A 60,204-nucleotide genomic window follows, 5' to 3' on the forward strand; every position below is an offset into this window, starting at 1 on the left:
TGTGGGCCCTAGCTCCGCGGGCTGGCTGTCCCACCGGCCGGCTGCCTGCCAGTCCCTCAGCAAGTTTCCTTGTACCTCACTACTCCGGCACCACCAAGGGGACAACCAGCGGTTTGTGCGGCGCCCCGCTCCCTGGGGACGGCTCGGGGAAAGCGCCAGCCTCGCCTCGGCTGGGCTCTGCGCGGAGGCCGCTCCGCCGAGGGCCGGCACGGCCCAGCCAACCGCGCTTATCGGCGGAGCCCGGCCGGCCGCGCCCCTGCTATCACACACCTCGAGTGCAAACCCCGGCCGGGGACCGGGGCCGCACCCCCGGCCGCAGCTGAGGGCGCCCCGGCCCGAGCCGAAGCGGCCCGGCGCCCCCAGCTGTCACCGGGCTCCGCACCACCTGCATGAGATGCCCGCCGGGCCGCCACCCTCCCCCCCCCCCCGGCACAGGTGAGGCCCGCCCCTCCCCCACACCAGCAGGCTCGTCCCGCCCCCCAGCCAATGCGAGGTGCTGCCGGCAGCCCCGCAGCGGCGGTTGGCCAGCGCGCCAGCCGTTGGGCGCCCCGTAGCCAATCGACGGCGTCGTCTGAGCCGCGGCTCCTCCTCCTTCCGCGGCCGCTGGGGTCGGGAGTCGCCGCAGACGCCATTTCCTCAGCGCCCCCGCGGCGGCGCGGCTGCATCAGCGCTGACGTGAGGCCGACGTGCGGCTCCGCCCGGCCCAATCCCCCCCACCCCCTGTGACGGGGGCAGCACGTACAGGGCGGCGGGTGAGTGCGGGAGGGGGCGGGGACACGTGTGCGCGCAGCCCGACCCCCTGCGGGCCGGGAGCGGGGGAGCGCGGAGGGCAGCGGCCGGCCCTGGCAGCGCGGAGGGGAGGGGAGCGGAGGGAACGGCAGGGCAGGGCAGGGCAGGGCAGGGCAGGGGGCGCTGTGCCGCTCGGCTCGGCCCCTGCCGCCGGGAGCGCGCAGGAGGGGGCGGAGGCGCGTCCCCGCCGGCGGCCGGGAGCGCGCCGCGCTCAGGGAGGGCCGCGCAGGGCCCGCCTGCCTCGCTCGCCCGGCACGGCTGTGTCGGGCGGCCCCGAGGCGTTTCCGCAGCCCGGGACAGGGGGCGTGCGGAGCACCCTGCTCCGTTACAGCCCCGCAGCTGAGGTGCCCGCCGGGCCCTGGTGGGCTGCGGCTCGGGCCCTTCCTCCGGAGCGAGGCTTGGGAAGGAGGCTGGCTCGACTCGCCCGTCGGCGGTCCGGCGAGGGAGGGGACGGGACAGGGTGCCTTCCCGCGGCAGGCAGAGGGCCCCGGCAGGGCAGGTCCCTGGGGCCTCCGGGGTGCTGCCCCGGCTGCCGGCGGGGTGCCCTGGCGGAGGAGAGAGCGCTGGCCGGGGTGGGGGGGGGGCGGCTGGCCGTGGTGCCTGGTGGCTTTTTCCCCTTACTCCGGTAGGCCTGATTACATCCTTGCCCATAGGGTTTTCCGAGCTGGGACAGGAGAACAGGTGGGAGAGGATCACAGTGGGCTTCGTGAGTCCTAGGTCTTGCTTAAAGTTTGAGGGTTTTGTCCGCATCCACCACTGCTATGTCAGCATCTTACGTGCTGCTGAGTAGAGCTGCACGTTAAATGATTCCACAGATACTGATGCTTAAATGATCCTCTTACCTATTCAGGGACTGGTTGACTCTTCTTCTAAATGGGGACCGTGTGTCCTCTTCGCAGCAGACTCAGTGCTGTCTTGTCCGGATTATTGAGGTGGCAGATGCAGAGTGATGGGTAGCATGCTTGTGCCTACAGTAATGGCAGTTTTTAAATTTTTTTTTAGTTTTTTTTTAAGATATTCTAGGAAGAAAAGGATGGGGAAGAAAACGAGGAAACACATTAGAGTTTAGGAGACACGAGAAACTTAGTATTCTGCTGGTGCTGAAAACTTCACCGAAAGATTACACTTTCAGAATCTGGTCTGTTGCACTGTCGCTCATTTTACCTGGCTGAATGCTGTGACCACCTTGCCAGCTGGTGTGCTTCACAAAGCAGTGTAGTAAAACAAATTATAGACTTGAGTCTTGAAAACACAATGCTCTTCTGAAACTAGTGTGTTCTGAGAGTTTCCACACTCACTGTGGGGTCATCAATAAATGCGAAATAGGTGTTTGTCAATTCATGTCCCTGCTTTCTAGTAACTTCCCTGTGAATAAAACCTTCAAAGAGATTTGGAGCAAGGGCTGAAACATATTTCTTAGCCCCTTACAATTTCCTTTGTAGTAAGCCATCTTTGTAAACAGTCTGTGATGTATAAAGTATTGTTGAAATAAAGAAGTTGTCTTTAAGATGTCTCTGGGTATTTAATTAGAAAGTCACATGTTTCCAGTTATGCAAAATACTGTACAAATTTGCTTATGCAGTTTAATTTCACCAACAGACATTAAATATTTATATTAATATGCAGTGTTGTAATTGTAAACCAAACAGCAGTATTGGGTGGGAGTGAAAGGATTTTTTGTGCTCTTTATTACACAAGAACACATCTTGATAGGGATGCTATCCTTCACCTTTTACCTACAGACAAAAAATAAAAGGTTCACACCTTTAGCTATAAATGAATTCAAATTTTCTAGGTCACCTGGGCAACGTTTTCCTTTAGCTGATGCTGTCAGTATTGTCCCATCAGGGATGCTGCTACTATCAGCTGAAGAAGTTTTTGATGTGCACTGTATACATCTTAATCAGTGTTTACCTGCTGCTGACCTACTATACCTTGGTCTCGGTGACTGTAGTAAACACGTGCTAATATATATTGAAATGCTACTAGCCAGTTAACAGTTAAACCTCCTGCTAGATCCTGAAGATTTCTTTGCTATTTTGTAGGAAGAAGCAGGTATCTTTGCCTACAATATGGAAAGCCATTTTTTGCCCCCTTTTTATAGGAGGGGAGAGGTATAACTTCTTTATTAATTTGAAAATCCAGACTAATATTTAAAATTACTGTTCAGTGATAGTAAGCAACCAAGGTGGAAAATGTAAGAAATTAATTTATTAATACTGAATATAAGACTAAAGCTTGTATATAATTAATCATACAATGAAGAAAAACATTTTATGATTTTAAGCAGGAACTAAGACCATATACTTTATAACTGTTTGCTTGGCTTTCCTTTAAAATGGGAGGAAGGTAATGAAAACATTAAAGTGTTTTATTTAAAATCACTACTACTGATACACTTTTATAAAGGTTTTTAAGTGTTTGGCAAAAGATTTTTCTTTCTTCTTACTTTGAAACTTAAAAGCAATGAATATGTTAGAATTTGCTTGCAGTGTAGACTGAGTGTGATACATGTGGAAACTGTTTATGTTGGTAGTTTCTGGATTGGATTAATAACTGTTTCTTACCACAGTCCATATTACTGATGTTTTAGGAAAAAAACATAGTTATGATCTTGCTCTGTATTTTTCTGTATATGTATTAAAAACAGTTTGATGTATTCATGGTAAAATGATATATGAGATAATACAGGAAATACAAAAGCTGTACAACTCAGGTTATAGGGATCTAAGAGTTTATGAGAGTACACTAAAGGCAGTGATAACCTGGACTGGACTGTGTCATTCGGGAGTTTCTTAGCATGCATGGTCTTGAGCTGTGCACAAGCCCACATGAGGTGACATGGCCCTGTGCGGCTCTACCACTTCTAACCCTCTGGGCTCGAATGACTGCAACTGACCTTCACCTGCAAGTTTATTAATACCCTATGGTTATGTCTACCAAAGATTCATAATCTTGTAACATGTCTGAATTATGATACTAATGTGCTACATTTTGTCTTTAGTCATCTTTCTCATTGAAGTTTTATGCCAAGATCACTAGTGTATCTTTTAAAATTACTGATGCCCTTTGTTATTTTTGTTTTTGTTTTATAGGCTATAGTTAGGTCTTTATATTTGGACAGCATTTTTAGTCAAGTCTCTGTTTACAAACATACTAGAATTACCAGGTTGTCAAAAAGAAGTGGATTTTAGCTTATCTAGAAAGAGTATTTTGCTGTGTTCTAGGGTAACAGTTGCATTTTATGGCAGTCAAAAAAAACCTAATTAAAAGCAGTATACAAATTTTTAGATTTTACTCCACTTTGCTAAAGATTTAAAATAGGCAATCATTTGTGTTCAGAGTCAGAATATACACAATTATCGATGGAAAATTATTTAAATTCTTGTGTTTTTCATGTATGTTATGTCTTAATTATATTTGTCATTTCACTGGCATGTATAATACTTGCTGTTGTTTTTCTAATTTAGATATATAATCTAAAAATACAGTCCTTTCTGTGTACTGTATTTTGTAAAATACTAGGAATAACTTTTTGTTAGATTTTCTGCTGTGCTGATGCTGTTTTCATAGCTATTTGCTAAGTCAGTTACTGGAGCACAGCAGATGAAAAGACTTTGGGAGAAAAATCCTGATAATCAAAGTAGTAAAAATAAATTTTTTTTATAGTGTTCTGCAATCAGTGAGGAATTAAGCTAAAATTTAGAAACTGAACTCTATTTTTTACAACATGAAGAATGGCTCTTTCCAGGTAAAATTTCTATGGAATGCATTCAGTGGGAATAAAAGTACTTGGGTTTGTTTCTAGCAGTAGGTTGTCTGTGACAGATGACTTTGGATAAGAAAATACTTCAGGGCCTGTATAAAGTGAATTAATTCTGACTATATTCCCATCTTTAGGAAGAGATTGCAATGAATATGTTGCCAGTACCTATGCATTATTTAATCTTCCTTGGTGTGTGAGCTGTTCTGAAGCTTATGGAGGCATTCTTACATGAACCAGGTAGAGCTTTCATGTTTGAGACTCTATGGATGGTCCTAGTTTACTAAGGAGGAACGTTTTTTTTAATACTTTTTAATTATTATTGTTACATTGAATGCATGTATAAAACCAGAATGATTTAATAAGATAAACATCTTGTTATGGAAAATTACAGTGGAAAGCTTGGTGAAAACATTCTCCCCAGAGTTGCTCAACTTTGGTGAATTTCAGTAGATCTTTAATTGGATTGTATCTAGAGGAAAAGGTAATTAGTGGTAACTAAAAAGACAGGAATGTAGAAAGATTTTACATGTAAAATGTCTCCTTATGAATCTAATCTGAATTGATACTGGCATAGAGTATATAACTTCTGTTGGCAGAACTACTAATGTCAACCCATGAAATCTTGAATTGTGTACAGCTTGGCTACCACTAGCTGTAGTACTGTTAAGTCTGGTCAGTGGAATACCATTGGAGGAATACGAGCTAGAAATATGCTTCTCTTAATCGTTTAACTGGATTCCTTTTCATATTTTCATGCCTTTATTCTAGGCAAAAAGGGTGATTTTTAAAAAAATTATTTATTCTCCTCGAAGATTGTGGAATATTCTGTAAAATAGTACTGCAAAAGGAGTTGGGTTTACATTTAATTTGATTTAATGTAGTTAACATTTGACATGTGGGACTAAATTCAGGAGCCTTGGAGTCAGGCGCATAGCACACTTCCTTCCTGGTCTCTTCCATCTCTCAGTGTAAGACCTGAGAAGAAACCGCAGTAACTGTCAGCCAGTTGAAGTAGTTGAACTTTGCGTTCAGACAGGCTTGCCATCCCCAGGTTACAGTAACTGAACCTGAGGAAGCGAGATTTGCTGCCTCTTACTTAAATCCCACAGCTATATCAAGTCTTCCTTTTGCGGCCTCAATTCCTTGTGTAAGTAAGGTGTAGGTGGGAGCATGCCTGCAGGGCGTCCTGCCTGCCTCTACCAGACCCTATCCTGTCTCTGTTCTGTTTGTAAACTGACCTGTTGCCATGGCAATGTTTGTGACATCACCTGTTCAATGTTGCACCTTCAGTGCAGGGTTTGGTAGGAGAGAAAGGGAGCTGAAGAGAGAACCAAGCTCTTGTTTTAAAACACGCACCTTCCATTATGACTAAGTGTGCCAAGAAATATGGAAAAGCAACTGTCAGGTAATTGCTTTTTTATATAGCAGATATATTTGGAAGCTTTCTCTATGGAGTTTAAACTCATAGTTTAAATTGAGGGTCAGGGAGTTGCTTGGTCTTCTATGAAACTTACCCTACTTTAAAACCTGCAAAACGAGAAGAATCATTGTGGGTCTTGAGCCGTGAGTAGCTTACAGACAATTGAAGCGTAGATCCCAGCCGGGGATCAGTATTTCAGAAGATTTGAGAGGGCTGTAGCAGCACATGGCTGCTGGTCAGCTTGAGCCTTGTCCGGTGGGAGACATGAGGCACGAGGGACCTGCTGCGGGCAGTGCCGGTGGGTCACTCTGGAGTGCTGTGCTCCCAGCCCCGCTGTCAACACTGCATGGGACCCTGGGACTCTGTGCTTGTCCCTCCCCTGAGAACCATTTCCAGAACTGCCCCTCCTTGCAGCTTTCCAAAGTACTTGGTTTAGAGCCTCCTGGCTGTATGAATGAATATTTTAATATGGGGGAATGGGAAGAAAGGACTTCAGTTAATCTGATAGCTTTGAGAGAAATCTATTTATTATCTGTTAGTTGTCTGCTCCAAGTATAAAATAGTCTGGAATTGCTCTTTTCTCCCTAGGTGCCTGATATACCTCCCTGTACTGCATTATTTAGATGTGTATGTACTTACTTTTAGACAGATGACCATGGAAATGGTTGAATCGCAACAGGGTGACAATGCAGTGGATTCTGTGCCAGAGAGAGATGCTGGTCACCTTCAGAATCAGCCAGGCCGAAGTCAGATTTCCCCGGGATCTGAGGTAAGTTGAAATGTGGAAAGATGAGAAGAATCAATAAAGTGATGTTCAGAACTGCTATGATTTTTAAATTATCAATTTGTACAGAGTTCTCATGTTCTATAAGTCTTGTTATTAAATAGGAAGAGTATAGCAAAGATATACTGAAAACTACGCCTGCGGTATTTAACAGAGGGCTAGTATAACATCAGGTCTGTTAAAAGGTAACGCTTTTAGGAGACCAGGCTTTTCAGAGTGATCAGTAGGCACACTTTTTTTTTTCCCCACTTTTCCAAGATGATTGTGTTTGTTATGGAGATGGGAATAGGGTCTTAAAGAGTTGAGGTGGCTGCAAGATCAATCATAGCTAAAACGTGTATCTTGAGGATGTGTTGTATAACAAAAGTGAAAAATGAATAAAAATAACCATGATTCTTTCCTAGTGCCAGTTTTTGTACAGAACATGTTTCGTCTTCTTGCAAGTACATTTTTTAATGTATGCTTGTTTTGTTTCATCCTTGTGCATCCAATGACAGTGTATGGAGTTCTAAAAATATACTTTACATGTTCTGTATGGTAGTCATACCTGGATTCTTCTTGGTAATTAATGGATAAAAGATGGCATAGTAATAATTCTCAAACATTAAAAATATGTACTGAAACGTTCAGCGCTTGAGAGAAACAGTGTTCTTGCCAGTACTAAGATTTATAGCTTCAGGAAGATATATAGACCCCTTAGAAGGATCTTCAAAAACCCTTTGTGAAATAAAGGAGCTGATTTTAAAAAACATCTTACAGAATTTCTTCATCATCAGAAATTGGAAGTTACTTTGTAAGACTTGATACAATGTATTTGGTATGTTAGATACTTGATTTATATTATAGGTATATTTTCAAGACTGAATGCAGCTGCTTTTTGTTGGGTCTTCAGACACAAAGTAGACTGCAAAATATGAACGGTCAGTTGTTGGTTTTGTTACCTATGGCATTTGTTGTGGTTTTGATACCTGCAGCATTGGGAATACTGTTTAGGGGGGTTTTTTCATTTAAGAATGGATCATGAAGCCAAGAATTTTACTTGGTTTGCTCTGTTGATGTCATCCCCTCGTTTTTTTTTGCTGTGATAGTTCATTTCAAATTTTGTGTTTTAACTTCATAGGATGATTTACGTGTAAAATTTATTGGCTTGTGCAACAGTCTCTGAAGAAAATACCTGTGAATTCTGTCACTTGGGATTTTTAATGTTGATCTAGAGACAAAGCTGTCACTAATGCTGTAGGAGGGCTTCTGCCGGGTCCCCAGGGAAAACACTTTTTATGTTGATCTGCATTTAATGCTTGAGTATTGTGTGTGAAGGTTCAGCCATACTGGGGATGGGCCTCAGGTCTTTCAGTTAAAACTAATAATTCTGAAGTACTGATGGATCCTGATCATTTAGCACTAAAATGAAACACATGCACTTCAGTTTGAAGGCTCAGGATAACAGTCTAGAGTTTACATCTGGGAGTCCCTCTTTTTGGTCAGCCTAGAGAGCTGGCCTGGACCTGTCAGAGCTGCTCGGCGTTCATAGCTGGAGTCAATGTCCCTCTCCTGGGCCGTCCAGAAAGGTGAGGTTGATGCAATTGTGCCACTCTGCGAAAAACAGCGAAGCTGAGAGGCCTCCAGCAGACAGGCCTGTCGCCTCAGCCACCTGGCAGTGCCACGGGCCTGGCTGGCTGCTCCCCGGGGCCTGCAGGCCGTGCCACCACCCTCCCTGCCTGGGGCAGCTGGGAGTCCGTGCCCACCCCCTCGGCGCCTTGAGGCTGAACTGCCACAGCATTTCTTTTGGTGAAACGGGCCCTGACGGAAGGCTTATTGCTGAAGGGCCTTGTTGTGACATTTCTTTGGCCTAAGATGAGGAGGACTTTCTTAGCTTATGTTCCTACATGGCAGGCTCAGAAGGTGAGACGCTTTGTCATGGTGAGGGTTAGAGGCGGACACTGAGAGGTTAACCCCTGCGGGAGGCAAGGACCTCATGTGGGACATCTCCTGTCTGCTTTTGCTGGTACGGGATGGGGAAACTCGAGGTGTTTCTGAGGAATTTGTGGCTCTGCTGCTGGTCCAGTGTCTCTGTATTTTGACTGTTAGAGAAGGGCACAGATAGTTCCTTCTCCCTCTTTGGCCTCTGGAGGAGTGCAGTTAAGAGAAGACAGCCACTTAAAGTGACTGAAACGTACCTTGTGCCAACTTCCAATCATGTCTCCTACTAATTTTCTTGCAAATATGCAGAAATATGAGAAAAGAATGACTTGATTGTTACCGAGAGGTAGAATGCCTGGTCACTGAAACTGAGGGCTCCTTTTCAGACATCTCTGTGGGTTTTTTGTTTGTTTTTTTCAGCCAAATATTTGTTTAACCTTGGTTTTGTTCAGTCAGAAGTAAAGCATTTTAATGCGCTATCTTTTAATACTCAATTTGTAGTTTTCTGTGTATTATCAAAGAATCGCAGAATGGTTGAGGTTGGCAGGGACCTCTTGAGATCATCTAGTCCAACCCCCCTGCGCAAGCAGGGTCAGCCAGAGCACGTTGCCCAGGACCGTGTCCAGTTGGGTTGTGAATATCTCCAAGGATGGAGTCTCTACAACCTTTCTGGGCACCTGTGCCAGTATTTGACTGCCCTCACGGTAAAAAAGGTGGGTTTTTTTATGTTCAGATGGAATTTTGTGTTTTTTTGTTTAATTATGACTTTGGCCAGTGAAAGACTAGAAAAATGCTGAGGGATACAACTGCATAGAAGGTGGAGTTTTTGTGGGTTTTTTTGTGGGTTTGTTTTTCCTTCGTCTGGAGTTCAGGCTTTTTGAAGAAATACTTGCCATTTAGTTTTAAAAAGGTGGACAAAGGTATTCAATAAGATGATAATCTCTAGAGGGCAGACATTGTTTTGTGCTGAAGCATTCTTAATGTCTCCCCTGTTGGGAGGGAGGGGAGACATTAAGAATGTCTGGGCTCAAGCACTATGGTGTGATGGGATAACCTCCAGTGCTGAGGAGGACCTATTATACATTATTAGTAGAGAAAAGATAGCATCTTTTTTTTTTCTTTCCTAGCTTGTGTAATAGATATTGCTATATACTCCTGCAATTTTTTGGTGATGAAAGTAAAATTACTTTTTCTGCTAAAGCAAAAATTAGTAAATTAGAAACTATCAAAAATGAGATGCATCTTTCATCCATTGAGGCAAAATTGACAATTTCTGTCTTTAAAGGGTTATTTTTAAAATAAAATTAATTAATGTAGAATAAGATCGCATTTATAGTTAAATTTCTTGCATCCCTCACTTTCAGCCAGTTAATGAATTGTCATGGTATTGTTTTGGTGATCCAGCCACCAAAAGAATTAGGTAAGAAAATACTAATTTGTAAAAATTTTGGTGGTTGTCTTTAGAAGCTGTTGGAAGTGTACAGGACAGCTGTACAGAAGCTTGATGCTTTTTCTTCAGGGAAGAACAAAGGTGCAAGGTGGAAAATTTCTCAACCTGTTTTGAGATGGGCTCCATGGGTCTCACATGCACAGATCTTATATTAATACATATAGGACTGTTCTTAAAAGAAAGTTAATTTGGATTGAAATATTCTGATAATGTTGCCAATTGTCAAACTTGTATCTTGGAACAGTTACATCTGCATTGGTATTCAAAGAGAAATTAGATGTTCCTTTTGCAGGATTTCTAGGGGCCATATTGCATTCTGTGTTGCCCTGTGCTCACTACACTAAATATAGCTATAAAAATGTAAGAGGAATGTACTTAGACCTTTTTCACATTTGACAAAATACTTTCAATTGTGGTTTTTTTTCTTTAATCCTACATCCTTGATGGGTTCTTCTTTGAACCACTTTTTGTAAATTTTGCGGTGTTCTGTCTATCAGTAGAGCTGTCTGGTGTCTTGGTCTGAGATACCATCTGTTGACCTCTTGGTGCTGGCCCTGAACTAGACATGGGTCAGGATTTACAGTGCGAGAACTGCTGTCAGAGAGAGCAGAGGGAGTTTTCTGGAACCTGGAGTGCATAGCCATTGCAAGCTGGGACTGCTCAGGTTTAGCACTTAAGGGGTGTTCTCCTTGTGGGCTCTTGGCATCAAACTTTGTGCTAAATCTTGCTCCCAACAGATTAAGCCCTGTAGAAGTTGGCCAGGCTGTTGTAAATATGGCTCTAAAATCAGCCTGCCAAATGCAAGTCCAGGACATTTAGCAAAGTTGGTGTTACAGCATTATAAACCTGCAGCCTTGTCACCATTTTGTGCTTCCTTAAGGGTATGCCATCACCAAATGGCTGAAACCAGCCTAACCTTGTCTTCCTTAAAACTATGTGCTGCTTTTTTGGCATTAGCTTTGGAATTGACCAAAAATTCCCTGTCTTCAGCTTTTCTTTATAGAGGCTGCTTGGTGCCTGAGTGTGGCGAGTCCTGTGCTCTTTTATTAGGTAAATCCAGGATGGGTTTGCCTTGTTTTTTCCTTTTCCAGAAGTACTTTTCACTTTACTTCTGGAGTCCTCGTAGCGTTTAGATTCTACAGCAGGGACAGAAATCAGATGGAGCTGCACACCACGTACTTCAGATCAGCAATGTTTGAGGTATGAGGAGTTGAATGTGAATGTAACCTCTGTAGTACTCTGTAGGGAAAAGTTATCTGACCTTCGGTGACAAGAATGCGTACGTCAAACAGTATAACTGTTCAGATGGACAATGCATCTTGAAGTCAGATAACTGGTGAGTAACCTCTTTCTCTGACAGAATGCATACCTTAGTATGAAGATAGTTCATGATCTTTTTTGCTGGCTACTTTTCTCTCCCCTCTTGGAAAAGGGAGCACTTACATTTCCAAACATATGAAGTATGGGACCATACCACTGTGACAGAATGAATGGTTGATATTTGTTGAAGCTATTAGACTTGACTGTTGCATACCTAAGAGGATAGAACCCAAAAGGACATTACAACATCTGAAGTCTCTTTGCCATTGCCAGGGACATAACCCTTACACTGTTTAACCAGGTGCTTAATGTGTTAAGCTTCCCTTCACCCTCTATGTTCCTGAGTTGCTTCTGTGGATTGTTTTCAGTCATTGTGCCAGACAGGCCTTGAAGTAAGGATGTTAAAGGTAGCATTGCTCATCACTGATGTCAGAAAGTCATTTTTTTGCCAAGTCTGTTTCAGTCAGCATTTATGCATGGTAGCATCAAAAGGTTCTAGTATTTCAGTTAGCATGGGAATATTCAACTTGAAAACAATGCAAAGGGAAATGTGAATTGAAATTGTTTTAATAATTTCTATTATTTATAAAATAGATGCAGAATATGAAGTTGGAAAGATTTTTTTCAGTCTTAGTTATAGAAAACAAACCTAATACAAAAGAATCACAGACATTTTAAAGTTCATAGGTTACAAATTGTGTAACCTTCGGATATTTGTGGAAACTTGGCAAACAGTGATCAAATGAAATTGAGCTGTTTAAAATAGATATAAATGAACAAACAAATGACTTTTGGTTTGATCCAGTTTTAAAATACTACTGTCTCCTCTTCCCTCAACCCTACCCCCCCATTTAATCTCTTATCTGAATTAATGGGGACAAAACAATTTCTGTTGTGATATTGTAAACTTTAGTCTAAAAGAGTGTTAGCTGAGTGAGGTTTTCTCTTTTTCTTGTGTGGTTATACTGAATAAGGAGCTTTTAAATGAATGCAGTGTTTCTTAGTCTTGAGTACCAGATTACTTCCTGATTGTATATGCCTGACCCATCGTGTACTAAAAACAAACTCATAAACTGTTCCCCTTGTACTGTTTTGTGTGTGTTGTACTCAGAAAGTTCTTTCTGATACCCAGAGTATTGTATCGGATTGCAGCTCTCACAAAGATAGCAGTAAATCGAAAGGTTTGGTGAAATTGCCTTTGTAATGTTTTGAAAAGTTAGCATGCTTTCTAAACATTTAGACTGCTCCAAGCTATTTCCTTGAAACTTGGGTTTAGGATGATGTCAGCTTTGACACAAAATAGATCAAAGTCTTCAGATCTTTGAATCTTTCTAGATCTCAATCTCAAATATCTATTTCTGATAATAATATTAATGTTTGTTTTATGGACTGGGAAGGAGGTTTGTATGTCCTATTTACATATTGCCATTTAATGCCATTTAAGGAATGATTGTTTCAATTTCAGGGTTAGAAATGCCCTCAATTGTTCTATTTCCTGAAAAGCGGTTCAGTTTCCTATAACAACTGAACAATTACATAGTGAATGTTGACAAGATCCTGTCTCTGTTTCCTAGAAATATTGTTTCTTCAAGATAATTTAAGCCAACATCTGGTCTTTTTGGCAGATAGTAGTTAAAATTTTTCTCTTGCCTCAAGAAAGGAATGTTTCCCAGAGAAGCGATGGCTTATGGATCAGGAATGAAAGCTTCTTTAATATTTGGAGTTCAAAAAAAACCTTCAGTGTGAATACAGAAAAATACAAAACTTTCTTTAACTTTTTTTTTTAACATTCAGCATTCATCATGTTTTTCTTCTCACTGTCATCTCTCTTTACCTTTACTGCTCATATCAGATACCTTTTGGGGCTGAGAACCAAGCTAGGAAGGGAATAATACCAGAATTTTAGATATGAGTCTGGGTTTATTCTTGTACATGCAGAATATAGAAATAAGGTTTTTCAATGCAGTTTACTTTGGTAAACTTCTTTTTATCGTATGATTTATGTTTGTCATTCTCTTCCTTTTCTGAGTTTGGAGATGTTTCATCACACAGAACTTGAGATCAATCAGTGTTTTCCCTTTGCTTCAGTATTTGTTTCTGTTAATAGACTTAACAGTTATACCATAAATATTGAACTGTTTCTTAGCCCGTAGGTGTTTAACTGTTTCTTAACCCATTCATCCTCAGTACTGATGGGTGAGAGCCAAGGGCTGGGGAAAGCTGTGTGCTCTAAAATGTCATCAGAAAAAGGGATCAGATTATTCCTAAACAGAACACTTTCTTCAGCTGTGCTAGGCTTAAAGAAGATACAGCTGTTGTTTATTTTTGTTGTTGTATGGAAGCACTGATACACTCCAACTCTGATTTTCCTGATATATAAATATCTATATTAAAAGAGGATTTATTAAACTAAAACAATTTACAAATCCATGTATCGCGTTATTTAACAATTTTTTTTGCTATCTGAAAAGTTCTTGCATCTCTTGAGACGGCTATCTGAAAAGTGTAAGTTCAAACTAAATTTCTTGCCTAACAAACAAAGCAAAACCAGAGCAGTTCTGGATTTTTTTTTTTTTAATTTATTTATTTTTTCCGGCTAAGAACATTCTACCCTGTATGTTGTTGCAGCAACATACCACTTCAGTGAATAGTGATATTTTTTGTTACATTTCTTGAGGTTCTTCCTAACCTTCATGCTAGCAACAGCAGATTTAGTGTGCAATAGCTTAGGGTTGTTTTTAATTGAAAAGAAAACATGAAGTCTCTGGAGAGGAAAAAAAGAAAGATTTGCAATTTGATAGGGGACAGTTTTAAGCTTTCCATACCATTTGGAAAGATACACACCAAACTTTTACTAGTAAAATTAATTTATTTCTGTGTGTGATAATTACACACATCTAAGCTATTTTAGATATGGAATCAAAACCAGTTTCTTTTAGTATCGCTTCTGAAAGCATTTGCTGACATCTTAAGGCATGTTACTTAAACATGATGATTGTAATTTTTGCAGGTTTCTGTAGCTGCATCAAGTGCTGGAAGAGGATCTCCAGCTGTAACTCTAGTGCAGTTGCCTTCTGGTCAAACTGTTCATGTCCAGGGTGTTATTCAAGCCACACAGCCCTCAGTCATTCAGTCACCACACATGCAAGCTGTTCAGGTTAGCTCTTTTACTGTTACATTTTCATGAATATTTGGTGCCTTGTAACTCTTCCCCCCAACCCCATCTTCAGTTTCTCTTCATTCCTACCAGTGCTGCAAGATTTACTTATATGGTGCAGGAAACGGGGAGCGGGAGAAAGGTGGCAAACTGCCACCCAGTAGCAGCTCTACAAGCATTGTGTAGCGATTCCTTAATGCTTCCTGTTTATCTTTTAAGAAATTGTGTCTTGGAACCCTGAACTTAAGCAACAGCAAATTTGTGTAATAACGTGGCCTTACTTTAGTGTATCTTGCAGTTTTTCTGTTTTGTTAAATTCTATGAACATCATGTGTCTAATGAGACTACGAACTCATAAATTTGCAATTATCTCATACTGTATTTTTGGAGAGCATCTGGATGTAATGGAAGTAAACATTGTAGTCAAATGATTCCTTATTGTTTTTTAGCAGGCCCTGTTAGAGTATCTGGTATTGCTTTTTGTGGTTGTGGATATGTAAAGACCAAAAATAAATGCAGCCTCAAAATAAACATTTATTTTGCAAATCTTCACATGTTTAAAGTTGCTGATGTTAGAAAACAGGGACCAGTGCAAAATGCTTAAGAGTTTTCAGAGCTTTTAAATAGTGAAAGACTAGAGAGAATGAACTTGCAGTGTTTTGAAAATGACTTGGCCTCCTATTGGTGTTTTTCTTGTAGCTAGGAATGCTTTTGCTCTAGTTTTCTTAAAATCTGATTGTGAAATGTTGACTGAATTGCTTTTTACAAATAGAATTGATATCTCTGGTAAGAAAGGCTATATACCTGGTACGTGTGAACTGTTTTACCTGCAGTCATTGCAACACGTTAAGGAAAAGACATTCATTGTCAGTCTTCTTGAGAAGCCACCTTTAATGTTTGAGACTTCTTAGTAGCTTTCAGGTATAATAAATAAAAAGGCATATGTAAGTCTGATTTATCTTAGAGATTAGGAAAAAGAATAAAACCTTGGCCAGATATTGAATATTTTATTTGTAAGCAGTAGGTGTAGATGATGGGACGTGGTAGGGTTTTGAAGTTCTAGATCACTATTGAAACAGGTGCAGTATATGTTGAGAGACTTGGGTTTTGTCAAACTTGAAGTCAAATCAGAGTATTTAAAATAAATACTTTTTTAATGGAATTCTTTCTAACTGTAATTTAGCAGAATGAACTTTATCAGATAAGCATATCACAGTCATTCCCAATTTCTGTCACTGCTTTTCTTCAAGTCAATATAGTCAGGACATACATGCAAAAATAGAGGACTTGCTCCAAAGCTCAGAAGGAGGAATTTCTCTGGAATCTCTTGTCAGCTGCTGCTGTGTCGTCTTAGAGGAGTGGAAGTGGATTATTTGTTGTATTGAGTGAACTCTGGCTGTCTTCCCTTTCCCAAAGGAGTAGAGACAGGAAAGCTGTGTCCTGATTAATACTGACTAGTTAGTTCCAGGGTTTTGCTTTGGTTTCATTTGAGCATGCTAACGGCAAATAAGGTGACTCTACAAGAAGGGCTTGAAGATGCTGTAAAAGACTCCATTACAGAGGTTGTTCAGCCCTTCTGTGATCCTCTTAAGTACTTTATCCTGCCACCTGGTATTTCCTCCAGATCATTTGGCTTTAACTTGATATCCTATCTCTGCCAGACAGTGGGGAACTTGGGAAATGATATCAGTTTACTTTAATTAAAAAAAAAAAAAAAGTATGCTGAAGGTTGATGTTAAAGCTTGCATGACCTCTCCCTCAAACACCTGCAGCTTTAAACCGGAAGGTGTTCAAAATTTTTTCTTGTAATGCTGTTGCTTTTCGGATGAAAAAAATGCTTATCTGTATCATGTTCCTTACTGTTTTGTTAATGTTGTTTTACTTGTAGGAAGGTTTGAATTTCAAATTGTTATTTGACTTTTCTACTTGCTCCCCCCTGTAATGTATCAGGTATTGGCAGACTAACATGAGCTTGAAGTTAAATTTGTTCGAACGTAGAGCGGTGTGGTAAAGTTGAAGTCTGAATGATGTCCAGGAAAAAATGACAATGGTTTCCGTTGGTTAGCATTGTGAACATTGTTGTTTGCTATTAGAACAAGCTGAAACATTAAATTTATCTCTTTGTCTTGATGAAAATCAGAGCTTTTGAAATTTCTTGCAGAAAATTTCCTCTTCCACGTTAAAATGCTTAAATCATCTTGTGATTTCCTTACCTTCTTCCCAAAGTACAACTGTTCCTGACTTCTTCGGCCATCTTCACAAACTAGGAGTGGCTATTGGTAACCCTTAGTGGAATGGGAAGGTTTAAAGGCACTAAGGTCTTGTTTTCCTGCTGTTTGTCCTGGGACAAATAGATTCCCCCCCCCCCGCCGCCCTACAGAATGAGAGTTCTGTTTTGAGATAGGGTGCCCAGGCTCTTGGCTGTGTAGTACTGTCTTAGTTTTGAAGGTTTATGCCAGAAGCTCAAAGGTCGATCCACAAGCAGATTGCTGTAGAGCACTGGAGAGAAATGCCTTTCAGAAGATCTCTTTGCTGGTCAGCATTGGTCCATTCTGCAAAAGGATGAATGCGAACTTCCTGAAGCTCTTGTATCTCTGCCAGTCAGCTCTGAAGTCTGGTTTGGAGCTATATGTCTGTAGACATGCGGAAGTACCTCTCATTACTTCTGTGTGGTCTTGTTTTTGAGTTAGGCAGGCACAGAGTTTTAATGATGTTTCCTATGTATTACCCAGCAAAATGAGGCTACATTAGATATTTTTACACAGAACTGGAATGTAATAAAATAAACAAGTGAAGAGACAATTTCATTCTGCAATAACCTGTAGTTCTTTCAAGGTGTAGTTTTATAGGTTTGAGTTGGGGTGACCCAGGCCCATAAATTTCCAGAACCTTCCAGCAGTCATTTTCTGTTGGGGTCATGCAGGTTTTGTTTCTAACAGTGGGCACTTGGGCCTGGCAGCTGCATTTGTTCTAGAGCTCTTCGTTGTCTTCCCCGAGCTGCAGGGAAGCCTCCACTGTACCCAGGTCGAACACTTGAGCCTTCTAGTCACTCAACTCATGTTTGTTCAGTATTAGCTTAACACAGCGCTTAGTCTGAAACTGCAGTCTGGTCTGTCTTTATATGAAAAGGTAATTTTCCACGCTAATTTTACTGCACTGTTTCAGTTTGGAAATCTTACACACCAATAGTTCTGAGTAGTTAAATGAATCAAGAAAATAGCGTGTTTTCCTTGTTCAATAATCACTTTTAGTTCTGTGTAATAAGATAGTTGCTGGTAAAGAGTGTGATTCAGCTCCAGGCCTTAATATCGTCTTGGGTAATTTTAAAAGAAAAAGAACCTGTGAAAATACTACTAATAAAGGTCTGAGAAAATAAGACATTGTGGACTTGTCAGGGTTTTCTAAAACTCGCACAGTATTGCTAAGCAATGTATTTGTATTTATGAATATGTGTTGGTAAGTGTAATAAGTGTGTATATTTAAATAAACTTATTTTCTAAATAGCTTTGGTGTGGTCGTGAAGAGGCTTTTGTATTGTATACTGTTATTTAGGGTGCATTAGTGCAGTATTCTGTATTTTAAACGTTTAATTTCACTTTAAAAGCTAATTAAATTGTATAATATTTTTATATTTAAAGAAATCTTCTGTCTTCAGTGCTTTTTCTAGGTGTCATTCACAGAAAAGTAACCTGGATTATTTTGATTTTTTTCTTTTTCAAATGGAAGATGTCATCTGAGTGGCTACGTGTTGCTAACCTCATAATTTATGATTTGCTTTGGAAAAAGAAGTCCAAGGTCACATGATTAGTGATAAATAAGTGCACAAACTTCCTGTATGCAAATATGGAAGGAATTTTTAAAAATATTATTTTACTCTGTTGCTATCTTCCTTTTTTATGAAGTTACAAATTTCAGAAACTTTGCTATTACAGGTAGCATCGATTGCAGGTGAATCTGCTGAATCAGAAGGGATAATTGATTCTCAGAAACGTAGGGAAATACTTTCAAGAAGGCCTTCGTACCGGTAAGGACTGTTTATTTTGGTTTTGCCGGTTTTTAAAGGCAGCTTGTATATTACAGCAAAACTGTCTGATAAAAGCCAGTGACTTAGTTTTTGCATGGGTATGGAATTTCAAATATATAAAATTATTTACATTCTTTTTTAGAAAAATTTTGAATGAACTCTCATCAGATGCTCCTGCAGTACCGAAGATTGAAGAAGAAGAAAAGTCAGAAGATGAAGGAGTGCCTTCTGGAATTTCTGCAATGGCCATGCCTACCAGCCTGTATCATACTAACACAGGGCAATACAGTATGTTTGCAAAGATACTATGTGATGCTGCAGCACATATATAGAAACAACTTTGTTTCTAAGAGTTCCATAATGAAGTAGAGATGTTGGATTTTGGTGAAGAAGAATGAGAGCTACTGTATTTCTAAATAATTTCAACTTTTATATTTAATTTTTCCTAACATGGGCATTACAGGCTTTTAGTCTGTTTCTTGTAATGTTCGTTGGTTGCTAGATTTAGTCCTTCTAGAACTCCTATGCATTAAAAATGTGGAGGTGAGGCTCAGGTGAAATGAAAAATGTTGACACTTTTATGTGAATGTTCAGTGTTATAAATCATTGCAATTTCAAATTACTGTGGTTTGCTATGTATTAGTGCTATTCATTACATGAAATGACAATTAGTGAGTTAGACTTTAAAATTGTGAGGTTGGAGTATGAAATTATTTCTTAACTTTGAATTTTCTTTCTTAAAAGAACTATGTTTCTTCCTCTCCAATTGTCAAGTATGAACACTTTAACTGCAGAATTAACCTAAATCGTGGTCTCCAACATTTGATACTTCATCCAAATGCAAGTTAAAAGTTAGGGTCACAGTTCTGTTCTACAGATTTTTTTTTTTTTTTTTTTTTTTAATTCCTGCATTTATGTTTAAATTGTTGCGTAACTCACTCCCATAGCTTCTTTGGGCTTAATTGTATATCATCTAAGGGATAACTTGCTAATAACTCTTTTTTCAATTATGTATTGGATAAAGCTTCACTTCTACAGTTATTTTTGTTCATGTCTTTTCATGTGTAGACACACTGAAATGCAGGTATTTTTCCTTTGATATAATGACAGGAAAATTGCAGAAGAAATGTTGTGGGGTTTTTTCCTGAAACAAGAGAACAGAAGAAGTCTATTAAAACATTGCAGTGACATTTAAAAGAGGATAGAATGGCTCTCGAGTTGTATGCTAGTCACCCTTAGAATTCTTCAGTTATTTTTAATTTATGCAACTAAAATAATTATCAACTCTGAGAAAGCAGAATTTGCCTATAATATTATCTGCTCCTTCAGCATAGAAAGTAATTTTGTTTGGGCTCCCTAAGCTGCTTTTCTTACCCTTTCTGTAAGGTATAGACATAAGTAAATGTCTGCTTCATGATATCCAGCATCTGAAGTGCTCTTTTCTGTGGACTTGTGGTCATGCTAAATTACAGTTATCCGGTACAGAATCTGGCAGGTATTCTTGATGAAATTAAATTATTTTCTTCAATTTTTGAATTTTATTTTTGGTTTCACTTAGGTTTAGTTAAAAAATATTTGCAGTTTCAAGGCTTAAAAAGTGCTATAGTATCTGTACTATGTTCTAGTGAGCCTTCAAACCTTTAGGATTTCTAAGAAATTAGGAGTTTAGGTTTCTTAATCGTAGATTGCTCTAGGAAACCAGAGTTGTAATTTTACTAGCAATGTCTTGCAGGAGGTGATTCTTAATAGAGGATGTTTTAATTTGAACATAGCTATAAATCATAGTGACAGGGAAGTGTATAAAAGAAGAGTGAAATTCACAGGTTTTGCTTTCTTGTTCAATCAAACATTTACCTGAAAAATCAAGCAACAGAGAGCATCACCAACAATGTGCTTGAATTAACAGTCCACAAAAATTTAATTAAATCTCATTTATCTTAATTTAAACTTGGCTTTCGCATGAGCCAAGCATAGAAAATTTCTGTTTATGCTGCTTTTTCTTTGAATAAATTATAATCATAGCCTAAAACATATGCTGTATATTTAAGGTAATTTAACTTGTTAAATAGGTTCTCAGCCATAATGAGGCATTCCTTCAGGATGCAATGTCAGCCTTCATGGACTCTCCTGATTCTGGCTCAAAAACAGTTTTGAGAGCTTTGTCTTCCTGGAAATGGTTTTTCTTACCCAATTTATTAGTTCATTAATTTGATACACCACCCCCACCACCCCCCCAAGTTCAACTTTGTAAGTTAAAATATCACACATCTTTTGCTTCGGTGAAGTCTGTGTGTTCTCTCTCTAATTCTGGTTAGGAAAAATTAGTACCAAGTGGTAGCAAGGATGGTCATCTCCTTGTAGTAGAGGGGGTCTTAATTTGGAATTTACCAAAGAGAGCTTGACTGTTGACTTCTAGTCCTTACATGTGTAAGGCACAGATCTGCAGCATTTCTGAGCAGCCGTCCTGTTGGCTGCCTGTGATCCTCAGGAACTGCTGTTAGCTAAAACTGGGAACACTGTGGGAATGCAGCTTCTCCTGGGTTGATTTCAGTCTGGATATGATGCAGAAGGTCACTACGTGTATCTGTTTTATCTTTACGTCTCCTGTCAATAGCTCTTTACTTCTGCTTATCATTATTGTATCTGAGTACTCCTCTCTTCTTGGCCACTGGTTGCATGGGTTCTCTTGGGCAGGCGTCCAGCAGTTTATGCATTAAGCTTGTACAGTGTCCATAGCAATGAAGAACTGGTCCTGCAGCGTCACTACAGCCATCTGTACTGTGCCCTGGTTTAAAACAGGTATCATATGTTACTACAGTTGCTGATTCCTTATCTTCTCTACTGTTCTCTCTATTCCTGCATAGGAAAGGCAGTTTTGACTGTATGTTGGTGTCTGGACGTCTGGGTTGACTATTTTTGGAAGAACTTGATAAGTAACTTTTTCTGAAAAACAAATATATTTTTTTCTATTAGAAGCAGCGATAGCTGTTCTTTGCTTACTTTTTACCAGCCAAAACGGTATGTTGCCATGGTTTCCAAATATTTTTTTCCTCAGAGCTTCTTGGCTTTGGCTTATGGAAGGAGACAGGCTGACAGGCATGACCAGGTAGATAAAATGTCTTTCCCAGTTGCCTCCATCAACATATGTGTTATCTTTCTGTGAGGGGAATGGATAGTTTTGCGTAAGGTGGTGTCTTGTGTATCAGCCTTGTAGCCTGATCTGAGTACAAACCTGCTCTGTTGGCTGTAGTTCTGTTGTGTTGGTTATTGAATACTGAAAAAAAATTGGTTTGCCTCACATGTGGTGGTGGTCTAACCGTGCAAGAGTTGTTTGTTCAGTTGGAGTGTGTGAATCAACCGCCCCCTCCCCCCACTTGCCTGCTTGTGCATATCACGATGTTCTGTCTGAAACGATGCAGGGGAAATTAAAATTACTAGTTCTTTTGCCATCTGTTTGGGTTGCTTGCTGTCTTAGGACAGGTTTTTAACAATTGGAGAATTAAGAAATCTTTTGGGAAAGACCAACTTTAGTTGCTTTTGCCAGTTTTGGAAGGGAGGGAGAGACTCTGATTTTTCTGAATTAGAGCTGTTGGTCATACTCAGAGAATGGTATTAGTATCGTCTTCAGTCCTAGCTAGAAGAGATGCCACCAGTTAGATCCATCCACCTGCATGATGTACAACTCCAGGGACTGTCCAGCAAAGTCCTGTACTCTTCATAGAAGGCCCAATTTCCAGTAGAGCTCCAGCACAACAAAAGTCTGTGCAGTGGTTGAGATCAGGACAGTGAATGGGGTGGGGGCAGTGTGTTGTTCTGGTAGTATGGCAGGAATCAATCCTGTAAGGGAGACAGTTACTGGAGTTAATTCACTCTTGTTTAGAAAGTACTGGATTGTGATCTGAATGAATAATTGCAGGACAGCTGAGACATAATTGTTTACCCAGGCTCACTGTGGAGCCAAGAACTTTGTATGATTCTGTGCTGATGTTTTACTGTTCAGGAACCCAAACTGACTGTGTTTTATGTGGTATGGTGCTGTGATGGTGTAGACATACCATATTTGGTGCTAACTCTGTGAGAGGCAGAATTCGGCTGTGTATAACTTCTCTGGGAGGTAAAGGTGACAAATCCTGCTGGGAAGCTCATGTGCTGCTGGGAAGAAGAGAGGAGACAATGATTTATTTTTCTTGCTTCTGCTTCTTCTGCCCTGCCCCAAAATGGGGCACTTTCTGCTTTGGAGACCAGACCGAAACAACGTTTTGCCCTTTTTTTTTTTTTTTTTCCTTCCCCCCCCCTCCCTTAATGCCTTAGGGAGCCTGTGTGCAGCACCCAGCTAGTTTGTACATTACATGTTCCCCATTCTGACAGCAGGACTGGAGGTCCATGCTGAACTCTGTTCCAGTATTGCAAATAGGGCTCTGTGCTTCATTCAGCATGAGAGGAATTCTGCATTTTCCCCAAAAAGAAGCTAATTTAGCTGCTGGGATTTAGCAATTTTGGTAGATAACTCTACTACACTCTCAGAAAATTAGCTGAGCTTCTAGTAGATAGTTACTATTGTCTAATTTACTAATAACAGTTTACTAATCAACTGTTAGTATCTCAGTGCTCTTTGAACTGATGTTGCACTTTCAAGATAGGCTACTATTGTCAAGACAGAACATTGGAAATCAATCTCCAAAACTCACATGGATGTCTAACAAATCATGTATTCAGATAACCAGAGCTGAACCTTCAAGAATATCATAAAATATTGTGAATCTGACAGTGAAATCAGAGGATTTGGCAATCCTGAATCTGTACTTATATATGACTTTTGTACCATCTCAGACCACTTTAAATACAATGACAATGATTGTAGTTTAAATATCTTTTGGGGAAGAAAGAAATTTGTTACTTCTTGGGTATTGGGTTCTCATCTAAAAGTTCCAGGAGTATTTTAATTAATATAAGAGGCATGGATTTGACGAGTGGACCACTTGATGGATAAGGAATTGGCTGGATGGTCACACTCAAATAGTTGCGGTCAATGGCTCGATGTCCAGGTGGAGACCAGTGACGAGTGGTGTCCCTCAGGGGTCCGTATTGGGACTAGTGTTATTTAACATCTTTGTCAGGGACGTGGACAGTGGGATTGAGTGTACCCTCAGAAAGTTTGCAGATGACACCAAGCTGAGTGGTGTGGTTGATATTATAGAGAGAAGGGATGCCATCCAGGGGCACCTTGACAGGCTAGAGAGGTGGGCCTGTGCAAACCTCATGAAATTCAATGAGGCCAAGTGCAAGGTCCTACACATGGGTTGGAGCAATCCCAAACATGGATACAGGCTGGGCAATGAGTGGATTGAGAGCAGCCCTGCAGAGAAGGACTTAGGGGTACTGATGGATAAAAAAACTGAATATGACCTGGCAATGTGTGTTTGCAGCCCAGAAAGCCAGTTGCATCCCGGGCTGCATCAAGTGTGGCCAGCAGGTCAGGAGAGGTGATTCTGCCCCTCTGCTCCGCTCTCGTGAGACCCCACTGGGAGTGCTGTGTTCAGCTCTGGGGCCCCCAGCGTAAGAAAGACATGGACCTGTTGGAGCAAGTTCAGAGGAGGGCCATGAAGATGAGGGCTGGAGCACCTCCCCTTTGAGGACAGGCTGAGAGAGTTATGGTTGTTTAGCCTGGACAAGAGGAGGCTCTGGGGAGACCTTATAGCAGCCTTCTAGTACTTAAAGGGGGCCCACAGAAAAGATGGAGAGGGACTCTTTATCAGGGAGTGTAGTGATAGGACGAGGGTTAACGGTTTTAAACTGAAAGAAGGTAGATTTAGATTAGATATTAGGAAGAAATTCTTTACTGTGAGGGTGGTGAGGCACTGGAACAGGTTGCCCAGAGAAGCTGTGGATGCCCCCTCCCTGGAAGTGTTCAAGGCCAAATTGGATGGGGCTTTGAGCAACCTGATCTAGTGGAAGGTGTCCCTGCCCATGGCAGGAGGGTTGGAACTAGAGGATCTTTAAGGTCACTTCCAAACCATTCTATGATTCTACAATATTTCTGCTCCTAACAAAGACAATGCTAATTTCAAAAGGAATATACAATTAAGGACATCTCTAGGGAATTTGATTTTTGTCTAAATATTTAGTTACAGTGAGCAACACAAAACTGTTCTGTTTCTCTTTTTACATAAGTATTGGACTCTTTACAGCTGTGTACAGCTTGGAAAAACATTGTTGGGCTAGACTTTCTCTCACACTAAGGAAAGGATTGTGAGTGTCGGAAGACTTGCTCTTCCTTTGTCTAGATGTCCTGGTTTTTGTTTTGTGGGAGTCCATAAACATAGGTTGGTTTTTTGGTTTTTTTTAAAATAACTTTTTTATGTGTTCTGTATGGCTAGGAGCTACTATTTTTTCTTTTTTCTTGTATTAAAACTATTTTAGGAGAGTTAATATTTCTGGAAGCATAGAGATAAAACATGTGGAACACTGCTTTTTATCTGTTATACACATGGCATGTACTACACAACAGGCTTTATATTTGTGGAAATCAGTGTTAACATTATGTAAGTTTTATTGTACAGTTGATCGTTAAGCAAGGAGAGGACCAGGAGTCCTATCAGACAATGTTTATTTTTAAAAGGGAGATGTGCTTTTTAACGTGTTATATCTCTTTCTGTTGCCTAACTTTTCTTTTTCTTTTTATATTTAGTTACTATAACTCAAGGTGGTACAATCCAGATTTCTAATCCAGCCTCTGATGGTGTCCATGGACTACAGACATTAACAATGACAAATTCAGGAGCTCCTCAGCCAGGTGCTACCATTGTGCAATATGCAGGACAATCACCTGATGGCTCACAACAGTTTTTTGTTCCTGGAAGCCAAGTTGTTGTTCAAGGTATATTTTATTAGCCTATTGCATTTTATTTTTTTCATATAAAACGATTTTTCTTAAAAGGCTTTTTATTTTGTGTTGACATTATTGCACTGTTAAATAAAATATTTATGCACAACAAGATGAAAGACAGGAGGAGACTCAGTTTCTCTGCTCAGTAAAGCAGCTACTTCTTTTGATTAAAAGAGTTATGAGGAGGAAATAACAGTATAAAATCACTTTCTGCTTTGAATTCTGTTGTCCAGACTTTGAGAGACATTTAATTGCAGTAAAGGTGCTGTTACAGATTGAAATGAGATGCTGAGGGTGCATCTTATTTAATATATGAAACTAATTTGTTTTTTTCAGCAGTTAATCTTAATAAAACACAAGTTCTGAAATTCTTTGGATATGTTTAGGGCAGAATTTCCTTGCAACTTATGACTTCGTAGTTATTAGAAAGGAGATCCTTTACTGAAGCTAGTTTTCTCACAGAACAACACTTTGTAGGTCCTATAAAAACCACACATGTGAATTGAACTGTGAATAGTGAATTCTTGAACCTTACTGTAGTTCATGCAGGATTTCTTTTCCTTACACTGTTCTCAGCCTTTTGGAAATGCTGAGGGAGATTGAGAACCAAAGGTATCTTGGATTCTTACCGATACCAGGGAAAGTACGGTTGGGATTTGGGTTATGCTAAGGAAAACCTGTGAAAATGGGGAAGAGGTTTCTGTATGGAGACACTAAATTAATGGCTGCCATGGAGGACATAGGGAATTTATTTTCCCTATTTTTTTTTTTTTTAAATTGGTACAGAGAAGTAGGGAGGGAGAGCTGTATGAATGCTTTCTTAAGCCAAAACAGCTATCTGAAATAAACCATGAGAAGAGCTAGGAAGACTTTAAATATGTATTCATTGAGTGGATGAGAGTCATTGACTAAATGTAGACACAGGTATCTGAGATAGTTGGTGAAGTCCAGGTTGAGGTGCTTTTTTTGCCCTAATATGGATGTTTGAGATAAGCTCTGTCTTTAAGTGGCTGTTTCTCTCCCTTTGCTGTAAAGGAAGCCAAGGATGTAAATAAAGCTAATAGCTTGTAGATATCTGAACTTGTTGAGACAATGCTAAATAATGATACTAAATTTGAATTCTTCCATTGCCTCTGGTTAATTCTTTGCTGAAATATATTGTCTTCCCAAGACTTTTCAGAAGCATTTCAAGGAAGCTCTAAGACTATAATATGAAAAACCCTTAGCCAAAATGTTAGTTTTTATCATGCAGACAGTACTGTTATAACTTCCCTAAATATTATTATGAATACATTCTTAGCAAAGCCTTAAGACCCAAATTTGGCTGTCCCCCAAACAAATTTCCCACTCTGGTAGTGCATGTTTTCTGAGTATGAGTCCAATATGTTTTCTATACATATGCATGCGCATCCTTTAAATTAGAGGACTACTCTATCTCTCCAGGTTGACTGTAGTATTTTGTAGGTATTGCTTTGATTCTTCAGAGCTTTGGCGGGGGGGGTGGGGCGGGGCAGAGGGAGTAGCTCCTCAGTTGTATCCTAAAACCTCCCCAGTCCGTGAAGAAGCACAGAACTTAGGGATTGTATCTGGCACCATTTCAGGCCTTGGGAATTTCATTTGACTGGCCTTCCTTTACAGACTCTTTGTTACAGGGTTGTCCTCTGATGGGGCTGTCTTCCAACCTCCTTATTCAGTCTCAGTGATGGGCTTGACTACTTGATGGTAGAGCCCATTAAGTGTCTTACCTGTGATGAAAACTTTCAAAATGGATTCAGAGACAGTTACTGAATACCTGCTCTATCCTGTTTCTGGAAGCTTCTAGATACTTGTAACTAAATTGTAATTGATTTGTTCTCTGTCCATGCTCAGAGAAGTTGACTTCCTAGAATTCTCTGTTCCTTTCGCCCAAACAAAGTCCAGTGCTTTAGTGATGCTCATAGCTGTTGACACAAGAAAAATGCTACATAACATATACAGGGAAAACTACAAAGGGAATAGTAAGTGAGCATGAACTCAGAGATGATGAGAAGATAAAAAGTTTCAACTTACTAGATATGCTATTGATGCTGGAAAATCTTAAAAAATACATCTTTAATAAAAAAAGGGTATTTAAAAACAGTATGAAAGCACCTGAGGATGTTTATGATAATACAGATCTCTTTATGATGATAATTGCATATCATCAACAAACCTGTGTTATTCAGGATGGAGTGAGACAATGGAATTAGTCGGATATACAAGTCTCTAACATGTCCTTACTATAGATCATCTTGCCTATGCTAGAAAGTCTGTAGGAATATAGTTCATGAACATTTGTCACTTACGTATGCTTTGTAGTTGACTGTTCACCTAATGTCGTGATAGCACAGATTATAATAGGAAAGCAACATTCTGTTTAGTAATCTTTCCACTTACGTATATTTTTATAATGATTTTGGGGAGAGAGCATATATATTTTATTTGTAATAATCATAGAAGTAAAAGAAAGAAAAAAAAATACAACAAATATCAGTCCTAGGGCAGAAAAGACCTGTTTCAGAATCTTTCAGATAGCATATGTATTTATATTTTTTCTGAAGTATTTGTTGATGAATCTAATGTAATAATGGATGGCATCACATAAACCCTGTACTTGATATTTTCTGATAACCTGTGATGGGGAAAAAGCATTAGTACAAAAGTGCCAAAGGTGTTGATCCAACTGAGTGATATTTCATTTGCTGCAAGTTTACATTAATAGGCAAAATAAGAGGCAGTTCTGATGTCCTGACAGTTTCCTAATACAGGTTAAGGGTTTTTTGGCTAGCTGAAGCAAAAGAAAGTATTTAATTTTTAGTTAAAATGAACGTAGAAAAGTTGTATCAAAAATCATTCTGTTGGGATCTATGTGTTTTTTCATAATATGGTCAGTGATATGAACAGTGATATTTGAGATTAGTGGCTTGAATTTCTTGCGTGCTTCAGTTCTGATGTTCTGTTCATATGATCCTGAAGTGGTCCTGTAATCACAGGGCGCTCCGTTTTTGCATTGATGCTTCCATTATTGCTGTCCTTGGCATAGTTTCACAGCTGATGAATTACCAGTCTGAATTTGTTTATTACAGACAAATAAATGCCTCAGAAGTCTGCTATGCCCTACATACAGACCAGTGCCTGGACTGTTGGTCTGAAACTAATTTCATTTAAATTGATGTAAATAAGTAGTAACTCTGTTAGAACTGAGATTTTTTTGGTTTTTATTTTTTAAAACTAAGTCAACCAGATCTCTTGGACTTATTTTGAAAAAGGAGGGAACTGGGGAGAGGTAGCCCTTACCCAGTTACTGTTCTGCCTGTTACAGCATCTGAAATCACTAGCTTTAGGTTGACTTACTTTGTTGGAGCGTTCTTCAATCTTTTCTGAAGCTTTTAACTGAAATTAAATGAGTGAGTTGTAGGTTCCCCTCCCAAAGCAAGGAGCTTTAGCCTTTCATTTACGTATTTGTTATAGCTTATTAAGCTTTCCTGTCTTGCATGTCTGTCCAACAGAGTTCCCTGCCTTTTAGTGGAACTGCTCCAATCAAAACAATTGCACGTCTTTTTAAAATTTCTCTATTTTCTGTCCAATCATGACTTTATTATTTGGATTCATTCATGAATTCTAGAGCCACATTTTAATTTCTGTCAGTCAGTGCTGTGAATTTTCAGTGCTGCTTTCTTGCTTTACAGCCAGCTTTGTGGTGAGTGCCTTCTGTAGCTTTATTAATAATTCAGGGGAAGAGAACAAAGCTAGGCTTATAGAAATATGGAAGAGAAAGGAAAAAAAAAAAAAGGTTTACTGGAAAAGGAGTTCTTTGGGCTGCAGTTTCAGTGAGCTGTTCCAGTGACAGAGCATATTAATGACAGTGGTAAGCAAGTGAGGTCACTGTGATGTCAGTGCTCTTGCTTGTAATCCCGCACATGCTTGCTAGTTTGGAACAGTTCATGCTGAGCTCTGGTAGAGGAACAGGAGAATCGTGTGTGCAGAAGCTGATCATGGCTGTAACAGGAGATGAAACAGGTAAAAAATTTTGTTAGTCTTTTACATGATATTTTTGGATGTCTAAGCAGTGCTTAGTTGGTATTTGTGACATTTTCTTTTGAACCTGTTGCTCTAACTCTCATCTTTCAAAACTGGTACAAATAGCTTCTGGTTATATCTAGCCAGTGTAGGATTTCAGGGCAATTTTAACAGTTTCATTTGGGGGAAAAAACCACTGTTAGTGCATGAGTTCTTGCACAGATTGATTCAGATAACTAATCTTTACTATTTGGTGCAGGATTTTGCTGAAAAATCCCCCACTCTTCTTTTAAATTCTTCTTTATTGTGGACATAGTCATATATGTTACTATGTTTATAATTGTTTTTTATTTTGTAAAAATGACACTGCTTTTTTGTTCAGCATTAAACACTTCAGATTTGATAGCTAAAATAGGCTTAAGCATAGCTGTAAGAGAAAGGTGTGCATTGCTTCAGTAGTGTAAATAAACCTTATGCTTTCATTATTAAAGAAAATACTGAACGCAAACAAATTTGAGAAAGCAATAATTTTAAGTATTGTAACGCCTGCTTGTTTTCTCCTCCACTGTTAAAATGGTCTGTTCCTCAGCTAATTGAGTTCAAAAGGCTGACGTCATTAGATTTCCTGGAATCGTGTTGCAGTAGGGAACTGGAAAAGTTAAACTCCAAACAAGATACACATTGACGTCAGCTCCAAGTCATGCTGCGATTTAGTCAGTTCCTTTCTGCTTCGTCAGTTGCCTCCGGCAGATCTGTAATGTTAACCAGTTCGCAGCCGGTACCTACGTGCTGCTGCTCGTTGCTGGTATATATTGTTTCATTAATCCAAAGATAAGTATCTTCTCCAAGTCGACTTTTTTTTTTTTTTAAATGCTCAAAGGGATAATGATTCATGCCTTGTTTAGCCAGTTCAGTGGTGAAGTTAAAAACCCTTTGATAATCTAGTCCCATCATTATGACTCACAGAAGGGGAGAATAGATGTACTAATACATAGTATGCATCAGGCTTTTTTTCTCCTGGACAGTCACTGAAAGAACTCAAGTGCAGGGATGCTCTCTAGTGTTCAGCAAGTTACTTTTTCCAACCTGCTGATACAAGGTGGTTGATTTTGGGGGGTTTTTAATAATTTTTTTTTTTAATTTCTCCGAGCTTAATTTACAAGGTTAGTTGTACTCTTCTTAATGTGGTTTGGGTTTTTTGGATGGTTTTTTGTTTATTTGTTTGTCTTCCTGTAGTAATTTCCTTTTTGTAAGTCTCAACTCAAAGCTTCAGGTTTTCAGTGACTTTTTACTCCCTTGCAATTTTAAGGAGGAAAAAAAAAAAGATGTCCTGGGGCAATGTGTTGGAGAAGTACACCATCTCCAGGTTTGTTGCTTTGGTAACAGTCTCAGTCCTACGTCTGGTATGTTAGGAATGACTTTAAACCTCCATGGAGTTTTGTTAGAAATGGCCACAGAGGTTTGTCAGTCTGGATCAAGGTGTGTGGGATTTTTGTCTCAGTTGCTGAAATGGAAGGTAGCCTTCTCTGTAATGCGTAGATATATTACTAGACTTAAACTATGAATTTTTTGAGGGGTATTTTATCCCCCCTGCTTAAAGCCTGTTCCTTCTTTCTCAATGTCTTTTCGGAGGAAACAGTATTTTATTGTAACTTTTTGAGATATTATACAAAAAGATTTGCAGACTTTGAAATAATTGATTTGCAATAATGTATCATAAAGCACATATTACTGTACAACTAAAAGATACTGTGTCAATGCTATGCTTTTTTTTTTTTTTTTTTTTTAAACTGTGGTGTCTGAGTTTACAAGGTCTATGCCACCAAAATGGTTAATCTCTGTTACCATGCTGGTAGGTTTATAAGTGAGCCAACTGCTAGGCAGGGACAGACACTACTGGAACCTGGTCAAACTATTCATGCAACATGTTGTTACTTAGAGCGGTGTTTGCTGATCCCAGCTGAGATAGGGACTCACTTTTGTTAAGCCATGTTGCAGGTACGTTGTCACACAGAGTCCTCTTAACAGCAGCAGTAAGTCCTGTTAGCTAACATCTGAGTGTAAATCAAATGAAGACAACAAAGTAGCTGGTCTTGCCAGGCTGAGGTGACCTGGGTTATGGGTCTTTCCCTGTGACTTGATCTACAGAATGGTTCACTTGGATTTCTAATTCATTGTAGCTGATGCAAACTAAGGTAACATCTCTCTTTTACCTAGTGATGAGAGAGAGAGAAAAAGGTAGTTCTTACCATAGAGTCTATAGTATGTATGTAATGTGGCCAGCATAAAGGTGAGCCTGAAGAGTTTCTAAAATTCCGTTTTTATAAATAGTGAGCTGAAGTAGCATCCCATTGACATAACTGGGATTGCTAAGAGATGTGGAGAACTTAAAGAAAGGGTTAAGTAATTCCCTTGTAGAGGTACAAGAAGACCAAGCCCTGTGTTCATGGCAGCTGCCTGTTAGTGCTCACAGGGCTGTCCTGAGCTGATTTCCCTCTCCCTCCCCCATCCCCAGGGGATTATCCGTAACCCAGGCCAGTTCACTGGTCCAGTTCATCTTGTAATTCCACAAACACTTTTACCCGCAGGACCGAGAGAGGGGGGAGGTGCAAAGTGTTTAAGCTGATAATGATTTCAGGACATGGCTGTGGAATTGTAGTCTAAACACAGCTTGATCCTATTTTTTGTATTTTAATTAGTGAAGCACCTGCATTAACTTAATAATAGTAATTTTTTTATTAAGTTTAGGTTTTGTTTTTTTCCCCCTGTAGTTGACTGATGTCTCTTTACTGCTCTACCCATCAGCCTCCCCAACATGTTTTTGTCTACATTTTATTTTTCCAAGTTGTCCTGGTTTCGGCTGGGATAGAGTTAATTTTCTTCCTAGTAGCTGGTATAGTGCTGTGTTTTGAATTTAGGATGAAAATAATGTTGATAACACGCTGATGTTTTAGTTGTTGCTGAGCAGTGGTTACACTAAGTCAAGGACTTTTCAGCTTCTCATGCTGCCCTGCCAGTGAGGAGGCTGGGGGTGCACAAGAAGCTGGGAGGGGACACAGCTGGGACAGCTGACCCAAACTGGCCAAAGGGATATTCCATACCATATGACATCATGCTCAGCATATAAACTACGGGGAAAGCTGGCCGGGGGCTGCTGCTTGGGAACAGGCTGGGTGTCAGTCGGTTGGTGATGAGCAATTGTTTTTCATTTGCATCACTTGGTTTTTTTGCATTTTATTTCTCTCCCTTTTTGTTATTTTCCTTTTCATTACAATTTTTAATTATTTTTTTTTTTTTTTTCAATTATTAAACTGTTCTCATCTCAACCCACGAGTTTTCTTACTTTTACTCTTCCAATTCTCTCCCCCATCCCACCAGGGGCGGGGAGTGAGCGAGCGGCTGTGTGGTGCTTAGTGGCCGGCTGGGGTTAAACCATGACACAAGTCAAGTTTTTCCATTATTTGAATATTGCTTTAAAGAATTAAAGTATAAATTAAGTATAACATAACAGCCCCTGAAATTTCATCTTTTATATTCAGTTGCTTTAATGACAAAATTTGAAGTTTTGTTCTGTGATAATATAAAATATTTATGGAAAGGAAGAGGTAAATACTTGCTTATAATTTGAAGAGGGATACTTTTGGACTTTCACAGTGTTTTAAAGTCGGGGTACATCATGTAGGAACAAAGTACCTCAGAAACACAGAAATGAGGTGAGACTATCAGAAAGGTATTGGTTCCAAATAACATGTCAGATTTCAGATCTGCGTTTAGCTTGGGGAGAGCTCAAAACTGGTAGGCTCAGGAGCTGAATCTGAACTTTTGCACTCCGATTTACTGTGTAGCTACACCCCTTCCTGTGCAACCACCACTACCTCCTCTTGCCCGCTGATGCTGCAGCATCCTATTTGTGGTCCTCTTGCCCAGGGAACATATTCCGATTCACCATGAGCACTGTCTGTTCCTTTTCATTTTGGCAACAGCAGCTCTTACTGATTTTCCAAGGGTTACCAAACTGCTGCTGTAAAGGGAGGAGAGGCAGTAAGGCTGGTGCTGTTGCTATCACAGGGAAGGAAGAGAAAGTTGACTTCTGAAGCAAGGTGACTGCTGAAGCCTCTGTTAGAGGACAGGGGTAGCATAAACCTCAGTGGCTGCAACAGCAGGACCACCTTTTCGTGAGATTGTGCAAACAGGAAATAAGTGTGGACGCTCTGACAGCATTTCTCAAACAGCTTTCCCTATGTTGTCTGGAAAAAGCCATGTGGAAGCTTTCACAGGCTTCAGTCTGGCTGGCTAGTGGGGCCACATGCTAGAGCAATTTAGATAACTTCTTTTACAGCGTGGAAATAAATGCTAGTAAGATAACAAATATAGTTGTGACATTACAGGCCTGTGAAATATTTTACGTAGCAGGGATCCTGGATAACTCATCAACAGAAATCTGTTATTTCCAGAGAGACTTGTGCATAGTTCTTTTTTGCCATAAGGTTTAAAATATGATTCTTTTATACAGCTGCCACTGGAGACATGCCAGCTTACCAGATTCGAACTCCCACTACTACCTTACCTCAGGGAGTGGTAATGGCAGGCTCACCAGGGACTTTGCATAGCCCTCAGCAACTGGCAGAAGAGGCAACACGCAAGAGAGAGCTGAGACTTATGAAAAATAGGTAAGACTATATAACAATTAATAGTCAGTGTTGCAAAAAAAACCCCCAAAACATTCTAATGAAGTTTTCTTCTTAAGGTCATGAGCACTGCCTGTGATTGACGAAGGGAAGGCAAGAAATTCTTTGTCAGTCATCCCACATCCTTATAGCATTGAGTATTGGATGTTAACTCTGGAAAGTTAGAGTTGACCTTGTCATCATGGATTTTTAGTTCTAAAATATTACGGTAATTCAGAAATCATTATTAGTGTTGTCCCTTTCTGATAATTTTTGTGATGATCTGGAGGTATACTTATTGTTGAAAATTTTTTTTTTTTCCACCCCCCCTACTGACAGTAAAATGGCCAGTATGGGTTTCTTCATTTTGTAACATCCCAGCAAAGAATTGGGTAGGAAAATATCTGAGGATCTCATTAGCAGCTGTCCATTAATGATGCTGTGAAGAGGACTTATTCTAGGATGGAATGATAATTATAGACTTTCCTAAATACTTGGCTACTGGGATAAGTTATTGTGCAGTGCCCCTCTCATTTTGTAAGGCATATTGTGTGAGGTAGCTGTATATTTTTTAATTAGTTGGCATGGACTTGACTGTATGCTGTAAATGCCAGTCTTTCTCTGTGCATTCTTCTTGCTATTCTTACGAGAGACTTTCTTTTTTTAAATGTGTAGCCACCGCTGTCAATGGCAGTTAGATTAATGGAAGAAATATCTGCTATGCAGAACTCTAATACATTGAATAGCCACTTGCCTTATCGCTGAATTCATGGTATTGCTTTGCTCTCATGCCTGTCCTTTATTTTAAATTACTCATGAGAATCATTGCATTGTTGTGCCTGCTTTTGTTTCTCCTCTCTTCAGTTTTAAAACTAGTGTCTATGCTATCTCTCATATAACTTGCTGGAAAGTTACACTCTCACAATTTGACAATTTATCATGTTCCAAGATGTTAAAGGAGTGGACTCCCAGTACTTCTAAAACTTCTCGAATTGAATGCTTGTTCAGTCACATGCTTCTGAAAATACTACCAAAAGTGTTTAGCTTCAGTATAACAGAATTCTGAGCAGAGCTATGAGAGTGGCTCTAGACTGCCATTTCCCAGCAACAAAAAAACCCAGATGCATGTGGCTGAAATGTGCCCAGGTGGACAGTTCTAAAATGCTAATAAATTGTATTTGTTTGGACTTAAATTTTACTGTAGATTGTTACATTAAGGTAAAAAAAATAACAGCAGGTTGTAAGCTTGGCATCTAGCTTTTTATCTGAAGAGAGTAGTGTTATGCTTGTATTTTCTGAAAGTAAATTCTTTGGGTTTGGTTTTAAGATTTTGATTGCAGAAGATAATACTCCTGATAAACACACAAAATGGAATGTGACTGAAAGAAGAAATGCTGCTTTCAGTCTTAATGTTTAGTACAATTCAAGTCAATATGTTATCATTTACTCACTGTTTTTTCTCAGTTCCTTTGTGTATTAATTCCATCTTTGTTGATGCTGAATTTGTTTCAAGTTCTAGTTGTTTTGAATTGTATTTTAACCATGTTATTGCTTATGGCTGTTATCTGCTGTTCTGTTTGTGCAATGCAACAGTTGGTGGTGGTTGTTATTGTGGAACCGCAGGGATTGCAGGTAATTTCATTTATCCAGTCTTTGCCATACTGTGGCTGTTCCTGTAGTCATTTGCCTTGTATTGGTTCCAGGGAAGCTGCCAGAGAATGTCGCAGAAAGAAGAAAGAATATGTCAAATGTCTTGAAAATCGTGTGGCTGTGCTTGAAAACCAAAACAAGACTCTCATTGAGGAACTCAAGGCCCTCAAAGATCTTTATTGTCATAAAGCAGAATAACTGTCTTTCATTTGGACCTCGTTTATTATGAACTTTAATCAAGGCATGAGAGGAAGCAATTCTACAGATTGCCATATGAACTTGAGAGAGAGACACTTGAGGCCCTTGTGGAACCCAGTTTTGCTTAGTGTTTTCAGACTGATTTGGGAGATATTCCAAAATTTGGAATTCTGTCATAGTCTCCATACTCTGCTGAGCTTTCTAATGGCATGCAAATGGCTTTTTTGTTTGCACTTTTTACTTCTGCTTTTTGCAGGGAAGCTGCTAAAGAATGTCGACGTCGGAAGAAAGAATACATAAAATGTCTGGAGAGTCGTGTTGCAGTGCTAGAAGTTCAGAACAAGAAACTTATAGAGGAGCTTGAAACCCTAAAAGACATTTGCTCTTCCAAAACAGATTAGTAAAAATATTTATTATACTGTGAACTGACTAAAATATGTCCATTTTGCTTTATAAGGCAATACATAGCCAACATGAATTATGGCTTTCTCTTTGTGTCATTTATATTATATTCCAACTCCTAACATTCCTGAAATGCTTTCCTGCTTTTTGTCAATTCATAGCTCTAATTTCAGGTTTTTCATGCTCCTCCCTTCCATCTCCCAAGGAGCCAAATGTTAAAAAAATGTAACAAAGTAAAAAAAGCGCATAATTTCTAAGAGCTGTTTCTTTGCCATATATTTACATACTACTTTTTACATGTTACTGAGTGTCCTGCACATACAAAATATTTTACAGTTGTTTTAGATGAATCATAAAGATAATGCATCCAGTAATACAAGAAAATCAAACAACCCAAGGTATCTCAGGAAAGAGTTTATAAAAGAATGTTATGATTACATGTATGTACTAGCATACTAGTCTACAGATGATTTTATGGCATATTTTTATATTAGTTGCTTTGTGGAAAAAAGTATTGTATTGCTGTCACTGAGTGCCATGGTTAAAGATAGTTTTTAATAGAACCATGTTGTTTAACCTGTGTAGTGTCTGATTTCCTTTAAACACCTGGTTATTTGAAATCCATTAAAACCCGTGAGTATCTGGAAGAGGACAAAGGAAAAAAACATACCTAAACTCGTGACATGATGCTAAGTATATTGTAAATACCTGAAAGAAGCTGTCTGTTATGTGGCTGCTATTTACTTAATTTTTTTGTAGTCTGTAGAATATTTGCTGTATTAGAGGTCTATATATCAAAATTCATTTTTGCGTCCTGAATACTTCATGTTCTAGATTCTGGACAGTTGTAGACAGTTGCCTATAGCGAAGGCTGATGGTGTAGTTCTTTTCACACTTTCTGCAAAGTACTGAGAGGAAGTAAAGGTGACTTAAAGAAGAAACTTTCCAATAAACAGTAACGATCTACTGATTCACAGGGTTCCGGAATAGCCTATAGGTGAGAGCTGAAGAATTTTAAAATAAACCCATGCTTAAACCAGATTACAGTTCTGGTAAACGCAGTACGTGCCAACTTTCCATTGTGCTTTGAAAGAAAATAGTGCTTATGCAAAATTGCTTCTGGGTATTTCTTTAATTCAGGAATGATCTAATTGTTTATTGGCCAGTACAGTCTCTGAGCAGAGTATTTGGGAGCTTTGCTGGAACTAGCAGCACCATTGCCTTACTGATGTGGTGGGAAGAAAGGCTTAGTTCCTACTTAATTGGCTTTACTGGGGGGAGTGTGTGTGTGTGTGTGTGTGGAGGGGGGGAGGGATGGAATCATACCATTACTAAAGTCACTAAGACTTCTTCACTTAATTTAAACTGAATTCACATTTAACCCAATCTTCACTCTGACACTGTTGGGGCAGGGTGTGTGTGTATTTTTTTTTTTTTTTTTAAATCTGGTTTTCTTTTAGCTTTCCTAAATTACTTGAAATACACAAGATAACTTTCTCCAGTCTTTTGAAAATTCCGCTAGGTACCTAAGTGAGACCATTCGTAGAAGAGGTATTACCTCTCACTTCCCACAGCCACATCACTTGATTTAAAAAGGAAATGGGTTGCCTTTTGGGCCCACAGGCTCTGCTGCAGGTCTGGAACAAAAGTAAAGTAAACGTTGAAATATCTGTTTCACTGTGAAAATACATCTTAAGTGTAAAGTCAGCAGAAGTCAAAGATTCTGTTAAAGTTGGACAGGATGAGTACAGTCTGCAGGTCCATGTTGCAGCCTCTAGACTGCAACAGAAGTGTGCAGCAAATTGTTGTGGCTCTGTCACTAGAATCTGTTTTCTGTTACAGGTAGGCATTGCTCCTGACTCTCAAGATATTTGGAAACTTAAGTGGAAAGAAACTTGGGCGCATGGTGGATGTCTCTCCAGTAAAAACTTCTCTTATCTTTGTCTTCCCAATAGTATCTGGTACTAATTGTAGTTAGAAATTTGATAGGAGGAATCCTTGTCTGTTCCGCATCTGTGTAGGCTACAGTCATTTCTTTGCTAATGCTTTTAAAACATTTGATTAATGTTTATTTTTTTATTTAAATAATTATTTGTGTGTGGGAGGGTGCTTTGTTAATAACGGGAGCTAAACTCAAATGCTCTTGGCATGTGTTTGGTCATTCTGGAAAACTCCATTTGATCTGTTTATCTGCACCAGGGAAAAGTATCCTGCTTCAGAAAAGTCAACTGCACAAAACCTGGCTCATTTAGACTAAGACTAGGAAAAAAGAATTCATTCTCAGTAATTCAGTTTGGTGTAGCATTAATTTTGACAGAATTAGCAATGCACATTTCTCTATTTTAAAGTGAGAATGAGTGAGTTTGGTGGATAAGAACATTCAAGATGTACGGTTGGTAAATTAGAACCAAGATGCATCTTGTGGTGAAGGAAATAATGTATTTGAAAATGAGCGAAGGCAGGTCTGCATAAATGCTAAGAATCTGTTGTCAAATTGCTACTGCAAAAATTACTACTTAAAACAATAAATCCAGTTCTGAATTGGTTTGAGATGTACATTGAAAACTTTGTGAGAGACTTCCCTGAGATTAAACAAAGATTTGAAGGAAAAGTCAGTGTACCACTGGGGTTTGTCAGAGAAATAATACCAAAATACTTAGATGAGATGGGACTGCTGGAGCCTGGGTCTCTGTTCAAGCAGTATATCAGAGGATTAAAGCGATAGACAGGATATACGCTAGGATAGACAAATTAGTTTAGATTATAAAGGAAAATAAATCATATTAAGTCTTCCTTCAGTTTATTTTTCATCTTTAAAGTGTCAATATAGCCCCCTCAAGTTTTAGATCAGTTGTGGGACTCATTTTATTCTATGTCAGGGTCATGTTTCTGAATGTATGTCAGCACTGGAATCCAGAGTAGATGCACATGTGCTATGAATGAGAATAGAAATTTTCTTACGACTTGCTGTTCATCAAGCTTGCATTTGTGCATGTAAGTCCTGTGCTTGCTAGTGCTCCTCTCCAAGGGCAGAAAAAGTGAAAACGGCTGGAACTATTCATCATTACTTCTTACTCTTCATGGAAGAAAACTGAAATTTGACTGGAGTCTGAATTCGTAACTGCCAGAGTTCTTGGGAGGTGACGCTAACACATTTTCGGAGCTGTGCTGCCTAACAGTTCGGGTGAAACTGCCTATGCTTGTATAATGGCACCCACGTTCTGGATACCAGGCCAGGAAAAGGTCAGTTTATAATGATTGTGTTGAACTTCTTCGGGTAAATCTTAGGGTTTTTATCGAAATCAGTTACTGATCTTTTTCCTGAGGATACATTTTGATGGGAGAGAGGAAACTGCTTTCTGCATTTTTCTCTGCCTCTTCACTTTGTGACCACTTTTGCTTCATCCAAAGGCCAAACAATGTTTGCAGAGAATTACTAAGTGGATCAGACACTGAGCTCAAAGTATTTCCTTCGGTGACAATGGGTGGAAAAGCTGTCCCTTTGAGTTTCTTCACATCTCATTCTTTGTGTAAATGATAGATCCATCCCTTTTCCTGAAAGCATTATAATCTAAAATTGTACAGTGCAAGCATGCAAACTAACTGTTGATTTTTGTGAAAGGTCTGTGATGTGGCTGTCAGTTACATACCTAAGGAAACACAGTATCACTGGCTGTTGTGGTTCATGTGAGTACTGGGACTTGCCCTCTGTCCCCATTTTACTACTTCAGTTCTTAGTTGAACAAGGCTTTGGGTTCAGTACTCTTTCCAAAGAACTTCTTGACCACAAGATCAAAAACCACCTTCTGTCTGGTAGCGCATGTGTGGTGTTAGTTTTAATGCCTCTTCCCACAATTTGATGCTGTTTCTACTCTGAAGTTGCTAAGAATGTACCAATAGCAACTGAAGAGGTGTTCAGTCTTAATCATCTTTCTTGATGGCTGTGTCTCAGTCTCACTTGACAAGGCTGGAAAGCACCTACTTCTCTAATAAAAACATAGCTCTGAGCTTTGGATACCAATATAATTTCCACAGGAATCTGATTCCAGTTCAGATTTGTGAAGCAGAGTGCTTGGTGTGGCGCAGGAGAAAGGCCTTTTGAACACAGTATTATTCTTAGTACAGAAACATTAGATGAATCTGAGTTTGTTTATTACAAGAGAATTTGAGCACGAGCTTTGATTTATCAGAGCCAGGAATTTTGTTTTTTTCAGTACCAGAAAAAAAGGCTGAAATAATTGTGATTTTTTTCTTTCTGTAAGAAAACCGCATCCCTATGGTATGAAACTCTTCTCCCTTGCTGAAACAACGCAACTGTTTGCAAATTTCTTTGAGACTGATAGCTAGAGGATCTGCCTTTACTTTACAGGAAGGTGTACGCAAGACTGCATGGATGTGTTTGTTTTCAAATAGAATTTCATGTAGCTCAGAGGAAATGGTCTCTTGAAAAATGTCTTCAACCTCCTGGAGTTGTGAGTGATGAGGAATGTAATAGTCAGCTTCCTCATAAGGTACAGCTTTGAGTCATAGCTGGTTTTTTTCCCCATCTAAATGGAGTGGGGAGCAGAGTTATAAAGAGAACTCTCTAGGCTATCCAGGCAGAGCTGTCTCTTGACTGTCTAAAACAGCCTCAGCTGTTGTGACCTGGGAAAAGAGAGATTAAAATAAGTATATTGTGTGAGTAGGTGTGGGTTTGGTTTCTTTGGGGTGGTTTTTTTTTTTTGGGGGGGGGGGGTAGGGTGTTTTAGTTCCAATGGATTTTTCTGTTTGCAAGAATAATTGTAGGTTTTTCTGCCTGCACTGATACAGTCCTAAGGAGCGCAAGCTCCTGTTGTCTCCCACTTGGTTATCCAGGGTTGTCCTTCCATTCTTATCAAACATAATTGCTGATCTCTACTGTTATCCTGCAGACATCAGTGCAATAGCTAAACCCAGTGTGATCTTTTTCTGAATGAAGTATCACTTCAAAGAAAACAAAGGGATCTGCTCAGCTTCTCATTTGGATTGACTCATCTTGCCCACAGTTTTTTTTCTGTTTTATCCACTGGGTGTTTTGTGCGTGGGTGTGTACATGACAAGAATGTATTGAATGCTGAGCTATTAAGCAGCTGATAGAAGTAGCTGCATTTTGGTTGTCAGCATTCCTATATAAAATATTGTCTTATGGGGAGTGGGTTTAATTTGGTTGGGGATTTTTTTTAAGGCACTATGAGGCTCTTCTGGATGAGGGATAACAATGATTTCATTATTCCAGCAAAAGTTGTGTTAATTCTAGTATTTGCTTATTTTAAAAACTGTAGAAAATGATTTAGTTAATTTTTAGGGCAATTTGATACTATCTCATGCAGACTGGCAATGGCAGGTAGCCAAAATCAGTTTATTCTTCTGTCTCTAATGAATCTTTTCTACTCCATTTTCTCAGGTTTCTGTTTTTTCCTGCTTCTGAGATAGAGCTTCCTTCTTGGAACTTGCTTGTTAGACATAGTTATGAAGCAGAAGCTGTGTATATGCACAAAGTCTCAAAGAGGGAGGGTAATGTGAGAGTTGAATGCTGTGTGTAGACTAAGGAAAAAAATAACTTCACTGTATTATGTATGACTTGAATGGAAAAAACAGTGAAGGAAGTGTCTTTGTTATGGCAAATGCTGAGGTTTTTCCTCTACTTTAATAGCCGTATCAGTGGAATCGGGTGTGATTAACACATCTTGTGAATGGAATTATAGCTATAAAAATGTCACAATTCAGAAATCTGGTTACCTAGCCAAGTCATTGTTTTTGTTTTGTGGTTTCAAAAATATAATTTCCAAATGGCCTTGAATGAGGCTTTTAATGGTCTCATTTTCATGATTTTTTTTTTTTTTTTTTCCACATTTGGTTGTGCTCATACCAGGCAAAAGCTGCAGCAGAGTTGTTTAACAAGACCAGTCTGGACCATAGGGTCGTCTTCTTCTAAAGTAGTTCTCTTAAAGATTTTTTTTTTTTTTAGTTTCAGCAAGGTATTTATCACGTTTCTAGCTTTCATTAATTCTTACAGAAGTGAGAGAACTGCAAACACATTTTTAAGTTTAATGCATACTGTGGTGTTTTGCTTGATGAAATTGGTTTTGAAGAACTAGATTCTCAAAGATCCTGGTTTTATGAACTAAAAGCTTCCAGAACTTTGTCACCTGCCATATAAACAAGAAAATGCTTAAATCCTTACACACCTGCCTCTTTACCAGTGAAGTTGTCAGTTATTTCAAAGATCTGGACATGGGCCTGGAACTGCAGCCTTATTGACACAAGTGGGCAACCAAAATCTGTTGAGATTTTTGAAGTAGACATTCTTCTGTTTCTCTCATTTGAGGCCTGACCTAATTAGCTTTTCTGAAGTGTGTCTACTAGAAATGGGTCTAATATCAGATATAGCCAGAGAGAAACAGGAAAAAAAATCAGGATAGAGTGAACAAAGTGTTTGAAAGCTGTAGTGTTACAGAGTAATACAAACAGGCAGGTATTGTCAATTTGCATGTTGGACTTTATTTATTTATGTATTATTTTTTGCTTCTGTATTTTTTGTGTAAGAGTCCTGTTGGTCTATGCAGGGGTCAGAGCTCTGCTGTATTGAGCGCAGGATGAAAAGCATTAACATTTCAAAATTGCTTCCAGTTTCTGTTGTTGTATCTTGTGTAAATTATCACCTGTAGCTGTCTCCCTCATGCTAACAGATCTGTTCCATACATTCTGTGTCCTTTCTGATTTCTTCTAGTATGTTTTGAACCTGATGGTCAATTTCAATTAAAGTTGATAGAAGTGTCAGAGATCTCTCAAAAGTTCATGAAAATAGCTGGTTACCAAAGAACACATGGACTTACTAAAGGAAAAGCTACAGTGTAAGCTTTGTTAGATATAAGAAAACTTACTTGGAATTCTCTCCTGTTGGGTTCCAGAGAATTAATTCACTGATTGCAGGTGAACCATAGAAAATGAGGTTTCATTAGTTTTATTGCTGACAGCTGTATTTTTGGGAGGATGTTCACATTTCTATGGAATACACTGTATTTATTTACAAGGACAATGTGTTTAGAGACAAAGTGTATTTTATTAAAAAGCTTAAATACCTTGCAGACCTAAGATGTTGGGTCTGAAGTTGTTCTCTGCCTCTTCACTAAGCCACCAGTAGTTGACTAAAGAGCAATGGAATATACCCTGATAAAATACTTGCTGGATGCTGTCCCAGATTTAAATAGTTACTGACAATTTTGCACACTTCAGCTAGGCGAATAAGTTAAAAATGGAGTGGTTTTGAAATACACTATTTACAAGAAAAAATACCCACTGCCTTTACTGTTGCATTGTAATAGCTTTGAGTAGAGAGTCTGGTAGTTCACTCTGTTAAATTTGAAATGCTAGTAATTTCTGACTTTTTGGGTGAAGTTTGAAACGGAGACATGATTTTTTCCAGCTGTTTTAGAGTGACACCTTGTGGAGTGTAAGTGTCTACAGTTTATTTCCAAACTGATTAAGCAGCCAAGGGATATTACAGAAGTAGAGAATTTCTTGTATCCTGGGGTGGGGAGGGAGATGGGAGGGGGGCTGTTCTGTGGCTATGGAGAACACAAACTCATTTTTCCTGCCATTCTTGTGTTAATATGTATTTAGTAATAAGTGACTTATAATTTGATAGCCTTCTAACAGAGAAGAAAAACTGTATTGACAAATTTTCAATTTATAGAGTCTTCCTGACCAATGGTCCCATTTAATGAAAGACAAAATGAGAATTATTTAACTTGATTTATATAAATTCTGATAATCATAGAATGTTATCTAAATACTTAAAAAAATGATATTACAAATACTGCTATTGAAGCACAGTAGTTACTAGCTCTAGGTCACAAAAATGAAATACAATAAAAAACTTAAGTATCTTTTGAAACATAATGGTGTGAAGGGAAAAGGAAATAATGCAATTTTAATCCAGGCATATGGAAATATCATTTTGCAGATGGGGGGGGGGGATATAAAAAGTGGGAATACAGAAAACAGGAAAAGATAAAGGCACAGTGAAGAAAATCCATTCTTCAGGCTAGATAGATTTCACTTTTCTAGTACATTGCTCACTTCTGCATTATAACCATGAATATATAGTATTCCATCCCATAGTCACATTTGCAAGTGGCTGTCTGTATGCATAGATTATACAGGACTGTGTAGTGGTGTAGTGTAGTGTTTTTCCATAGCTCCTGTGGAGCCTGAAGTGAGCACCTAAACAGAATTTTTTTTTTCCTCATTCAAGAGAATTAGCCAAATACATGAGATGTGATCTCAGGATCTAGAACAACAAATGAATTTCCATACGGTAAGTTAATGGGCCTGTTCTGTGAAAAATGAAGAGATACATGGTTTCAGAATTGTTATTACGAGATTCATTTAAATATTTATATAATTTAATTAACAGTTAAATCAGTTACTAATACCATGCAATTTCCAGTCATAAATGTAATGCTAACTTGGTCACAGTTTAAAGCTGTTCTTAAAGTTTGTGTTGCAGCTGAGACTGTCTGAAGAGGGTGGGTATCCACTTTCACTGGAGTGTATGGCTGCAAAGCTTATAAAGTTGATTTGCTGTCCCAGCTGTTTTCAACATAGCTGGTTTGGCCAACGTTAGATCTGGTTGTGTATCTCCTCCCCAGACTGGCGCATTCCTGAGGTTAGAAACGTTATGCTCAAACAACATTTAACATCAGCTCTTGCTGTTCGGGTAGACCAGTTGGTTTCACAGACAAAGCCCTTTTGTTTCCAGTGCGCCACCCGCCCCACCCCTTTTCTAGAATGAAAGAAATAAATGCTACATTTCTTTAGCCAGTATTTTAGCCCTGGAAATGCTTAAGGCTTCTGCTTGGTCTCCCACATCTGCCATTAGCACCCTGGGGATCAGAAATGGCTTTTCCCTCATAACACAGCTGAGCTCTTTCCTTTTGCTAACAGCAGAGGTCTCACTGTCCGACTCAAAAACATATGAGGGGAGAGGAGAAACAACTCATGCAAATATGCACTGCAATATCTGCAGGCCTCAGGTCAGAGCCATTTCATAGTGGCACACTTGTACCAGATCTCCTTAATAAATGACTGACAACAGAACCTCTGCTCTCTCCTGCACATTTGCCCAAAACCAGATATAAGGGAACTTGAACAAGTTGTTCTTATTTCTGCAAGTACCACTTTCTGTCAACTCCTTTTAGTTTGTTTTTCAAAGTCGTCTCTCGGAGTGATAGCTCTTGTAGCAGAGTTTGACCTAGCTGCCTCTAGGTAACAATGTTCAAGTTGGAATTTTTCTCTAGAAAGGTTGTCAGCTTCCACCTTCGGCAATGGAACTTGTTCTTCATACACACTTCACGCTAAAGGAATGGCTACAGAGATGTTGAAGAGCTTTTTCAAGTGTACTAAGGTAAAATAAAGGCATGTGCTCAAACCTGAAGGTAGGAAAGGCTTTCTCCCAGCAAGAAGGGCACCCCCATAATAAAATTGTCAAAGCTGTGCTCTGAAGTTTCGTAACACTTCAAATCTGGCCAAAGCACTTCCTCACCGACTCCTCTGCCCCCACAAAGGTTCTGAAAATATGAAATTTCAGCTGTACGGCCAGTCTAAAAAGTCTGAAAGAATCAGTTTACAGCAGATTATGTAAAAAATCTGATTCAGCCTACCTCTGCTGAAATTCTAAGAAAATAAACCTAGTGCTTACATGGGTTTATTATGCACTGCATAAAGACTACGTTTAGGACTGAGGAAGACATGATTAACAGTGTCAACATAAAATTAACTTTTGGTTAGGATATGGGGCAATTTTATCTGTCTGAATTACTCTTGGAAAAATCTTCATATCCAGAAAAAATTGACTAATGTATAAGGATTTATGCAATTGCACAAGAGAAATTGTGTATAGGTCAAACAGAAAATATGAGTCAATTAGTGTCCCTTATGAATGGGCACAATGGTTAAGTATGTAGGTCACTTTTTAGAGATTACTTATCTGGGATCTTGGACAGATGCCCAGTAAAGTGAAACACACTTAGTGGAATTGCTGATATAAAAATAATCCTATGAAAATAAAACATTAACTTTGCAGTAATACAGAGAAGTGGTGTAAGAACAGCAGCTTGGTTTTAAAATGCATACTTGATAAGGAAATAAACCTATCAAACAAATAAAATCTCTTCATAAGCACAATGACTAAATACATTTGTCAATACATGTGATTAAAGATTATATTCCTGATCAATTCATCTGCTTTGAATCTTTAGCAATATAATGCAAGATAAAAGGTATTAAAAAATACGGGGAATGTAGCTGATATGTGACCAGGTGATACTTGGTATGTGACATTTAGCCTAAATCAGCAGGTTTTGTTTGCTCATGGCAGTTGATAATTGTAGCAGAAAGCCTAGCTGGACCTGACAGCAGCTTTTCCTATGCACCAACAGATGCTGCACTAAAGTTGGGTTTTGTTTTGTTTTTTAAGCTACTCATCTAAGCCAAAAAAACCCCAAAACCTCAGACCCAAAACAACCAACCCACCCCTCCCCAACAACAAAAAAACCCAAACCCAGTAGGTACCTGAGGCAAAATGAAGGAGTTTACAGGAACAAATGGGATGGAAAAAATAGTAGTGCCTACCATCTTAGCCAAGTACTCAGTAGGAGCGGTATGAAATGAGTCTGGAGTGCTATGCCTGGTTCTCCTTCAGCACTCACGAAGGTGAGTATGTCCAATGATGAGAGAAGCAGAACTGCCTGAAGAACAGAGTGCTTCACACCCGGAATTTGAACTGCAGATCTACTTGTGCCTCATCACCGTGGGGGCTCTAGAGGGGGAGAAACCTTAAAGAGCATCCCGCATTGATGGTACCCGAGAGAGCTACAACGGCATTTGTGAACCTACTGTGGGAAACGGCATTACTTTAAGGGCCACACATTAGATCATACAGTAAATTGTTGCACATCTAAACTCTAGGTATCTGGTCCTAAGTATGGTAACTGGATCTCTCTCTCAATGTGCACAAGCTCTCTACACAATACATGACTACTTACATTAAAATTTGGAAATGTTTTATAGAGGCAGACATGGAGAGTCCAAGACTTCTTTCTCCAGACTCCTGGACGAGTTTGTTAATTGCCTGAAGTAATATTTGTCGTACCTAACAATGGCCATCTAAAATCTAGGTATTCCTCTGTAGTCTAATTCTCTATTTCAGTGGGATAGCAGGCAGCGTTTCCAGAGTGCAGTCCATAACACACTGAGGGTGGAATTATTTGCCCTTGAGGAAGTCCCTTTCCTTCCACTGAACATACACGCAGTTCAGAGAAGAGCTAGGCAGAGAGGGTTGACTATTCAATAGCTAAAGTTAGTCAAGATACACCGAATACCCAGGTTATAAATTCCTGACCTTTCTCAAGACAGGTCAACTTTCATCTTGCAGAAAAAATTCTGAGAGGAACAACTATGGATAGGAAGTGGCGATTGTATTGTCGGAACAATGGTGTACAGACGGCAGACCCCGACTAGCGTGGTAGTTAAAGACTTCCCAGGAGAGGTAAGGTTGAATGTTCTTGGGTGGAGGAAGAAGTGAATGCGGGTCCCACACGTCTGAGACCACCTGATTCTGTGCCACAGAAGATGCTCCGTAAACATCCCAGGCGTGGATTATGTCATTTTAAAGGGTAGTAATAGCTTTGTTGCCTTCATATGTCAACTTTGATCTGAAAGCGTGAGGTAGGTTTTGCAACTTTGAAGCTAATTGAAATCCTTAATGGTATCAGGCCTGCGTTCTAGATTCTGGTTAGGTTGAGTATAAGCAGCCCTAGGAGGACTGGAAAAAACTGTAGCTGTTAACAGGAGCAAAACTGTAGTCATGTCAGGAGCTCTTAATCTTAAGAATCGAGATACCCAAGTTCATATCCAATTTTAGATAGTGAAGCCTTTCCTTAGATCTGACCTTGTTGCAGTATGTTTAGCCAAATATCTCATCATGTTCTTATTAATTTTTCTACCTTGGTGAATGCGGATATGAATACTTTCGTAAGTCTAAAGTACAAAGATATCGGTGACCATTAAATACTAGATAACGATTATTTTATTTCTCTTTTCTTTACTCTTCCTTATCAGCTAGCATATTTTACCTTATTTAGCATAACCCATGGTTTAGTAAAAACTTAATTATTTCTGTGTGGTTCTTAACCTTTTGAATGTATTCTAGAAATATTTTATGGATATTTACAGAGTTGAAACAATTGCGCAAGAATACAAACAGGGCTTAAACTAATGTGTGACTCTGCGACTCTTGGGAATGAGTCAAATGTTCATGTGGAATTGAAAATACACAATGCCAGGAGAAGATTCTAAAGCGTTGTCAAGCTATTTTGTTAAAATGTGTTGGATTTTTGTCAGTAATTAATTGTCAGTAATGGTATGTAAGTGAGAATTCACTGTTACCTGTGAAACAGTCACAATAAAAACCCGAAACTCTTCACAAGATTTTTTTTTTTGTTAGGGAGGAACATTTAAAATTGAACATTGTACAATGTACAAATTGTATATTGCAATAAAGTTCCCCAACTGATATCTCTAGTCTAACCTAGATAATTATTTAGTTTATTTGGATTCCAGATGTCAACTTCAAAAGTTATGTCATTCAGATGAACAACATAAATTAATAATCAGTGCAGATCTGAAAATGTTTGAAGTTATTTTTGTATTCGTTTGCAGTACCGCTTGCCACTGATGCTGGCAGCTTTAGGACATGTGTGATTGCTTCTCTGTGCAGACAGGAACCTATTTGTTATCCTGTATTTAAGCGTATGCTTTCAGTCTCACCAGCACCTCACAAAAAAATCTTGACTTACAGAGTTGAGTTATGGATCTGTCCTGGTTTCGGCTGGGATAGAGTTAACTCTCTTCTTAGTAGCTGGTACAGTGCTGTGTTTTGGATTTAGTGTGAGAATGATGTTGATAACACTCCGATGTTTTAGTTGTTGCTAAGTAGCGCTTATCTTAAGCCAAGGACTTTTCAGTTTCCCGTGCTCTGCCAGCAAGCAGGTGGGCAAGAAGCTGGGAGGGAGCAGAGCCGGGGCAGCTGACCTGAACTAGCCAAAGGGGTATTCCATACCATGGAACATCATGCCCAGTATATAAACTGGGGGGAGTTGGCAGGGAGGGGCAGATCACTGCCCTGGCATCGGTCAGCGGGTGGTGAGCAATTGCATTGTGCATCACTTGTCTTTTCTTGGGGTTTATTTCTCTCTTTTCTATTTTGTTATATTGTTTTTCACTACTATTATTATTAGTAGTTAATATTATATTTGATTTTACTTTAGGTATTAAACTGTTCTCATCTCAACCCACGAGTTTTACTTTTTTTCCCCGATCCTCCTCCCCATCCCACTGGGAGCGGGGAGGGGGAAGCGGCTGCGTGGTGCTTAGCTGCTGGCTGGGGTTAAACCATGACAGGATCTTGCTTCTACAATTCCGTGTACCTATGACCTGTTCAATCCCATCTGGAATCCAGTGGTTGTCTTAACGCTCTCGCAGTTTCTGTGTGTTATCCTCTGCACCTCACCATTCTGTTTACTTATACAATCTGGCAGACTGGAATGAAATTGATCTGCATTAGTAGGTAGGACAGCAAAGTCTTTTAATTGGGTGATGCCCAATACATATTGATATTTCAACAAGCTGATCTGTATTTCTATAAGTCTGTTATGGAAGTTTTCCCTAAAAACGGGTGTTATTTTGGTCCATATAGTTAAATTACATACATAATAGGGTTCCAACACATATGTGCAGTAACTACAGGACTCCAGGGTACTCACTAAGATCAGTGGTGGAAGTAACTGGTATAAAGAGTTACAAAACTGAGCTCCTTAGTTGCCAGAGAGAGATGGGTACGTACACTCCTTCTCCCTCAGAAAATCCTACAGATACTGAGTTAGTCTCTACTGGCAACTCATCAGGACCTCAATACTTTCTTCAGCAGTGTTTTTCCCTTTATTATATAAAGGAAATTGGTTAGTGACAAAGGCAGCCGCCTCCTGCTATGGCTGGTTAAAAATACTTGGTTTGTGATGGAATAATGTTTCATCTCCTTTAAAAAAACAAAACAAAACAAAACCAACAAAACAAAACAAACAAACCACACAAGAAGCCCAAACCAAACATACAGTGCCAGTGAAGGCTTCTGACTTGACAGCCCAGGAGTATGAAACCCCAGAATGGATATAACAACATTAAACATCCCTGTGGTATGTTCCATTGCCTCTTTTGACCTGAAGAGACCAGTGGGTGGGATGAAGATGCCATCTGGTTTATGGCTTTTCATAAAAATGAACTGTGGAAGGTATAAAATGAGGTGAACAGGGTACCCTGATGCTGGAAACTGGCTTGATACCATGAATGCCATTTAACTTGCATCCATGATGCCCCTAATGCAGGAAATGAGGGTGGGTGGTTACAGTGCCTGCTCTGTTACGACAACTCCTACATTCCCCTTGGATACCTGATGAAAGAATAGGGCTGTGCAATTCAGATCCATTTCAAAATAAGAGATTGAGCAGAACAGTATATCTTGTGCGCACTTCTCTGTGCTACATTTATTAAATGCTAAGAATCGAAGCAAAAGCTTAGTGCAAATGTGTGTTTGATAATGCTTAGTTAATGGCATATATGCATCTCTCATTGTGATGTTTACTTCTGTGATTTCAGAATCTCAAATCTGTGAACCTGTAACCTAATTCCTATTCTTACTGTATCCAACAAGTTCTTGGATGTGTCATGACTAAGCTCTAAATGCTACACCTGTAGTGAAATGCTGATACCCTAGTTTGTTGCCTAAGCTTCCTGTACAATGCTTGGGGATGATAGTCTTGCAAAGAAAATTCTGTAAATCACATTGGAGTTCTGCTGAGTTTGGTGGCTAGTGAAGACAGCACATCTCTGTGTGCAGAAGCTTGAGCAGAAAACAGCGTTCTACTGTTAGTCCCACATCTTGTATATGGATATCATGTGAAAAATGCTAATCCTAGTTGTGCAACGCTTCTCTGTTTCAGGCCTTATTAGAGAGCTGGGTTTTGTGTTTATTCAGGCCAAGCGTTCGAATCCACTTGTTCTACAGTCATGTTAAGTTTTGTACCACCAGAGTCTGAGGGCTTGCATTCTATCCCTTATTTGTAAAAAATTATTTTCTATTTTGTAGGAGAGTGACTCAATCTTGTGTCCTTTGACTTTGTGCTGGTTTTGGCTGGGGTATAGTTAATTTTCTTCAGAGTAGCTACTATGGGACTATGTTTTGGATTGTGCTGAAAACAGCATTGATAATACAGGGATGTTTTTGTTACTGCAGAGCAGTGCTTACACAGAGTCAAGGCCTTTTCTGCTTCTCACCCCACCCCACCAGCGAGTAGGCTGGGGGTGCACAAGAAGCTGGGAGGGGACACAGCTGGGACAGCTGACCCCAACTGACCAAAGGGATATTCCATACCATATGACATCATGCTCAGCATATAAAGCTGGGGGAAGAAGAAGGAAGAGGGGGACGTTCGGAGTGATGGCGTTTGTCTTCCCAAATAACTGTTATGTGTGATGGAGCCCTGCTTTCCTGGAGGTGGCTGAACCCCTGACTGCTGATGGGAAGTGGTGAATGAATTCCTTGTTTTGTTTTGCTTGCGTGCGCGACTTTTGCTTTCCCTATTAAACTGTTTTTATCTCAACCCACGAGTTTTCTCACTTTCGCTCTTCTGATTCTCTCCCCCATCCCACTGTGAGGGGAGTTGAGTGAGCGGCTGTGTGGGGCTTAGCTGCTGGCTGGGATTAAACCACGACAGACTTGACAGCTAATTACACAAATAAGGCAAGGTTCACTTCTAATGTGAACCTTGTATTCCCCAGAGATGTGCCCTAAAAACTAGATGAAGACTGGAGGTGGTGGACTCCTGTGCATACGCAAGGATGGGGGTATACCTATGTTGGGAATTCTGTCCCAGGGCTATTGGCCAACCTGTGCCTTACGCAGCTTCCAAGTTCTGCAGCAGAAACTTGACTGTGAAGGCAGGAATTTTTTCTTTATTAAGTTACATTTATATATTCCAAAATTGCCCTGTGGCTGGACAAATTTGTTCAAAAAATATTTTTTTCCAAGTAATATTTTTTAGTCTCTTTTTCACTCTTCTTAATCTTTATAATTTTTCATGTGTACACAGGGTATGGTAACCAAGAGAGCCGCTACTCAGCCCTGTATGTACTGTGGGTGAGAGAAGCTTCAAAGATGTCAATGATGCTAAGATAAATAAAATAGAAGTACTAAAGAGGGCCTGTTTCCCCCCTGTGTAAAATGAAAAGAATAACTAGAATGTCTTGACAGAGAGAAGAAAGTAGGATTTCCCAGATCTCATGGGCAAGAAGAAGCAAGTGTACTTGGTATACACAGCTGTGAATGCTGTGAATATACAATGCTGTGAAACTTTTCAGGGAATGTGAAAAATTAATGCATGTAGAGTTGATAGGCAGATGACATGGACAATGCAGTAGTCCAATCTGGACATATTTGGGTCTAGAAGTCTTGGACAAAATCTGAAAAACCTTGACCTCTGCCCATAAAAATATTTCCAGGGGAAGTCCCAGATGTGTATAGTAAAAAGTATTTTTGTAAGTAAAAGTATTAACGAGACATTCGGGACAATACGCAAGTATCCTTATCTCAAAAACGCCCAGAACTAAAACTGCCCGCTCTTAACCTAGACTTCAAGAACTGAAGGAGTAATTTTTCTCTTCGTTCAGGTTGAATTCAGTAAACTTGGAGGCAACTGCAAGGAAGGTAAGATTTCATTCTTCCAGGCTATGCTTGTTCTACGAGTGTGTGAAAATTATTTTTCTAGAACTCTCATGCCAATGTTTCTCATAAAAATAATACTGTATAATCTCAAAGGTGTTAGTAAGAATTGAGAGAGCTTTGCATTTGTAGGCCCTTCCTCAAAGGGTAAATCACCTCAAATTTGTTATAATTGGTTATTTCCTGATGTCATATATTTTTGTTATTTTTGTGCAGGGAGCAGCCAGATAATATCTTTCTCAACCTTCTCTATTGCATCACCTCCTCTAACACTCAAGTAGATTGCTAGAAGTCAAGCCTAGCATGACATCACAACTTTGGAAGTAGAATCCTGTAGCTTGCAATTTCCGCATCTCTAACCGATAGTAAGCTGGAGTGGGTGGGTGATTGTGCTCTAGCTGTTAATATTTTCTTTCTGAGAAGTGGCATGAAACGAGATTAAGTTTCACTTAGTTATGTAGCCTCTCATTTCCAGCTGAACTTTTTTCTGTTGTCAAAAATATGTAACTCCTTCTCTGACGGAATGATTCTAATTTTCCTTTGACACAGCAGAAAGCATTGCATCTTTTACTTAAAAATACATTTCCAAAATTACACAAGCAGAGGTCCAGCAGCTCTGCTTGTGAAATGAGATAATTCAGAATTATGATTTCCAGCATGGTAGATAAAGATAACAGGATTAAAAAAAAGCCAGTGCTTGTTTTAATATCCATATTGTATATTTCTGATTCTTAGTCTGTGCTCAGCAATGCTGTCTGATGTTCCAGGTTCTTGAAGTGGAAGCAAGTGGTATAACCAATATAGAGAGAACAGCACGGTGGAAGATTTCAAATAAACTGCTGATGCTACACTTATCTGGCACTAGTCAAATTCACTTGATTAAAGAAACTGTCCTGCTTTTATTTCAGCATGTTACTTAGAAAAAACATTGCAATGGCCTGGAAAAGGAAGTGGCAGTGTAGGAGTAATAATAAATAGAGAGAATTGATGAGAATACATTTGCTCTCAGACATGATTCCCAAATTTAGGCTGCTGTCAGTCACTTAAGCCCCTTGAGTGAGACCATGACCCAGAAAAACAGTCCTGTCTTTCCCCAGTCGCATATTTCCACTGCTTCTCTTCAGCTAGTAATAACGTTAGCACAACTACGTGGTAAGCTGGGTTAGAAAGTGGCTGAAAACTTTTTTGCCTGATTTAGCTTCAACCAGAACAGGCTCCTGATGTAGCCTCCTACAGGGCCACACAAATAATAATGTTGGCGGAGGGGAACAGACATGATGATGCATACGGGGGATCAGGACAGCCAGTTTTCTAACAGTGAACACTTATGATTTAGAGTGAGTTTCAGATAGCATATTTTGGGTTTTTGGGGAGATCAGTGTAAAAGTTAGGAAACTGCATCATCGGGGGCAGCAGAAGTTCCCAGCCCATGTGCATGTGGGTGCAGAAGGAAGTAACACGCGATGATTTTCCTTCCTCTGGTTATGTACTATGCTTTGTCCCAGGGAAAGGAAAGAGGGGACAGTTTTGTGTCCTTCTGTGTTTGCCATTTTGAAATAATTTGCGTACCATTAGTAGGATCCAGAAGTTCTATATATTGAAAACGTCTGTTGTAGGGTGAGATTTTCAATGGTGCAAATGAAAGTTAGGCTGTTGGTTCTTGTTTACTTTCACTGGAAAGGAGGCATTTACCTCCAAAGTTCAGAGTGGCAAATCTCCCTTCTGAAATGACCCTCTTAGATACACGCAAGTGTTGCTGTCATTGGGCCCAAGTGATTTGATGCAGTGTCAGTGGAAATACTCTTTACAAGATGACCTATCCTCCATGAAAAAAAAGGAGTATTCTTAATAACTGTGGACTTGCTAAAGCTGAGCAGTGATTGGCAGAGTGAGGATGAAGGAGCGGTCAGGCCGGGTCTCGGAGTTGTTGGGACCCTCCCTATGACTGACCCTACCATTCAGTTTTTAGCGATGCATTATTCTACAGGAGCCCCTGACACATTTACTGCTTTGACGGCATCTGCAGATTTGTGCGTTGAGTTTAAGCATGTCTAAAAGCAGGATATTTGGGGGAGTGAGCGCTTGCAGTGAGACAGTTAACTCAATAATAAACAGTATTTCTGTTTCTTCCAGTGGTTGCTTCCGAGGAGTTTTGCTCTGCAAAGCTGGTTTTGGTTTTGGTTTTTTTTTTTTCTTTCTTTTAACTCTTGTCAATGGGATTGTGCATGATCAAGGGTATAGATCAAACTCAAAGAGTGTGAGCCCTAACACTCTAGATGAATGATAGAAAATGTATTTTGCACTACTTCCATGTATTTTTTCTCCTTTTGTTGGCTACGCTGTGGCCAGCAGCATGATTTATCCTGAACCTAAACATTTTGCCAACACATATTTGATGAGAAATATTAGCCAGCACCAAGAGACATATTTCAGCTATGTAGGCAGCCCCATACCAGCTGTGAATTCTTAACATATCTCAGTCTGAACAACTGGGAAAATTACGAAACCGGTTAACAGACTCAGAGAAAATACTGTATTATCAGTATGGATAAACCACCATATTTAAACAGTAAGATGTATCTTTAGCAACTTTATTATGGACAAAGACAATGAAGGTTGAGGTTAGAGACTTTGTATAACTTGAATACATAAATAAAGCCCAAAGACTGGATTTCATCGGCTTTAAAGCTTTAAGGGGCAAGTGCGAACATCTGACCCAAATTGTCTAAGCACTCCAAAGAAAGAATTTTGCTTTGTAATCTTGTACCAAATTTTGCAATTCATGTAATTCACCCAGTATTAGAAATTATTTGAACTCAGAGATTGCAGAAATAAAAAGACTCTTTTTTTAAATTGTGCTTTTGCTATTTATTGGAAAGATCTTGTTGCTATTTTAGAATTTTTATAATAAATTTTGAAGAAAACATGCATATGCTTATAGACAGATATTCTGTCCTGTATTATACAAGATACCTTTCTGTTTTGAAAAATGAATTTGAGGACGCCTGTCTTGTCAGTTTGGAGCCAAGTATATCTAGGAGGGCTGCAATTTATAGTCGTATGTTGTAATATGCTTTTATGTTATTTATTAGAACTTAATTGTCAAAATACGTGACAGCTCAAAGTTCCTGGAATGTAAAAATCTGGTGTCTCTAAATCCTTTCCAGCTAAGTAGCTTCAAAATAAAGGGACACTCGTCACCAAATTAGTCAGTGTTTTCAAAGTGTCACACTCATGAGCGCAACAAAATTATGCTACAATAAACCTGGTGATGCAGTGAACTGGGCCGAAGAAAATACCCGTTCTAATGCACATATTTTACTTCCTGTAGCACTCCACAAGGGGTATTTTATGAGTGACAGAGGTCTATCAGCAGAGGACACTTTGGTCAAGTGTTAGCTGAAGAGTTCCAGCAGCGAAAGGCAGCATTAACTTAGAAGGAAAAACAGCAAGCTAGATCCTTATTTGAGATAAAAATGTCTTCATTAATTATACTGTTTTTAACTTGAAGTATAATTCAAATTGACTAAATTCTTCCCAATGTTAGTCAGCAGTTTTCTAGAGCAATTGCTGTGCCGAGTTCCCTGTTTAACCACACATTGCTAGATGCAATGGCAGATCACAAGGCCTTCTGGCTGGCCAGCTGCTAAAATTCCAGAGCTGCCACAAGGACTGCAGGATAGTGAAAACATATAATCATTTCCTCATGAAGAGTCTAAAAAGTATTCCCTGATTTTTATTTTTATTAAAAAGTAGCTTTAAATGGGTCATTTTGCCTTTTGATTATTTAGAATAATTGCACAATAGTATTAATGCATTTTATCACTTGTACTTCTTGGTTTTGTTTTCATGTTTGCTAGGCCACTCTATTCTTTATTTTACCATATGGTCCTGCTTCTTTATCTGCTTTAGTTCTTGTCACTTTTAACTGTGTGAAATGGATTCACAGACATCCAGTGGGAAGTGTTTGTAGGTCAGTGACTAATTTTCCCAGGCCCATTTTGCAGACTCTGGTGATTTATACCAGCTCTATTTATAGAGAAAAGATTACTTTTTTAACCTATGAACTGACTACTCTCACGCTGGCATTTCTTCTATCAACTGATGTATCTGCTTGTTGAGTGATGATGACAGCAGAGTTAATAAGCTACACAAGTGGCAAAATGCATTACAACATACAAGAATTTGTTTCACATTTAATGACAGGTACAGGCACTGTTTGCACCAAGCAAAGTTAGCGTGCACATCAGAAGTACCACGATAGGATAGCATATCTACGATTACAGAGTAATCTAGCCGTTTTATTTATTTGGTCTCCTTTCCTGTAACACATGAACAACTTGCTGTTTTAAAGATTTTAGTCTTAAAAATACCCTTTCACATAGTGAGATTATATTATTCCCATTTCACTGAAAGGGAGCTGAGAAACAGGGACGAAGGGGTTTTCAAAAGTCTTGCACAGTCTGCAGTGGAGCAGAAAACTGAATTGGGGTTCTTTGACTGTATGCAAATCAGCGGGTGGTCATTCTCAAAAATAAAGCAAGCAGTACTACTATCTCTGTGATTACGTAGTTTAAAATATAGTAAATGAATAAGCAGAAAGAGTTCAAGCTTTCCCTTCAGATCACTTACAATGTGTCTGACTGAAGGCTTACTGATAGCAACTGAAGTAAAAAAAAAAAAAAAGCAAGCTTCACCTGGTTAAAGGCGAAAGCCTTCTCTTCCTTTTTTTGCCAAAGTCATGGAAACTGATTCCAATGGTCATGCCAGCTTTTGCTGTATTTGGGGGGAAATTTTTAAATGTTCATATGGGAGCCTTAATTTTAATTCTGTAGGCTTGCTTATGTCCTGGGTACTTCTTCACTGAGAGGGAAAGGACTTTGGAAATCATACAAAGAGGTTAATGTTTTTATTACTTTTGTAGGCCAGCCTTTTTACCCAAAGGACATTGATACCAATGCCCATTGATAGTGGACAGAATTTGCCGTTCAAACAGAAAATAAAGAAAAACTTTTGGCCCGTTTCGGTGCATAGTTTTCAATCTTACATTATTTTTCAAAGGAAAGGGTACTGCCTAATACCATATAGGACCTGACGAAGTGGAACAAAATCTTTAAGAAGTATGCATTCAAAATTATATCTGCTGTTCATTTGTTAAGTGCATTAATTAATTTTTGGTTCTTTACCTGTAAGATCCATATTCCCATTTTCTGTATTTTCCAGGCATATACATAGGGGATTTGTCTTGAGAAGGGCGATTGTTGGCCTCTCTGCAATTCTAAATGAGTTCTACAGGTATTTACAATCGTAGTACCTTGCTAAAAATCAACAAGGTTCATGCCTGGACACTTCTCTATTGAAAACCTGGACAATTCAAGAGCTTTAATTTTCATACTGAGAATTTCCTCACTTTTTCATTTCACCTCTTGATTTGAAAATTAACTGAGGAAAGTCTATTTTCACTCAGTATAGATGTTAATACTTAGCAGAACTTTACTCAGTTTGAGAATGTGTTTCACAGGAACCGTTCTTGAGATGAGTCTGTACAGTTCACCATATTTAGCTTGACTCCCTGTCTCTGAAACCTTTAACTTTTCTTCAAATCTATTCTTCAAACAAAGCCCTCTATTATTCTAGTTAAAAAGGCTGGTCTTCTAGGGAGCTGTAGGCTAAAGTAATAAACTTCCCTGATGCTCTTCTTCATATAGACGGCTCAGCCTGAGCAAATGTATGTACAGACACATGCTTTTCTGGTGAGCTATGTTTCTGAATACTTGAATCCCTTGCATATTAACCTACATCAGCTCATATGACAGGACTTGCAAGCTCATACTACACATAAATGTTTCTAACTGCGAGCTGCCATGACTGATACTCAGAATTGCTAGGTATTGAGAGATGGGGAAAAGTGGGGGGTTTTATTTTCTTAAGATGAATTTGAGAGAAAACAGTTCTGTCTGAACATGCTATCCCAAATTGCTGGGCCTGGTTCAGATCTCATTCTTAGTGTAAATTAGGACTAGCTTCATTGAAACTAAATAAGTTATACTTGCCTAGACTTGTATGAAATCAGAACAGATTAACAGACATCTTTATAGAATGGAATCTTTCACAAGCAGAAAGGACTAAAACACAGTAGGCTCTTATTCATACTCCATATAGACTCTCTAGCTGGCAAAGTGCTTTGTGGCAGCACTGCCTGTTTTTACACATTATTTCATTTTGTTTAGTTAGGCTTTTCTCTACAAGGGCTTTTATTGTTCAAGAGGGGGCACTCCCACCCTTGCTCATAGTCATCAAGCCATACTATTGGGTAATTATTGCTCTTTACGTGCCAAGATCTCAAACCAAGAAAAGGCAGCCAATCCTGATATGGGAAGACACACACTGGCACAAAAAAACTAACTAGGGAGACAATGACGAGAGAAAAACAGAGAGAGACTGTATGGGATTGTGCTCTATCTGCCTACGACCGTAGCATCAGGGGCAACGTTGTTTTTCCCCAGTAGCTTTCCAACATAGTTACTCCGTTCACTGATGAATTGAGAGTATGTGAAACTGTGCCAAAGCTAATCCAATCAAATTCCACCCAGCTGGTTAAATCCAATTGCCTGTGCCTTCCTCCACAACGCAAGAGCATCCATGGTACAATTTGCTGAACTCACTCCTCCCCTCCCAATTCTCATTGCAGATCTGTGCTGGATGGGTGATCTTCCCTCATATGCATAATGCGTGGGTTTCTGGCTGCTTCCAAGCGCAGATCTTACCTTGTCCATCCCTGAAGAAATAAAAAAAAATTATGAACAGTTAGATAGATATATTTTAATATCCCAGCACAGTTGTCCTTGAAGTGCTTCACCTAAAACAATGAACAATCT

General features: G+C 39.3%; 1 protein-coding gene across 11 annotated transcripts; it reads left to right on the top strand.

Moving 5' to 3' along the window:
• Window positions 1-689: 689 nt before the first annotated feature.
• Window positions 690-37,047, top strand: CREM (cAMP responsive element modulator). Of its 11 annotated transcripts, XM_050890701.1 has the most exons (11): window positions 690-752; window positions 4,690-4,792; window positions 5,846-5,960; window positions 6,621-6,744; window positions 14,460-14,606; window positions 18,539-18,630; window positions 18,773-18,918; window positions 25,319-25,507; window positions 31,520-31,552; window positions 34,068-34,224; window positions 36,326-37,047. In XM_050890701.1, the coding sequence occupies exons 3-11, from the start codon at window positions 5,920-5,922 to the stop codon at window positions 36,468-36,470; spliced, it is 1,074 nt and encodes a 357-aa protein (XP_050746658.1). In that variant the 5' UTR covers window positions 690-752; window positions 4,690-4,792; window positions 5,846-5,919; the 3' UTR covers window positions 36,471-37,047. The 11 variants fall into 11 exon arrangements, with proteins under 11 accessions (XP_050746658.1, XP_050746657.1, XP_050746656.1 ...); XM_050890700.1 differs by lacking the exon at window positions 31,520-31,552; XM_050890699.1 differs by lacking the exon at window positions 31,520-31,552 and having other exon boundaries at window positions 35,925-36,394.
• The last annotated feature ends 23,157 nt before the right edge of the window (window positions 37,048-60,204 follow it).

Source organism: Gymnogyps californianus, chromosome 2 (genome assembly GCF_018139145.2).
Source record: "Gymnogyps californianus isolate 813 chromosome 2, ASM1813914v2, whole genome shotgun sequence".
In the NCBI taxonomy this organism is placed as follows: Eukaryota; Metazoa; Chordata; class Aves; order Accipitriformes; family Cathartidae; genus Gymnogyps; species Gymnogyps californianus.

Coding starts and splice junctions, on each gene's coding strand:
- CREM (XM_050890701.1), top strand. CDS start 5,920: ATGACTAAGTGTGCCAAGAAATATGGAAAAGCAACTGTCAG. Junction 18,631..18,772: donor TCAAGAAGGCCTTCGTACCG/GTAAGGACTGTT, acceptor ATTCTTTTTTAG/AAAAATTTTGAATGAACTCT. Junction 31,553..34,067: donor TTTGTTAAGCCATGTTGCAG/GTACGTTGTCAC, acceptor TCTTTTATACAG/CTGCCACTGGAGACATGCCA.